The sequence below is a fragment of the Eucyclogobius newberryi genome, unplaced genomic scaffold (genome assembly GCF_026437365.1).
Source record: "Eucyclogobius newberryi isolate DKJ021-1_F unplaced genomic scaffold, fEucNew1.0.hap1 SCAF_13, whole genome shotgun sequence".
In the NCBI taxonomy this organism is placed as follows: domain Eukaryota; kingdom Metazoa; phylum Chordata; class Actinopteri; order Gobiiformes; family Gobiidae; genus Eucyclogobius; species Eucyclogobius newberryi.
Window position 1 is genome coordinate 37722605 of NW_027315757.1, and position 68643 is coordinate 37791247.

Consider the following 68643-nt stretch of genomic DNA (forward strand, 5'->3'; position numbering starts at 1 on the left):
TGTATGAATGTGTTGTATGCGTTTTAAATGAGTTAGAGGACGGTAACATTTTAATATTTAGGCTTTTATCAGATGCTTTTCTAAACTTTGCTTCTCCCAAACTGACCTTGTCCAGAGCGAATAGCAGCGCAGGGGGGCGTGTCTACGTGCGGGGAGGCGTGTCTACGTGCGCAGCCCTCGTAGTTCGGTTGCAGCGGATGTTATCAACTTTTGATAGCAGCGCGAGCCCTGTGTGAAGCTAATTAAAGCCTTATTTGTGCTGCAGCGCCTGGTTGGGACGTGGATCCACTTGCCCCCGCGGGACCGTGCGGTAAACGCTCCGGTAAACGCGTGTTTGTGTGCGGAATCCACGCATTCCTGACTTGTTTTGGAGCAGAGGAAAGAGAGACTCCATTTTCCTGCTGCGGCTGCAACACGGCAGGGGAAGCTAGCTCGGGTGTGCGGCTAAGCTAACGCCTGAACACGGCGGAGAAACGCGCTGCGAGCCGGTGCTTGCGGTGACGGTCCTTTTGACGATACTTCTGTCGACTTCAAACGACTCCCAGGTACGTGCCCGGCGGAAGCGCGCGTGCTCCGGGCGGCGCGTTCTGCCGTTTCACGTCAAAGGGTGAATGTAGCCGCGAAAGCTGTTAGCTTCGGAATGCTAACATGCTAACTAGCTCCGTGCTGGCCTTTCCTCTCAGCTGAGAACCTGCTGCTTCTCCGCAGCACAAGCACAAGCACAAGCACTCTCATGCTGGAGGTCCGGCTGTGGTCACGCTGTGGTCACGCTGTGGTCACGCTGTGGTCACGCTGTGGTCACGCTGTGGTCACGCGCGGTGGGAATCTGGAAATGGATTTGATTTCGAGGGATGTAAAAGTGTGATGTTGTCACTGCGGTGTTTACACAGCACTGCAGTCATTCATGAAGGAGATGGACCCGGAGCCGGGCTCCTGGACCCGGGTTAGTTCTGCTTTACACCCGGGTTAGCTCTGGTTTAGACCCGGGTTAGCTCTGGTTTAGACCCTGGTTCAGGGTTGTTCTGAGGTTAGTGATACTTGGACCTGGTTTATATCTTGTTTATATCTTGTTTATTCGTGTTTCTGTCCAAATTTAGATCTGATCTAGTTTTTAATGTTAGACTCTGGTTAAACCAGCTTAAGTTTAGAGTCATTTTTCTTTGGTCTTATTTCTGACTTGCTTTAGTCCTGATTGACACCTGTCATGGGCCTGAGTTAAACCTGGTTTAGTTCTTTTTAAGTTCAGGTTTGGATCGGTTTAAGCGTCTTATTTCTGCTTTTAGATCTGGCCTTGGTCCTGGTTTATCGTCTCTGTTGCTGCTGATGGTAAACGTTGGTCCGACACGGTGGTCATGTCGGACCCGGTGTCGGGGTCAGAGCTGTGATTGTCCCGATAATGACTTTAGTGACTGTATCATCAATAGTCGGTGGTTCTTCAGGTGGAGATGAGGAGGACCTAGAGTCCTCCCCCTGGTCCTCCTGGCTCACCTGGTCCCTCCCCCTGGTCCTCCTGGCTCACCTGGTCCCTCCCCCTGGTCCTCCTGGCTCACCTGGTCCCTCCCCCTGGTCCTCCTGGCTCACCTGGTCCCTCCCCCTGGTCCTCCTGGCTCACCTGGTCCCTCCCCCTGGTCCTCCTGGCTCACCTGGCCCCTCCCCCTGGTCCTCCTGGCTCACCTGGTCCCTCCTGTGTTGCAGCATGCTGATGGTGGGAGGCGATGGACTGCTGCACTAGAATGAGTGTGAGGGAGCTGTGTGAGACGGATGACCTGGCCACCAGCCTCGTGCTGGACCCGCTCCTGGGCTTCAGCACGCACAAGATGAACGTCAGGTGAGTGACGCTGGGCCCGCCGCATGTCTGTATCATGTCTGTGGTCTGTATCATGTCTGTGGTCTGTATCATGTCTGTGGTCTGTCTCATGTCTGTGGTCTGTGTCATGTCTGTGGTCTGTCTCATGTCTGTGGTCTGTGTCATGTCTGTGGTCTGTGCCATGTCTGTGGTCTGTGCCATGTCTGTGGTCTGTGCCATGTCTGTGGTCTGTGCCATGTCTGTGGTCTGTGTCATGTCTGTGGTCTGTGCCATGTCTGTGGTCTGTGCCATGTCTGTGGTCTGTGTCATGTTTGTGGTGTCTGTATCATGTCTGTGGTGTCTGTGCCATGTCTGTGGTGTCTGTGTCATGTCTGTGGTGTCTGTATCATGTCTGTGGTGTCTGTATCATGTCTGTGGTGTCTGTGTCATGTCTGTGGTCTGTCTCATGTCTGTGGTGTCTGTATCATGTCTGTGGTGTCTGTGTCATGTCTGTGGTCTGTCTCATGTCTGTGGTCTGTCTCATGTCTGTGGTGTCTGTATCATGTCTGTGGTGTCTGTGCCATGTCTGTGGTCTGTCTCATGTCTGTGGTCTGTCTCATGTCTGTGGTGTCTGTATCATGTCTGTGGTGTCTGTGCCATGTCTGTGGTCTGTCTCATGTCTGTGGTCTGTGCCATGTCTGTGGTCTGTCTCATGTCTGTGGTCTGTGTCATGTCTGTGGTCTGTGCCATGTCTGTGGTCTGTGCCATGTATGTGGTCTGTGCCATGTCTGTGGTCTGTGTCATGTCTGTGGTCTGTGCCATGTCTGTGGTCTGTGTCATGTTTGTGGTGTCTGTATCATGTCTGTGGTGTCTGTATCATGTCTGTGGTGTCTGTGTCATGTCTGTGTCATGTATGTGGTCTGTGTCATGTATGTGGTCTGTGTCATGTCTGTGGTGTCTGTGTCATGTCTGTGGTGTCTGTGTCATGTCTGTGGTCTGTCTCATGTCTGTGGTCTGTCTCATGTCTGTGGTGTCTGTATCATGTCTGTGGTGTCTGTATCATGTCTGTGTCATGTCTGTGGTCTGTGTCATGTATGTGGTCTGTGTCATGTCTGTGGTCTGTGTCATGTATGTGGTCTGTGTCATGTCTGTGGTCTGTCTCATGTCTGTGGTCTGTCTCATGTCTGTGGTGTCTGTATCATGTCTGTGGTCTGTGCCATGTCTGTGGTCTGTGTCATGTCTGTGGTCTGTGCCATGTCTGTGGTCTGTATCATGTCTGTGGTGTCTGTATCATGTCTGTGGTGTCTGTATCATGTCTGTGGTGTCTGTATCATGTCTGTGGTGTCTGTGTCATGTCTGTGTCATGTATGTGGTCTGTGTCATGTATGTGGTCTGTGTCATGTCTGTGGTGTCTGTGTCATGTCTGTGTCATGTCTGTGGTCTGTGTCATGTCTGTGGTGTCTGTGTCATGTCTGTGTCATGTATGTGGTCTGTGTCATGTCTGTGGTGTCTGTGTCATGTCTGTGTCATGTCTGTGGTCTGTGCCATGTCTGTGGTCTGTGCCATGTCTGTGGTCTGTGCCATGTCTGTGGTCTGTGTCATGTTTGTGGTGTCTGTATCATGTCTGTGGTGTCTGTATCATGTCTGTGTCATGTATGTGGTCTGTGTCATGTCTGTGGTGTCTGTGTCATGTCTGTGGTGTCTGTGTCATGTCTGTGGTCTGTCTCATGTCTGTGGTGTCTGTCTCATGTCTGTGGTGTCTGTATCATGTCTGTGGTGTCTGTATCATGTCTGTGGTGTCTGTATCATGTCTGTGGTGTCTGTATCATGTCTGTGGTGTCTGTATCATGTCTGTGTCATGTCTGTGGTCTGTGTCATGTCTGTGGTCTGTCTCATGTCTGTGGTGTCTGTATCATGTCTGTGTCATGTATGTGGTCTGTGTCATGTCTGTGGTGTCTGTATCATGTCTGTGGTGTCTGTATCATGTCTGTGTCATGTCTGTGGTCTGTGTCATGTATGTGGTCTGTGTCATGTATGTGGTCTGTGTCATGTCTGTGGTCTGTGTCATGTCTGTGGTCTGTCTCATGTCTGTGGTCTGTCTCATGTCTGTGGTCTGGTCTGTTGCAGCCCGCCCCCTGAGGTCCGGCGCTGGGGGAACTTAAAGGAGACCCTGCTGAGGTTCCAGAGGACCAGAGACTTCGACGCCACGTTTGAGGCTCTGACCGACGGAGAACTGGCCGGCAACTACTTCAACGCTCTGGGAGGGCACAGACAAGAGCTGCTCCGGCAACACGTGAGTGTCTGTGAGCACTGTCTGTGAGCACTGTCTGTGAGCACTGTCTGTGAGCACTGTCTGTGAGCACTGTCTGTGAGCACTGTCTGTGAGCTCTGTCTGTGAGCACTGTCTGTGAGCTGTGTCTGTGAGCTGTGTCTGTGAGCACTGTCTGTGAGCACTGTCTGTGAGCTCTGTCTGTGAGCTGTGTCTGTGAGCTGTGTCTGTGAGCACTGTCTCTGAGCACTGTCTGTGAGCACTGTCTGTGAGCACTGTCTGTGAGCACTGTCTGTGAGCACTGTCTGTGAGCTCTGTCTGTGAGCACTGTCTGTGAGCTGTGTCTGTGAGCTGTGTCTGTGAGCTGTGTCTGTGAGCACTGTCTGTGAGCACTGTCTGTGAGCACTGTCTGTGAGCACTGTCTGTGAGCACTGTCTGTGAGCTGTGTCTGTGAGCTGTGTCTGTGAGCACTGTCTGTGAGCACTGTCTGTGAGCACTGTCTGTGAGCTCTGTCTGTGAGCTCTGTCTGTGAGCTGTGTCTGTGAGCTGTGTCTGTGAGCACTGTCTCTGAGCACTGTCTGTGAGCACTGTCTGTGAGCACTGTCTGTGAGCTCTGTCTGTGAGCACTGTCTGTGAGCTGTGTCTGTGAGCTGTGTCTGTGAGCACTGTCTGTGAGCACTGTCTGTGAGCACTGTCTGTGAGCTGTGTCTGTGAGCTGTGTCTGTGAGCTGTGTCTGTGAGCTGTGTCTGTGAGCACTGTCTGTGAGCACTGTCTGTGAGCAGAGCGTCTGTGAGCCGAGCGTCTGTGAGCCCGTGTGTGTTTGTGTTGCAGGTTTACCGTTACCTGAGTGCGTTCCTGTTGGACAGCGGCGTGAAGCTGGAGTCATGTGACCGATATTCCTCAGAGACAAACGGGGCCAAGATCACAGCCTCGAGACACTGGTATTCACTCTATACTTCATACTGTATACTCTATACTTCATACTGTATACTCTATACTTCATACTGTATACTTCATACTGTATACTTCATACTGTATACTTCATACTGTATACTCTATACTTCATACTGTATACTTCATACTGTATACTTCATACTGTATACTTCATACTGTATACTCTATACTTCATACTGTATACTTCATACTGTATACTCTATACTTCATACTCTAAACTTCATACTGTATACTTCATACTGTATACTTCATACTGTATACTCTATACTTCATACTCTATACTTCATACTCTATACTTCATACTCTATACTTCATACTGTATACTTCATACTGTATACTCTATACTTCATACTGTATACTTCATACTGTATACTTCATACTGTATACTTCATACTGTATACTCTATACTTCATACTGTATACTTCATACTGTATACTCTATACTTCATACTCTATACTTCATACTGTATACTTCATACTGTATACTTCATACTGTATACTCTATACTTCATACTGTATACTTCATACTTCATACTGTATACTTCATACTCTATACTTCATACTCTATACTTCATACCGTATACTTCATACTGTATACTGTATACTTCATACTCTATACTTCATACTCTATACTTCATACTCTATACTTCATACTCTATACTTCATACTCTATACTTCATACTCTATACTTCATACTTCATACTTCATACTCTATACTTCATACTCTATACTTCATACTGTATACTTCATACTGTATACTTCATACTGTATACTGTATACTTCATACTCTATACTTCATACTCTATACTTCATACTGTATACTCTATACTTCATACTGTATACTGTATACTGTATACTTCATACTCTATACTTCATACTGTATACTTCATACTCTATACTTCATACTCTATACTGGTGTTTCATGTTTCTGTTCTTCTCAGGTTTGTGGGAGAACGTGTGGAGGTGTTTCATGTTTCTGTTCTCAGGTTTGTGGGAGAACGTGTGGAGGTGTTTCATGTTTCTGTTCTTCTCAGGTTTGTGGGAGAACGTGTGGAGGTGTTTCATGTTTCTGTTCTCAGGTTTGTGGGAGAACGTGTGGAGGTGTTTCATGTTTCTGTTCTTCTCAGGTTTGTGGGAGAACGTGTGGAGGTGTTTCAGGTTTCTGTTCTTCTCAGGTTTGTGGGAGAACGTGTGGAGGTGTTTCAGGTTTCTGTTCTCAGGTTTGTGGGAGAACGTGTGGAGTTGTTTCATGTTTCTGTTCTTCTCAGGTTTGTGGGAGAACGTGTGGAGGTGTTTCATGTTTCTGTTCTTCTCAGGTTTGTGGGAGAACGTGTGGAGGTGTTTCATGTTTCTGTTCTCAGGTTTGTGGGAGAACGTGTGGAGGTGTTTCAGGTTTCTGTTCTTCTCAGGTTTGTGGGAGAACGTGTGGAGGTGTTTCAGGTTTCTGTTCTCAGGTTTGTGGGAGAACGTGTGGAGTTGTTTCATGTTTCTGTTCTTCTCAGGTTTGTGGGAGAACGTGTGGAGGTGTTTCATGTTTCTGTTCTCAGGTTTGTGGGAGAACGTGTGGAGGTGTTTCAGGTTTCTGTTCTTCTCAGGTTTGTGGGAGAACGTGTGGAGGTGTTTCATGTTTCTGTTCTCAGGTTTGTGGGAGAACGTGTGGAGGTGTTTCATGTTTCTGTTCTCAGGTTTGTGGGAGAACGTGTGGAGGTGTTTCATGTTTCTGTTCTTCTCAGGTTTGTGGGAGAACGTGTGGAGGTGTTTCAGGTTTCTGTTCTTCTCAGGTTTGTGGGAGAACGTGTGGAGGTGTTTCATGTTTCTGTTCTCAGGTTTGTGGGAGAACGTGTGGAGGTGTTTCATGTTTCTGTTCTTCTCAGGTTTGTGGGAGAACGTGTGGAGGTGTTTCAGGTTTCTGTTCTTCTCAGGTTTGTGGGAGAACGTGTGGAGGTGTTTCATGTTTCTGTTCTTCTCAGGTTTGTGGGAGAACGTGTGGAGGTGTTTCAGGTTTCTGTTCTCAGGTTTGTGGGAGAACGTGTGGAGGTGTTTCATGTTTCTGTTCTTCTCAGGTTTGTGGGAGAACGTGTGGAGGTGTTTCATGTTTCTGTTCTCAGGTTTGTGGGAGAACGTGTGGAGGTGTTTCATGTTTCTGTTCTTCTCAGGTTTGTGGGAGAACGTGTGGAAGTGTTTCATGTTTCTGTTCTTCTCAGGTTTGTGGGAGAACGTGTGGAGGTGTTTCATGTTTCTGTTCTTCTCAGGTTTGTGGGAGAACGTGTGGAGGTGTTTCATGTTTCTGTTCTTCTCAGGTTTTTGGGAGAACGTGTGGAGGTGTTTCATGTTTCTGTTCTTCTCAGGTTTGTGGGAGAACGTGTGGAGGTGTTTCATGTTTCTGTTCTTAGGTTTGTGGGAGAACGTGTGGAGGTGTTTCATGTTTCTGTTCTCAGGTTTGTGGGAGAACGTGTGGAGGTGTTTCATGTTTCTGTTCTTCTCAGGTTTGTGGGAGAACGTGTGGAGGTGTTTCAGGTTTCTGTTCTTCTCAGGTTTGTGGGAGAACGTGTGGCGGTGTTTCATGTTTCTGTTCTTCTCAGGTTTGTGGGAGAACGTGTGGAGTTGTTTCATGTTTCTGTTCTTCTCAGGTTTGTGGGAGAACGTGTGGAGGTGTTTCATGTTTCTGTTCTCAGGTTTGTGGGAGAACGTTTGGCGGTGTTTCATGTTTCTGTTCTTCTCAGGTTTGTGGGAGAACGTGTGGAGGTGTTTCATGTTTCTGTTCTCAGGTTTGTGGGAGAACGTGTGGAGGTGTTTCATGTTTCTGTTCTCAGGTTTGTGGGAGAACGTGTGGAGGTGTTTCATGTTTCTGTTCTTAGGTTTGTGGGAGAACGTGTGGAGGTGTTTCATGTTTCTGTTCTTCTCAGGTTTGTGGGAGAACGTGTGGAGGTGTTTCATGTTTCTGTTCTTAGGTTTGTGGGAGAACGTGTGGAGGTGTTTCATGTTTCTGTTCTTCTCAGGTTTGTGGGAGAACGTGTGGAGGTGTTTCAGGTTTCTGTTCTTCTCAGGTTTGTGGGAGAACGTGTGGAGGTGTTTCATGTTTCTGTTCTCAGGTTTGTGGGAGAACGTGTGGAGTTGTTTCATGTTTCTGTTCTTCTCAGGTTTGTGGGAGAACGTGTGGAGGTGTTTCATGTTTCTGTTCTCAGGTTTGTGGGAGAACGTGTGGAGGTGTTTCATGTTTCTGTTCTTCTCAGGTTTGTGGGAGAACGTGTGGAGGTGTTTCATGTTTCTGTTCTCAGGTTTGTGGGAGAACGTGTGGAGGTGTTTCATGTTTCTGTTCTTCTCAGGTTTGTGGGAGAACGTGTGGAGGTGTTTCATGTTTCTGTTCTTCAGGTTTGTGGGAGAACGTGTGGAGGTGTTTCAGGTTTCTGTTCTTCAGGTTTGTGGGAGAACGTGTGGAGGTGTTGCTGGGCTGTATTGCTGAGCTGAGCCCGTCCGATAGCGCGGTGCTTCGAGCCGGAGTCAACGACTTCAGCGTCATGTACTCGACTCGGAAACGCTGCGCCCAACTGTGGCTCGGACCGGCCGCCTTCATCAACCACGGTCAGTCACGTGAAACTGCTTGGCGGTCATCAAAGACAAAAGGGCGCTTAGTAAAGGAGTGTAGCTTAGTAAAGGGTGCTTAGTAAAGGAGTGTAGTTTTGTAAAGGGCGCTTAGTAAAGGAGTAGTTTAGTAAAGGGTGCTTAGTAAAGGAGTTTAGTTTAGTAAAGGGTGCTTAGTAAAGGAGTAGTTTTGTAAAGGGCGCTTAGTAAAGGAGTGTTTTGTTAAGGGACGCTTAGTAAAGGAGTGTAGTTTAGTAAAGGGCGTTTGCTTTATTAAAGGTAATTTAGTAAAGGGCGCTTAGTAAAGGGAGTTTAGTGAAGAAGGATACTTGTGGGAGGATAGACGCTTGTGGGAGGATAGACGCTTGTGGGAGGATAGACGCTTGTGGGAGGATAGACGCTTGTGGGAGGATAGACGCTTGTGGGAGGATAGACGCTTGTGGGAGGATAGACGCTTGTGGGAGGATAGACGCTTGTGGGAGGATAGACGCTTGTGGGAGGATAGACGCTTGTGGGAGGATAGACGCTTGTGGGAGGATAGACGCTTGTGGGAGGATAGACGCTTGTGGTTTTGTGACTGAACTTGTTCTTTTGTGTGTTTTGCTGCCACCTGCTGTGTGAACTGAAGACTGCAAGCCCAACTGCAAGGTAATTATTTTACATCAACATTTAGTGTAAATGGCATTGTGCATTATGTCCAAGATTGTTTTGAAGATATACACAATTAGAATATCATATTTAACCTCTACATGAAAAAAATGTCAAGAGTTGATGGGGAAAAAATGAAACGTCTGAACAAAAATGTGTATGTCATAATAGAGACATAATATTAAGATAATAACTCTGAAGCCTCAGAATCCCCGTGAACACTTTCGTAGATGGACCTGAGCTGTACAACACTCGAGTCATTCCATTTCAGGGCTGCAGCAATCGAGTCGTCTTTCAATCAAAATGCTGATATTAACATTCTGGGTTTATTTAGTGTCCTGCGTTTGCTCCTGAACAAAGACACTCGCAGATAGATATTGCTTCTTGAAGATAAAAACTAGGAAATGTTTTAATGTTTTCAGGCACGACAAAAAAGAGTTTCTGAGGCTGCCCCAAATAAACTGTCTGTTTGCTGTAACCCGACATTTTTCAAGTGCTGTAGGTAAATTCTCTGTTTTATTTTGAAGGCAAAAAAAATATCCAAATCGTCGCCATTTTTTGACCCGCAGTGACCGCCAGGGGTCAGAGGCTTCAACAGTCCAGGGGTCAGAGGCTTCAACAGTCCAGGGGTCAGAGGCTTCAACAGTCCAGGGGTCAGAGGCTTCAACAGTCCAGGGGTCAGAGGCTTCAACAGTCCAGGGGTCAGAGGCTTCAACAGTCCAGGGGTCAGAGGCTTCAACAGTCCAGGGGTCAGAGGCTTCAACAGTCCAGGGGTCAGAGGCTTCAACAGTCCAGGGGTCAGAGGCTTCAACAGTCCAGGGGTCAGAGGCTTCAACAGTCCAGGGGTCAGAGGCTTCAACAGTCCAGGGGTCAGAGGCTTCAACAGTCCAGGGGTCAGAGGCTTCAACAGTCCAGGGGTCAGAGGCTTCAACAGTCCAGGGGTCGCCATGTTTGTAGTGATGACGCTGCTGGGCGTGTTTCCGTCCCAGAATGCAAAGAGCGAAGTTTAATATGAAATCAACACCATGATGATGAACGACGTGAGCGGTGGCAACACTATATAGGACAAAAAAAATAATTTGGCTTCATTTTGACAAAATGCTGATATTTATTTTTTCAGTCGGCTAGTTTTTTACCGACTCGGTCGGGTTACGGCAAACAGCGTGATAACAATAGTCAGGCGGTGTTATGTCAGTCCCTCAGAAATGTGTTCAATTATGTAAACGTATTATTATCAGACAAACGTGAAGTACCTTTTCCCCTTACACAAAGTTATAACAACCTTTTTCACCTTTGAATATGAAGTATATCGTTCAAACACATATTCTGTTCATGTGGATGCGCTGCCGTATTCCATTCTCCTCACCATCTGTCTCCTTCACTCTTCCCTCGGGGCCTCACCTCTTCACTCTTCCCTCGGGCCTCACCTGTTCTTTGTGTCTCCACGTTTTCTGGCACACGCCCAGTTCGTCCCCAGTGAGAAGAACGTGGCGTGTGTGGAGGTTGTCCGCCCAATCGCGCCCGGCGAAGAGATCACCTGCTACTACGGGGCCAGCTTCTTCGGCGAGGGCAACGAGATGTGCGAATGCTGCACCTGTGAAAGGTTGGTCCTGGTGAAATCCATGGGTATAATACTTGCCGTCTATTGTTTTTTGAGCTAAATTGTACACTTGGTGTGATTTGAAGGAACGGAGAAGGTCATTTCAAGCTGAAGGGAAAGAAGCCCGAGTCGGAAGAGACGAAGGATTCACAAACGTATCGACTGAGAGAGCGATATCTTCACAAACATCGAGAAAAAGGACATTTGAATCGCCAGATCACTCCTGGAGCGCACACGGGTACGTTCAAAGACCCTGTTACTCTTTGCCTAATGAATATATTACAATGAATGGTTTTATGTGATGATAGGAGTGGCGATTAAACTTAAAAGTATCAAATATGATCGGCAGCAAAGGAAATGATCCATATCTAAACTTCATGACGGTTTCGTTCAAATTTCCTAAACAATTTTATGTATTTTACTCCCTATTTTCACCCTCAAATTCTCAAGCACAATTGATCATTTTAACGGCTAAAGATTACATCTTGGGTGCCGGATTTTTATGAAACCGGAAGTTTTAAATGTGTAACTTGGACAAACCCTTTGGCACATCGCTACTATTCACACCACACTAACTTAACACACATTAAAGGCTCTATTCTCTGTAGATGTAAGTAGATCTCTCAAGAGTCATCAAATGTCCGTTACTCTTCACCATTGTTTGCTTGGATGGATTCATGGTATTTACTTTCACACTGACTGCAGAGCAGGTCATTTCAGAACTGACCTTTAGGTGTCGCCTTGAGCCTTAAACTCATTCATTGATATTCTATATCTTGACATGAAGCATATCCCTGTTTTGATTGGAATGCCTTGTTCTAGTTCCTCTGCCGTGTTGGGAAAATGTGATCACATCTGCCCACATGGTCACAGGGGCGGGTCCACACTCCACAGGGGGTTTTCATATCTTTTTTAGTTTTAATCTTTTCCTCGAGTTCATATTCAAGACCTTAGACTCAACATTCAGATCATGCGTACAGACAAAACCATTGTGATATAATCGATCTCTCTCGATCTCTGAATGTGCATTTGTCTGTTTTTAAAAATGATATTTCTGCTGCATCTGGATCCTCTTTGTTTGCAATAGGCTGCGGTTTATTATAAATGACACAAGATGCATCTGAAATCACAGTGACACATGTGTTTGCACTCCAAAAGGTTTACTTTGCTTTATTCCTCTCCAGTGTTACAAACATGGCATACGCATGTTTTTGGCCTCAGATTTACTGCACGTTCATTGTCACTGAAACTGGAGGGGCAGCGTCACCCGGGGGTGAGATTAGGCTGTTCATTATTTTACACACTCACTTTGGAGATAAAGACATACTTGCTGCACTTGAAGTCATGTCATTGCAAAGTGATGAGGTGAATTAAACTTTCCATCCATCCATTTTCTACCGCTTGTTCCCTTTCGGGGTCGCGGGTGACTGGAGCCTAACTTTCCTTCCATGAAATTTAAAAAAAGCATCATCCAATATTTGTTTCAATAAAATAATACTAGGATGGAACGATTCTCAAGATTATATCGGATCGGTCGATGTGGGTGGTTTGATCCCACTTGCCTGTTGGATCAATTCTCACGTGGTGCTACACGCTCACCTGTGGGGGCCCCAAGGGTCAGTCCTGGGTCCACTTCTGTTCAGCCTCTACATGCTGCCGTTAGGTCACATGACACGCAGTGAAAATGTGTCCAACCACAATGATGCAGACGAGTCAGATCTATGTTTCACCGTCACAGGTGAATCTGGACCATTCACTCTGTCACTGCATCAGATCAGTGTGTGGACCGGCCTCTTTCTGGTGCCAGAGGGCCTCCTGCTGGTGCCAGAGGGCCTCCTGCTGGTGCCAGAGGGCCTCCCGCTGGTGGTGCCAGAGGGCCTCCCGCTGGTGGTGCCAGAGGGCCTCCCGCCTCCCGCTGGTGCCAGTCAGTGTGTGGAGGCAAAACGACTTTCTCCAGCTGAACTCAGACAAGACTGAAATCATGGTCTTTGTCACAGAAACAAAGAGAAAGCGTTAGCGTCACCTCCAGAGTCTCGCTCTAAAACCTACAAACCAAGTTATAAATCTGGGGGTAATAATGGACTCAGACTTGGAGTCTTATCCATGTGTTTGTCTCCAGTAGATTAGACTGTAACGGCCTGCTCACTGGTCTCTCCAAACGAGCTGTAAAACAGCTGCAGTACATCCAGAACGCTGCTGCTCGGGTCCTGACCAGAACCAGGAAGTACCATCACATTAGTCCTGACTAGAACCAGGAAGTACCATCACATTAGTCCTGACCAGAACCAGGAAGTACCATCACATTAGTCCTGACTAGAACCAGGAAGTACCATCACATTAGTCCTGACCAGAACCAGGAAGTACCATCACATTAGTCCTGACCAGAACCAGGAAGTACCATCACATTAGTCCTGACCAGAACCAGGAAGTACCATCACATTAGTCCTGACTAGAACCAGGAAGTACCATCACATTAGTCCTGACCAGAACCAGGAAGTACCATCACATTAGTCCTGACCAGAACCAGGAAGTACCATCACATTAGTCCTGACTAGAACCAGGAAGTACCATCACATTAGTCCTGACTAGAACCAGGAAGTACCATCACATTAGTCCTGACCAGAACCAGGAAGTACCATCACATTAGTCCTGACCAGAACCAGGAAGTACCATCACATTAGTCCTGACCAGAACCAGGAAGTACCATCACATTAGTCCTGACTAGAACCAGGAAGTACCATCACATTAGTCCTGACTAGAACCAGGAAGTGTGCTCTTCCCCTTGTTCACATGGAGCTACTTCACCTCCAGAGGGTGCTGTTTGAGTCACTCGACAGCAGAGGGCGTCAAAGTTTAGCACTGAGGGACCAAAAGCTTCAATAATGTACCTTTTTTGACGAAACTAAATTATCAAAGTATTGTGCTTTCAAGTCGAAACATTCATAATTGTTTTTTGGGATTTGCAAATAAAAATGTTTAAACTCCGTTTGATTCCAAACGATGTGTGATAAGAAGTGATATTTATTTTTTGTATAATTCCTAACCTCAACTAAAATATTCCAAATACGGTAATCGGGGCAATAAAAAAGATGAAAAATGTTGTCAATATCCCATTATTGTTACAGACCTATTCAACTAAAATATCTAATTCTAATTGGTCAATTGCTGATTTTAGTAAATCAAATTGATACCCAGATATTAATCGCTCAAATTAATATGGAATTTGAACGAAATCGTGTGTGTGTGTGTGTGTGTGTGTGTGTGTGTGTGTGTTTTCCACTTGAGCTAACGTGCTTCTTTTCTTCTCCTTGTGACAGCCATCCCATCCAGAAACTCCTTTACGCAGCAGATGAGACGAAATGCTCTGAAAAACCGGCAGCTGTCGAAGAGGTGGAGACGCCGACAATCACCAAAGCGACTCCTAAACAAAGCGTCTGGACTCAAACACAAGGCTCTCCCGCTGCTGTCCCAAGTGACACTACGGGAAGTACAAATCCGAGTCCGACGTCACTCCGTTGATTTCTTGTTGAGCTGTAAGGACCCGAAAAGCAAAGAGCGGGCTTTGCTTTTGCAGCTGGAAGACATTAAACCAAAAGAGAAGACTCAGAAGAAACAAAAAAGCTGTTCAGAGATAAACTCTAAACCAATTGGCCTGAAATCGCCCATCGTTCAACGGAAAAGTGGGCAGCCATTTCAAAACCCAGGCATTAAGAAAAAGTGTATAACAGTGGCAGACAGGCGGGTAAATCATGTGAGGACCTCTTCAAGGACGAGGAGCAAAGAAAACCAAGCTATTCACGATAACGACAAGGCTAATAATAAGTCCACAGAGAAAGTAGACGACACCTGCAGTGCACTCAAACCCGAGGAGAGGATGAAGCAATCTGTGGAAGAGAGGATGAAGGCAAGTGGTGCAGAGGAGACTTCCACCAAAGATGCAGCGCTAAACCAGGCTCTTGCTGTCACAGCCACGCCCAAATCCACCCCCATGAAAGAAACTAAAAAGAGTGCTAAAAAGCCACAACTTTCATTCAAGCAATATCTTACCGTGAGACTCACACGAGTAGTGATACCGCGAGAAGAGGATGAGGCGAAGGAGCTGAGGAAACAAGTTTGCAGGCGAACAAAAGGTCCCAAAAGCGTGCAACTGCAAAAGGCGCAAAAAAGAGAATTGGAAATTTTACAAAAGCAGAAAGAGGCTAGTGTAGCGGCCACAGAAGCAAGCACAGGGGTCAAGGAAATGCTGTTTAAGGCCGGCGACACGGTCCGTGTGCAAGATGCTAAGACTGCCAGGGAGGACTTGACTTTGAAGGGAAGCGGGAAAATGGTAGAAAAGATAAAACCAGGAAAGAGGACTCTGAGGCAGAACGATGCCAGTGTAGAACCACCAGCAGAGGGCAGCAAAGGAGTTAAAGAAATGCTCTTCAAGGCTGGCGATAAAGTTAGTGTGCAAGATGCAAAGATGGATAATGCGGCTTTGACTTCTAGGAAAAGTGCCAAAACTTTGCAAAATGTGCAAAAACCAATGGCAGAAAAGCGAACACTAAGGCCACAGAAGCAGGTAGAAGCAGCTGAAGCAACCACCGGAGTGAAAGAAATGTTATTTAGAGCTGGTGATAAGCTCAGTGTGCAAGATGCAAGTAAAGCTGCCCATTTAACTTCCAGGGAAAGTTTGAAAAATCTTGAAAAGCCAGAAAAGAGGACCCTGAGGCCGAAGCAGGTGGGTGCCAGTGTAGAATCAACTGAAGCAAGCACCGGAGTGAAAGAAATGTCCTTTAAAGCTGGTGATAAGCTCAGTGTGCAAGATGCAAGTAACGATGCCCATTTAACTTCCAGGGAAAGTTTGAAACGCCTCCAAAAGCCAGAAAAGAGGACCCTGAGGCCGAAGCAGGTGGGTGCCAGTGTAGAAACGACTGAAGGAGGCACAGCAGTCAAAGAACATGTTACTAAGGTCGATAAGGTCAGTGTGCGAGATTCAAGTCATAATGTGGTTGCTCCAAACTGCAGGAAAGTAGTGAAAAGTGTAGAAGCTCAAAAACCAGAAAAAAGAGCATTGAGGTGTTCGCAGAAACAGGTAGATGCTAGCGTAGATGCAGCAGAAGCCAGCGCAGGTGTGAAAGAAGTGCGGGTGAAGTCTGGTGACAAGGTGCGAGATGAGAGCAATGACCTTGATGATTCAAATTGCAGGGAAATTGCCACAACATTTGTAAAACAGGAGGAGAAGTCAGAGGAAAAGTCCAAACAAAACCCACCAAAAGCACTTAGCAAGGTTGAAATGAAAGAAGTTGAAACTAAATTAACTCATAATGTTCCAAGAATTCAAAAAGCAAAGCGATCTGGCTGTAGAATGGATACTTCTAAAGAAGAGCAAGCGAATCCAGGCAAAGAGTGTGAAAGTAGTAATCACGACGATGCCATAGTTTTAAAACAGGCTAAAGTTCTCTTGTCGGACATTTTGAAAATGGGCAAGGCAACAACTGATAAAGTTTTGCCCAAAGATGTGGTGGAAGTTACACAAACTATACTAGCAAGCAACGAACTGAAAAAACCACAAGGTATTAAGCAGAGAAAGGTTCGGTCTCGAGCTGCGAGGTTAAGAGCCGAAGCCAACATCAGAGCTCGAAGACGCAATGTCAAAAATGATGTATTAAATATGCACACGGAATTGACTGAGGAAAATTCACATCTTGGGAATAAGATTTGTGATAAGCAACCAGCAAAATGCATCAATAGCCTACCTCACAAATTAACTGTGTCAACAAAGGCTAATCTACAGTCGCACATCCAGTCGAACATCCCTCTGAAGAAGCGCACGTTTCACACTGCTGTGGATGAAGTGGAGCAGGAAACGGGGGCAGTGGAAGCGGCTAAACCAACAAGCCATTTGAATGTGTCTGGAGTGAAGGTGGGGGCCAAATTCAGTTCAAAAGATGGCGTGAAATTAAGACTACGAGGAAGATTAAGGAAAGATAAGAAGAAATTTGCCATGAAGAAAAAGGCAAGATCCGGAACGATGAAAAGAGTGCTTAGGCCGAGATCTAACCAGCCGCCACTAAGTCCAGTCCTGGGGTCCAGAGAGAGGAAGTGCAAACTGGGGAAGAAGATTTACGATGTAGATGAAGACGATGTTATTGAGGACACGCAAGACGCTAAAAATGACAATGGGGATAAGAATATGTGTTTGAGAAAGATGGTGAAAGCTGAGACTGAGTTTGTGCCTCTGGATCAGGGCGACGAGTCGACCTCAGGAACTAATTTTAAGATTCGTTTCAAAAGACGGAGGGGTAAACTCTGGGAGATGGAAAATTCTGCGTTTGATAATATGGTCTTTAAAAAGGAGAAGAAAGACGAGGCTGTGGATTGCGATCCCTTCAAAGCGATCATGGATTCTGTATCAGTTTTGAATATGGAAATGGAAGCGGCGAGGGCCCACGTTCATGCCAGCCTGAAATCAAAGAACAGATTGCATCGGTTGAAAAAGCGAGGTGAGAAATTAACTGCCGATGATGCCAACTTGGACAATAAAAAAGAAGCAAAGGATAATGAGAAAGAAACGCCTGAAGCTGAAGTCAAACCGCGCCCAGAACAGACACTTGTGGTGGTCAAAGAGCCTAAAATTGAGGACCGGTTTTCCCAGCCTTGTTGCATGTTTGAGCAAAAGCAAGAAGTTAAGGATGCAAATGGCCACGCGTTACCTGTGCTTAAACTGCGCAGGCGGACGGAAGATATTTGGGTGGTTGATGATGATGATGATGATGATGATGATGATGATGATGATGATGATGATGATGATGATGATGATGATGATGATGATTATGGCATTCATAAAGAAACTAAAGTGGAACCGAAAAGTCATGTAGAAACTAAGCCTGCAGCTGTGGTTAAACAAAAAATAAGTTTGTTGGATAGTCTGAAGAAAGATGATACTCAAAATAAAATAAATACACTTTTAAAGGCAGAGCCAAGGTCTTCGCTGGCGCGCTCGCTAGCACCACTCTCCATAGCTTCTCCGCCTCCAAATGAGAATTTCAAAATCACAGAGAGGCCAGAGTTGGGCAGTGGAGGAAGAAAGCAAAGGCACAAAATGGAGAGACCTCGCAAGTGTGGACCGGCGCCTGACCCTCCTCCCACCAGCGCCGCGGCCAGCCAAGCCAACGCTTGTCTTAGTCACACTCTCCAACAAATCGACAATAGTCTATCCCGGCTTTCAGAAGGCTTGTGTTCATCACAGACTTTGGAAAAGAACAGTCAGCAGCAGCAGCAGCAGCAGCAGCAGCAGCAGCAGCAGCAGCCGCCGCCACAGCAGCCGCCGCCACAGCAGCCGCCGCCATGTACGAGCACTCCTAGTTCTGTCATTCAGCCGCCGTCACAGTTTCCACCGTTCGCGACGGCAGACGGCATGCTCGCAGGCGAACCCAACTTCAACTGCTGTGACGATATTCTTGATTTTCAATGTCTGAATTTTGAAGGATATTACCAGCCCCAAAATATTCTCCCATCCTCTCCGTCTGATCTTTGTTCGTTGGATCCGCCGACCGACCCCTTTAGTAGCCCGCTTTCCCATAGCCCCACAGAGGCGTGGACCACCGAGACTCCATATTTAGGACCGCCAAGCCCAAGTAATAACTTTGCCGGGGAAGATTTGCAGTTTTTCCCAGGACTCATCCCATCTTCCAAAAGCGAAACGGGCCCACTCGATTGTGTCCCAAAAGACAACCCTAAAGACAAACTTCCAATCAATCCTGGGTATAATTTTGCAGGCCCCAGCAGCTCCGATATGATTCCAAAAGATAGAATTATTACAAAAACTCCAATGGTGCGATCGCTCTCTAAAGAAGAGCCAAAATCGCAGCCATACTCTGTTGTAAATAAACCACGCCTGCTGCCACACTCGTCATCTTCACTTTCCTCACACAGTCCTGTAAATCTGTCCCAATCGGCTTTGAACCTCAAGCCAATCACTACCCAGTCCAAACTGCTCGCAAGTGGTAGCAGTGGCAGCAGCAGCAGCAGCAGCAGCAGCAGCAGCAGCAGCAGCACTAGCAGCACTCTTAAAAACCATGGCACCTTTCATCGCCCAAGCATTCCCAGCAAGAGTTCTCAATCTTATCCATCCAATCACATCAATACAATTAAAGAACAAACTTCAATACCCAAAATACAGAATTCGCCTATCGCCAATAAGCTACTCTCACCCCAGTTGTTTGGTTATAAAAATAACAACCCTCCTTCAGACAACATTTTTAACTTCCATGAAAAGACATCTTCCGTTATTCAAAGGGTGCTTAAGTTCCAAGGGAGCAGTACAGCGCAGGACCTGTACAGCAGTGCTCCACTACGAGAAACTGCATCTTCCAGCTCCAAAGTCCATCTGAAAGCAAACACTCTAGAGAAAAGCCAGCATCATAAAGTGTCTACAAGCGGCCACCATAAAACTAACACGGCTCAAGTGTACGCAACCTCGAAAGACACTTCTCACAGCTCTTCCTCCTCCAGTCGGTCCAATGTGCAAATGAGCAAACCCAGCACGTCGTTCCCGTTGCCAAAAACAAAACCTCCACCGGAAAAACAAGACAGCTTCGAAGCCAACTTGTACAAAAACTTCTCGGCGCTACCAAGACCTTTTTTCTTCCCTAGCAAAATGACAGAAAGCTATATGATGAGTCAACAAGAAAAGGCCATGAAGCAGGAAAAGTCTGGATTGTCAAGTGTGGATAAACACCAGCTTGGTTTTACCCAACAAGACCCATTCGATTTTAGCTTCGGTTCAACCCTTTCGTCACCGATGCCTCAACACAGCAGCCCGCAACTTATCCACAGCACTCCCCCAGGCACACCAGTGACTGCAGGCAAAACACAACCTCCTTTGTCCTTCCCGTACGGATATCAAGCTTTGCCCAATATTTTAAGCTTCACGGGAGACCATTCGTTAACATTAGGTCTCAGAGATGGACCCGAAGGCTACCCAGGACTAAGTGGGGCAAACTATACTTACCATTGTCTCATGGAACCTTCAGGGACACAAGGCAGGCTTGTTCTGGAGCCGTGCGGACCTCAGCTAACCAATCCAGCCTCCTTTTCTTTGGGAGGGTTTGCTGGACTCAAACCGCAGGACGATCATTGCAGGAAGGACATGCAACAGCAGTGTCAACCCAACGAGCAACAGCAACACGGCGCCTCGCATTACGGAGCGGTCCCCAGTTCACACTCAATGGGCACGAACAAACCTAAACGAGTGAGGCTGGTGGTCACGGATGGAACCGTAGACCTGGACTTACAGTATTCAGACTAATGACATTCAGACACCTTTATGATCACCACGCCCACTTTTCATGACCCTGTATTTGTGAATTTTCATCTTTAAGACGTCCGTGGGGAATGAATGCAAATAAGTCCATGGTACCTGTCCACCACCGTAACCGAGGTAACGGGTCCCGCCCTAAACGCTCTCAAACTGGGTCAAGGCTGAATTAGGACTAATGGTGTTTAGTTATGTTTTGCCCTAATTGAAACTTTAATTTTTAACGTTAAATGTTAAAACTAATTACAATTGACAACTTTCTTAGTATAGTGTACAAAGAATTTATGTTTTCACTAATGTTATGGAGCAATTTTTACTATTTACACAAAGTACATGTATAAAGACATTGGATACTATTTGAAATGGGTTGAAATGCCCCAAACTATTCTACTGTATAATAGCTGTAAATGGATTTGTTTTTCTATACAATGTATGAACGTAGAGACTTTGTTTAGGCTTAAAAGGCAGTTTTGTGCCTATGTCTTTGATAAATGTTCTTGTGACTTTTCAAGGCAACTATTTATCAGTAACGATTCCCTTTTGTAAATGGCCCTGGGGCGAGTAGGAGTCTCTGTAAGGGACAGTACAGTTTGTCCTGTTGTCGTGGCGTTTGGGGCACAAATGTATTTATGTTTATATTGATATTTTGTAATCATCTGTCCAGACATAAAGCCCACCTAAACGAGTCCTAAACGAGTCCTAAACTGCACTTGTTTGTCTTCACTGAGATGATTTAGTCTCAAATGTTCCACAGTTTGGCTTTAAACTTATCCCCATGTTTATTGTGTTCTTTCTGGGAGAAGATCTGACGTGTAACTTGGCTTAACCTGCTGCTTGTTTCCATGGAGATTTGAGTTTAATGCCCTACTGTGACACATCTCTAAAGTTACAGTTCAGCGTATGCTCTAAAACTAAAGTTATATTCATATTGATGCAAGTCTTCTGCTTTTATGTCCCGTCCCTCACAGACTGTACTGCCCCTTCACAGGCTCGTGGGTCAAAGGTCACTAGCTTGACCCTTACAGGCTGCATGTGTAAGTTAATGTATAAAGTATACACATAGTTCTATATATATATATATATGGTAGGTGAAATCATTACTACACGTGGGCGTGGCATTAGCTGCAGTGGATCATGAATTAAAGGCAATGTTTTCTCCACTAAAAACACCAACATGGGACATTTGACCCACGTTTCACATGATTCACGTCACATGACTCTGAGTGACTCTTGTTTATTTGTACATTTCTCACAGGTTTGTTTGAAAAGTTCCTTCTTGTGGTGTTGTTTATATTGTATCTAGAGTTCTATGTTGTGAGTTTTTGAAGGAAAAAACCCGCCTTGCTTTCCACATGAACTTGTACCGTCTTAAAATTATTTATTTGAGTAAAAATGTCATTTTCAAAATGGTGCTTTATTGTAATTTATATTTCACATTGATTGTGCATATATGGCATCCTTGTTTTTGTATTTAATCAAATAGAAACCCAACTGCAGATTTTACTTATATTTAATTTGAAGTACTGAACTGTTTTATGTTTATAATAATAAAACGTGTTATAAATTGGCAGTTATTGAGAATGTGCTGTAGAAATGTACAATTGTAGTCTATATCATTAAAGTCATTTAATTCTTTTGGTAATTTTTCACTCTTTATCGTCTTCACTTCGTTGTCATTATTCTGAAATAAACAAATTAAGTTTTTTTGAACAGATTTTTTAGTTTCTTGAAGTTTCATTTCACTACAGCGAGCCTCGTATATTTAACTTTATATGACGGAATAGAGCGTGTTCAGGGCCGAATAGAGCGTGTTCAGGGCTGAATAGAGCGTGTTCAGGGCTGAATAGAGCGTGTTCAGGGCTGCATCGCACCTTGCATCGTTAGTCGACTCGTCAGCGGTTTATTTGAGTCGTTTTGTGAAACTGAAGCTTGGGGAGAATATGAATAAAGTATTATTAAAGGTTTATCCTTTTTATCAATGCAGCTGACTTTGTCATAAAAAGATCTTTTCACACGTTTAGACTGTTTAATCCAGATAATTATCCGTAAAAGATATTGATAGTCGCATGTTGCACCTGATTCCCACAAATGAGATGAATATTGAGGAAAAACCATCATCACAGTCGATCCTTTTAGATGAGTTCATCTGCCTCGTATCAAACATGCCACGCTCAGGCTACTGTATACATCATATGTATATATGGTAAATATGTATACACATCTGTATATATATGGTATATATATATATATATATATATATATATACACATCTGTATGCTGTATGCGTGTATATATATATATATATATACATATATATATATATATATATATATATATACAGATGTGTATATATATATATATATATATATATATATATATATATATATATACACATCTGTATATATATATATATACACACACATGTTCCTGGTGTGATGAAGCTCAGTCTCATCTTCTCAGTTCTTAACGTTTCACTGTTTCTTCCCTTTTCTCCATCTGACCTACTTCTTTGTGGCTCTGAAGCGCTTCATTCTCACTACAGCAGTTTCTCATAACGACGAGAGGAAGATTAGACTGGTGCATTGTGGGACGGAAGGACAAGTGCATCTTGGAAATGCTCAGACTCCGACTTTAGACAATAAAAGAACAAGGATTCATCCACCGCACATGCTAATGTGATGATCACATACATGAAACATGCTAATGTGATGATCACATACATGAAACATGCTAATGTGATGATCACATAAATGAAACATGCTAATGTGATGATCACATACATGAAACATGCTAATGTGATGATCACATACATGAAACATGCTAATGTGATGATCACATACATGAAACATGCTAATGTGATGATCACATACATGAAACATGCTAATGTGATGATCACATACATGAAACATGCTAATGTGATGATCACATACATGAAACATGCTAATGTGATGATCACATACATGAAACATGCTAATGTGATGATCACATACATGAGACATGCTAATGTGATGATCACATACATGAAACATGCTAATGTGATGATCACATAAATGAAACATGCTAATGTGATGATCACATACATGAAACATGCTAATGTGATGCTCACATACATGAAACATGCTAATGTGATGATCACATACATGAAACATGCTAATGTGATGATCACATACATGAAACATGCTAATGTGATGATCACATACATGAAACATGCTAATGTGATGATCACATAAATGAAACATGCTAATGTGATGCTCACATACATGAAACATGCTAATGTGATGATCACATACATGAAACATGCTAATGTGATGATCACATAAATGAAACATGCTAATGTGATGATCACATACATGAAACATGCTAATGTGATGATCACATACATGAAACATGCTAATGTGATGATCACATACATGAAACATGCTAATGTGATGATCACATACATGAAACATGCTAATGTGATGCTCACATACATGAAACATGCTAATGTGATGATCACATACATGAAACATGCTAATGTGATGATCACATACATGAAACATGCTAATGTGATGCTCACATACATGAAACATGCTAATGTGATGCTCACATACATGAGACATGCTAATGTGATGATCACATAAATGAAACATGCTAATGTGATGCTCACATACATGAAACATGCTAATGTGATGCTCACATACATGAAACATGCTAATGTGATGATCACATACATGAAACATGCTAATGTGATGATCACATACATGAAACATGCTAATGTGATGATCACATACATGAAACATGCTAATGTGATGATCACATAAATGAAACATGCTAATGTGATGCTCACATACATGAAACATGCTAATGTGATGCTCACATACATGAAACATGCTAATGTGATGATCACATACATGAAACATGCTAATGTGATGATCACATACATGAAACATGCTAATGTGATGCTCACATACATGAAACATGCTAATGTGATGATCACATACATGAGACATGCTAATGTGATGATCACATAAATGAGACATGCTAATGTGATGATCACATACATGAAACATGCTAATGTGATGATCACATACATGAAACATGCTAATGTGATGATCACATACATGAAACATGCTAATGTGATGATCACATACATGAAACATGCTAATGTGATGATCACATACATGAAACATGCTAATGTGATGATCACATACATGAAACATGCTAATGTGATGATCACATACATGAAACATGCTAATGTGATGCTCACATACATGAAACATGCTAATGTGATGATCACATACATGAAACATGCTAATGTGATGATCACATACATGAAACATGCTAATGTGATGATCACATAAATGAAACATGCTAATGTGATGATCACATACATGAAACATGCTAATGTGATGATCACATACATGAAACATGCTAATGTGATGATCACATACATGAAACATGCTAATGTGATGATCACATACATGAAACATGCTAATGTGATGATCACATACATGAAACATGCTAATGTGATGATCACATACATGAAACATGCTAATGTGATGCTCACATACATGAGACATGCTAATGTGAAGCTCACATACATGAGACATGCTAATGTGATGATCACATACATGAGACATGCTAATGTGATGATCACATACATGAGACATGCTAATGTGATGATCACATACATGAAACATGCTAATGTGATGATCACATACATGAAACATGCTAATGTGATGATCACATACATGAAACATGCTAATGTGATGATCACATACATGAAACATGCTAATGTGATGATCACATACATGAAACATGCTAATGTGATGATCACATACATGAAACATGCTAATGTGATGATCACATACATGAAACATGCTAATGTGATGCTCACATACATGAGACATGCTAATGTGATGCTCACATACATGAGACATGCTAATGTGATGATCACATACATGAGACATGCTAATGTGATGATCACATACATGAAACATGCTAATGTGATGCTCACATACATGAAACATGCTAATGTGATGATCACATACATGAAACATGCTAATGTGATGATCACATACATGAAACATGCTAATGTGATGATCACATACTTGAAACATGCTAATGTGATGATCACATAAATGAGACATGCTAATGTGATGATCACATACATGAAACATGCTAATGTGATGATCACATACATGAAACATGCTAATGTGATGATCACATACATGAAACATGCTAATGTGATGCTCACATACATGAGACATGCTAATGTGATGCTCACATACATGAGACATGCTAATGTGATGCTCACATACATGAAACATGCTAATGTGATGATCACATACATGAGACATGCTAATGTGATGATCACATACATGAAACATGCTAATGTGATGATCACATAAATGAGACATGCTAATGTGATGATCACATACATGAAACATGCTAATGTGATGATCACATACATGAAACATGCTAATGTGATGATCACATACATGAAACATGCTAATGTGATGATCACATACATGAAACATGCTAATGTGATGCTCACATACATGAAACATGCTAATGTGATGCTCACATACATGAGACATGCTAATGTGATGATCACATACATGAAACATGCTAATGTGATGATCACATACATGAAACATGCTAATGTGATGATCACATACATGAAACATGCTAATGTGATGATCACATACATGAAACATGCTAATGTGATGCTCACATACATGAGACATGCTAATGTGATGCTCACATACATGAGACATGCTAATGTGATGATCACATACATGAGACATGCTAATGTGATGATCACATACATGAAACATGCTAATGTGATGCTCACATACATGAAACATGCTAATGTGATGCTCACATACATGAAACATGCTAATGTGATGATCACATACATGAAACATGCTAATGTGATGATCACATACATGAAACATGCTAATGTGATGATCACATAAATGAGACATGCTAATGTGATGATCACATACATGAAACATGCTAATGTGATGATCACATACATGAGACATGCTAATGTGATGATCACATACATGAGACATGCTAATGTGATGATCACATACATGAGACATGCTAATGTGATGATCACATACATGAAACATGCTAATGTGATGATCACATACATGAAACATGCTAATGTGATGATCACATACATGAGACATGCTAATGTGATGATCACATACATGAAACATGCTAATGTGATGCTCACATACATGAGACATGCTAATGTGATGCTCACATACATGAAACATGCTAATGTGATGCTCACATACATGAGACATGCTAATGTGATGCTCACATACATGAAACATGCTAATGTGATGATCACATACATGAGACATGCTAATGTGATGATCACATACATGAAACATGCTAATGTGATGATCACATAAATGAGACATGCTAATGTGATGATCACATACATGAAACATGCTAATGTGATGATCAAATACATGAAACATGCTAATGTGATGATCACATACATGAAACATGCTAATGTGATGATCACATACATGAAACATGCTAATGTGATGATCACATACATGAAACATGCTAATGTGATGATCACATACATGAAACATGCTAATGTGATGATCACATACATGAAACATGCTAATGTGATGATCACATACATGAAACATGCTAATGTGATGCTCACATACATGAGACATGCTAATGTGATGCTCACATACATGAGACATGCTAATGTGATGATCACATACATGAGACATGCTAATGTGATGATCACATACATGAAACATGCTAATGTGATGCTCACATACTTGAAACATGCTAATGTGATGATCACATAAATGAGACATGCTAATGTGATGATCACATACATGAAACATGCTAATGTGATGATCACATACATGAAACATGCTAATGTGATGATCACATACATGAAACATGCTAATGTGATGCTCACATACATGAGACATGCTAATGTGATGATCACATACATGAAACATGCTAATGTGATGATCACATACATGAAACATGCTAATGTGATGCTCACATACATGAGACATGCTAATGTGATGCTCACATACATGAAACATGCTAATGTGATGCTCACATACATGAGACATGCTAATGTGATGCTCACATACATGAAACATGCTAATGTGATGATCACATACATGAGACATGCTAATGTGATGATCACATACATGAAACATGCTAATGTGATGATCACATAAATGAGACATGCTAATGTGATGATCACATACATGAAACATGCTAATGTGATGATCACATACATGAAACATGCTAATGTGATGATCACATACATGAAACATGCTAATGTGATGCTCACATACATGAAACATGCTAATGTGATGATCACATACATGAAACATGCTAATGTGATGATCACATACATGAAACATGCTAATGTGATGATCACATACATGAGACATGCTAATGTGATGCTCACATACATGAAACATGCTAATGTGATGCTCACATACATGAAACATGCTAATGTGATGCTCACATACATGAAACATGCTAATGTGATGCTCACATACATGAAACATGCTAATGTGATGCTCACATACATGAAACATGCTAATGTGATGCTCACATACATGAAACATGCTAATGTGATGCTCACATACATGAAACATGCTAATGTGATGATCACATACATGAAACATGCTAATGTGATGATCACATACATGAAACATGCTAATGTGATGCTCACATACATGAAACATGCTAATGTGATGATCACATACATGAAACATGCTAATGTGATGCTCACATACATGAAACATGCTAATGTGATGATCACATACATGAGACATGCTAATGTGATGCTCACATACATGAAACATGCTAATGTGATGCTCACATACATGAAACATGCTAATGTGATGCTCACATACATGAAACATGCTAATGTGATGCTCACATACATGAAACATGCTAATGTGATGCTCACATACATGAAACATGCTAATGTGATGCTCACATACATGAAACATGCTAATGTGATGCTCACATACATGAAACATGCTAATGTGATGCTCACATACATGAAACATGTGAATGAAGCCTCGGGGTTCTCAAGCTGTGGTTCTAGGTGGATATTAAAGGTGCACTATGTAACTTTCTGCTTGTTCTCTTACGTTTATTCACTGTTCCTACTGTGAGCCGTCGCCTCTCCACAGACCTGACGTGTAATTTTATCACCTGTAAACATTAACGTGCCTGTCCTTGGCCACAGTTCATTGTTTATGTCGTGTACTTCATATTTCCAATAAATCCTAACATGATTGTGTCATTGGTGTCGGTCGCCACGGAGACAACATTGAGCCAAAAGAAGGCGACATAAGATGAGAGAAACGAAGACTTGAACCTCATAACGTCTGGTATTTGTGTCTTTGAACTCACATGTTATTTATAGATGTTTGTTACTGGTGGAAATGGTGGTGCTCTGAGTGTCACAGTGTCATGTTACAGCGCTTCACCATGAGCTCTTAGGTTCTCACCTTCAGTCACACTCGGAGCACATTTGTCTTTCTCCTGCCCTCCACACACTTCTGTTCCCGCGGCAACGGTGTGTAACTATAGCTGAATATACAGGATATTGCTCTGACTATTATGAGTTCTATCGTTTTTAATCAAATCTATTTCCTCCCGAGTGTTGCACAGTTACAGTCTCCAATCCCACTCCACTTCCTGTTACTCTGGTCCAATGAAGTCTGTTCATCCGGCTCCACAGTCGGCTCCACAGTCGGTGGTCGGCTCGTGCTGCTCAGACTCTTTGGGCTTTTTCACTCTTTCTTTCTGGACTGAACGGTTTTGAAAACATGAAACTATGATTAGATTTACACTTTAATAATCGACTGTTCAGAGTTTTAAATACTGTCGGTCAAGAGGATTAAGCAGTGATGGGCCGTCAGGGTCGTCAGGGCCGTCAGGGTTAAACATAACCAGAATATCAGTAAAAATACACACATATATTTACCCTCAAATATGTATAAATGATTCCCCAGAGTCAGAGTTATTCTCTTCATGTCATGATTTTCCAGGTTGAGATTTGGAGATATTTATGTTAGATCTTTGATCATCTGCCCTCTGACCTTCATCTGCCCCTCTGACCTTCATCTGCCCCTCTGACCTTCATCTGCCCTCTGACCTTCATCTGCCCCTCTGACCTTCATCTGCCCCTCTGACCTTCATCTGCCCTCTGACCTTCATCTGCCCCTCTGACCTTCATCTGCCCCTCTGACCTTCATCTGCCCCTCTGACCTTCATCTGACCTTCATCTGACCTTCATCTGACCTTCATCTGACCTTCATCTGCCCTCTGACCTTGATAGTGCTGGTGCTTGTAGCTTAAGGTGAATGGAAATGAACATCAGCTTTAGAGTTGCTTTTGTACGCCTTCTAGCAGGTGAAGCACGTCTTTTGATTGGATCACCAATATTGAGAGGCGGGTCCAATGGGCGGGGCTATGCAGAACCTCAGAACAAGGAAACTGACAGACAAATTGATCCGTGTTCTAAGCTGTTTTTCCAACCCACAACAGCGGAAGGAGGAAAAGACATCGATTTGGTCGAGGAAATAATTATAACGTCTTTCTCTTGTGGTCTCGTTTAAGTCTCGTTTTGGTCTCGTTTTGGACTCGTGGTCTCATTTTGGTCTCGTTTAGTTCTCGTTTTAGTCTCGTTGTGGTCTCGTTTAGGTCTAATTTTGGACTCGTTTAGGTCTCGTCTTGGTCTCGTTTCGGTCTTGTTTAGGTCTAGTTGTGGTCTCGTTTAGGTTTCGTTGTGGTCTCGTTGTGGTCTCGTTTTGGTCTCATTTTGGTCTCGTTTAGGTCTTGCGGTCTCGTTTAGGTCTCGTTGTGGTCTCGTTTAGGTCTAGTTGTGGTCTCGCTGAGGTCGCGTTTAGGTCTCGTAGTGGTCTCGTTTTGGTCTCGTTTTGGTCTCGTATTGGTCTCGTTTTGGTCTCGTTTAAGTTTTGTTTCGTCTCGTTTAGGTCTCGTTTTCGTCTCGTTTAGGTCTTGTTGTGGTATTGTTTAGGTCTCGTTTAGGTCTCTTAGTGGACTCGTTTTGGTCTCGTTTTGGTCCCGTTTAGGTCTCGTTGTGGTCTCGTTTAGGTCTCGTTGTGGTCTCATTTTGGTCTCGTTTAGGTCTCGTTTAGGTCTCGTTTAGGTCTCTTTTAGGTCTAGTTTTGGTCTAGTTTAGGTCTCGTTTTGGTCTCTCTTAGGTCTCGTTTAGGTCTCGTAGTGGTCTCGTTGTGGTCTAGTTTTGGACTCGTGGTCTCATTTTGGTCTCGTTTAGTTCTCGTTTTAGTCTTGTTGTGGTCTCGTTTAGGTCTCGTTTAGGTCTAGTTGTGGTCTCATTTTGGTCTCTTTTAGGTCTTGTTTTGGTCTCATTTAGGTCTTGTTTTGGTCTAGTTGTGGTCTCGTTTAGGTCTCGTGGTCTCATTTGGTCTCGTTTAGGTCTCGTGGTCTCGTTTAGGTCTAATTTTGGACTCGTTTAGGTCTCGTTCTGGTCTCGTTTAGGTCTAGTTGTGGTCTCGTTTAGGTCTTGTTGTGGTCTCGTTTTGGTCTCATTTTAGTCTAGTTGTGGCCTCGTTTAGGTTTAGTTGTGGTCTCGTTTTGGTCTCGTTTAGGTCTCCCTTTGGTCTCGTTTAGGTCTAGTTGTGGTCTCGCTGATGTCTCGTTTAGGTCTCGTAGTGGTCTCGTTTTGGTCTCGTTTAGGTCACGTATTGGTCTCATTTAGATCTCGTTTTGATTTTTTGGTCTAATTTAGGTCTCGCTGTGGTCTCGTTTAGGTCTCATTTTGGACTCATTTAGGTCTCGTTTTGGTCTCGTTTAGGTCTCGTGTTGGTCTCATTTAGGTCTAGTTGTGGTCTCGTTTAGGTCTCGTTTTGGTCTCGTTTAGGTCTCGTTTTGGTCCAGTTGTGGTCTCGTTTAGGTCTCGTTGTGGTTTCGTTTTGGTCTCATTTTGGTCAAGTTTAGGTCTCGTTGTGGTCTCGTTTAGGTCTCGTGGTCTCGTTTAGGTCTAATTTTGGACTTGTTTAGGTCTCGTTTTGGTCTCGTTTAGGTCTTGTTTAGGTCTCGTTTTGGTCTAGTTGTGGTCTCGCTGAGGTCTCGTAGTGGTCTCGTTTTGGTCTCGTATTGGTCTCGATTTGGTCTCGTTTTGATTCTTTTTGGTCTTGTTTAGGTCTCGTATAGGTCTCGTTTTGGTCTCGTGGTCTCGTTTAGGTCTAATTTTGGACTCGTTTAGGTCTCGTTTTAGTCTCGTTTAGGTCTAGTTGTGGTCTCGTTTTGGTCTCTTTTAGGTCTCGTTTTGGTCTAGTTTAGGTCTCCCTTTGATCTCGTTGAGGTCTCGTTTAGGTCTCGTGATCTTGTTTAGGTCTAGTTGTGATCTTGTTTAGGTCTCGTTTTGGTCTCGCTAAGGTCTCGTTTTGGTCTCATTTTGGTCTTCTTTTGGTCTCGCTAAGGTCTCGTTTTTGTCTAGTTTAGGTCTCGTTTAGGTCTCGTCTAAGTCTCATTTTGGTCTTCTTTTGGTCTCGCTAAGGTCTCGTTTTTGTCTAGTTTAGGTCTCGTTTAGGTCTCGCCGAGGTCTCGTTTTGGTCTCGTTTAGGTATCGTTTAGGTCTAGTTGTGGTCTCGCTGAGGTCTCGTTTAGGTCTCGTTTTCGTCTCGTTTAGGTCTCGTAGTGGTCTCGTTTTGGTCTCGTTTAGGTCTCATATTGGTCTCGTTTTGGTCCCGTTTAGGTCTCGTTGTGGTCTCGTTTTGGTCTCGTATTGGTCTTGTTTTGGTCTCGTTTAAGTCTCGTTTTCTTCTCGTTTAGGTCTCGTTTTCGTCTCGTTTAGGTCTAGTTGTGGTATTGTTTAGGTCTCGTTTTGGTCTTGCTGAGGTCTCGTTTAGGTCTCTTAGTGGACTCGTTTTGGTCTCGTTTAGGTCTCGTATTGTTCTCGTTTTGGTCCCGTTTAGGTCTCGTTGTGGTCTCGTTTAGGTCTCGTTGTGTTCTCATTGTGGTCTCGTTTAGATCTCGTTTAGGTCCCGTTTAGGTCTCGTTTAGGTCTCGTTTTGGTCTCGCTTAGGTCTCGTTTAGGTCTCGTAGTGGTCTCGTAGTGGTCTCGTTGTGGTCTCGTTTTGATTCTTTTTTGTCTTGTTTAGGTCTCGTTGTGGTCTCGTTTAGGTCTCGTGGTCTCGTTTAGGTCTAATTTTTGACTCGTTTTGGTCTCGTTTAGGTCTCGTTTAGGTCTAGTTGTGGTCTCGCTGAGGTCTCGTTTAGGTCTCGTAGTGGTCTCGTTTTGGTCTCGTTTAGGTCTCGTTTGGTCGTGTTTTGGTCTTGTTTTGATTCTTTTTGGTCTCGTTTAGGTCTCGTTGTGGTCTCGTTTAGGTCTCGTTTTGGACCCGTGGTCTCATTTTGGTCTCGTTTAGTTCTCGTTTCAGTCTCGTTGTGGTCTCGTTTAGGTCTCGTGGTCTCGTTTAGGTCTAGTTGTGGTTTCGTTTTGGTCTCTTTTAGGTCTTGTTTTGGTCTCATTTAGGTCTTGTTTTGGTCTAGTTGTGGTCTCGTTTAGGTCTCGTTGTCTCATTTGGTCTCGTTTAGGTCTCGTGGTCTCGTTTAGGTCTAATTTTGGACTCGTTTAGGTCTCGTTTTGGTCTCGTTTAGGTCTAGTTGTGGTCTCGTTTTCGTCTCTTTTAGGTCTCGTTTAGGTCTCGTTTTGGTCTAGTTGTGGCCTCGTTTAGGTCTCGTTGTGTTCTCGTTGTGGTCTCGTTTTGGTCTCATTTTGGTCTCGTTTTGGTCTAGTTGTGGCCTCGTTTAGGTCTAGTTGTGGTCTCGTTTTGGTCTCGTTTAGGTCTCCCTTTGGTCTCGCTGAGGTCTCGATTTGGTCTAGTTGTGGTCTCGTTTAGGTCTCGTTTTGGTCTCACTGAGGTCTCGTTTAGGTCTCGTAGTGGTCTCGTTTTGGTCTAGTTTAGGTCACGTATTGGTCTCGTTTAGATCTCGTTTAGATTTTTTGGATCTCGTTTTGGTATCGTTTAGGTCTCGTTTTGGTCTAGTTGTGGTCTCGCTGAGGTCTCGTAGTGGTCTCCTATTGGTCTCGTTTTGGTCTTGATTTGATTCTTTTTGGTCTCGTTTAGGTCTCGTATAGGTCTCGTTTTTGTCTAGTTGTGGTCTCGTTTAGGTCTCATTGTGGTCTCGTTTTGGTCTCATTTTGGTCTCGTTTAGGTCTAGTTGTGGTCTCGTTTTGGTCTCTTTTAGGTCTAGTTTTGGTCTAGTTTAGGTCTCCCTTTGAACTTGTTGAGGTCTCGTTTAGGTCCCGTGATCTTTAGGTCTAGTTGTGATCTTGTTTAGGTCTCGTTTTGGTCTCGCTAAGGTCTCGTCTAGGTCTCATTTTGGTCTTCTTTTGGTCTCGCTAAGGTCTCGTTTTTGTCTAGTTTAGGTCTCGTTTAGGTCTAGCTGAGGTCTCGTTTTGGTCTCATTTAGGTCTCGTTTAGGTCTAGTTGTGGTCTCGCTGAGGTCTCGTTTAGGTCTTGTTTTGGTCTCTTTTAAGTCTCGTTTTTGTCTCGTTTAGGTCTCGTTTTCGTCTCGTTTAGGTCTCGTAGTGGTCTCGTTTTGGTCTCGTTTAGGTCTCATATTGGTCTTGTTTTGGTCCCGTTTAGGTCTCGTTGTGGTCTTGTTTAGGTCTAGTTGTGGTTTTGTTTTGGTCTCGCTGAGGTCGCGTTTTTGTCTCATTTAGGTCTCGTTTAGGTCTAGTTGTGGTCTCGCTGAGGTCTCGTTTAGGTCTTGTTTTGGTCTCTTTTAAGTCTCGTTTTTGTCTCGTTTAGGTCTCGTTTTCGTCTCGTTTAGGTCTAGTTGTGGTATTGTTTAGGTCTCGTTTTGGTCTTGCTGAGGTCTCGTTTAGGTCTCTTAGTGGACTCGTTTTGGTCTCGTTTAGGTCTCGTATTGGTCTCGTTTTGGTCCCGTTTAGATCTCGTTGTGGTCTCGTTTAGGTCTCATTGTGGTCTCGTTTAGGTCTCGTTGTGGTCTCATTTTGGTCTCGTTTAGGTCTCATTTTGGTCTCGTTTAGGTCTAATTTTGGACTCGTTTAGATCTCGTTTAGGTCTCGTTTAGGTCTCGTTTTGGTCTTGTTTAGGTCTCGTTTAGGTCTCGTGGTCTCGTTTAGGTCTAATTTTTGACTCGTTTTGGTCTCGTTTAGGTCTAGTTGTGGTCTCGCTGAGGTCTCATTTAGGTCTCGTAGTGGTCTCGTTTTGGTCTCGTTTAGGTCTCGTTTGGTCGTGTTTTGGTCTTGTTTTGATTCTTTTTGGTCTCGTTTAGGTCTCGTTGTGGTCTCGTTTAGGTCTCGTTTTGGACTCGTGGTCTCATTTTGGTCTTGTTTAGTTCTCGTTTCAGTCTCGTTGTGGTCTCGTTTAGGTCTCGTGGTCTCGTTTAGGTCTAGTTGTGGTTTTATTTTTGGTCTCTTTTAGGTCTTGTTTTGGTCTCATTTAGGTCTTGTTTTGGTCTAGTTGTGGTCTCGTTTAGGTCTCGTTGTCTCATTTGGTCTCGTTTAGGTCTCGTGGTCTCGTTTAGGTCTAAATTTGGACTCGTTTAGGTCTCGTTTTGGTCTCGTTTAGGTCTAGTTGTGGTCTCGTTTTGGTCTCATTTTGGTCTCGTTTTGGTCTAGTTGTGGTCTCGTTGTGGTCTCGTTTTGGTCTCATTTTGGTCTCGTTTTGGTCTAGTTGTGGCCTCGTTTAGGTCTAGTTGTGGTCTCGTTTTGGTCTCGTTTAGGTCTCCCTTTGGTCTCGCTGAGGTCTCGTTTTGGTCTAGTTGTGGTCTCGTTTAGGTCTCGTTTATGTCTAGTTGTGGTCTCGCTGAGGCCTCGTTTAGGTCTCCTAGTGGTTTCATTTTGGTCTCGTTTAAGTCTCGTTTTTGTCTCTTTTAGGTCTCGTTTTCGTCTCGTTTAGGTCTAGTTGTGGTCTTGTTTAGGTCTCGTTTTGGTCTCACTGAGGTCTCGTTTAGGTCTCGTAGTGGTCTCGTTTTGGTCTCGTTTTGGTCTAGTTGTGGTCTCGTTTAGGTCTCGTGGTCTCGTTTAGGTCTAATTTTGGACTCGTTTAGGTCTAGTTGTGGTCTCGTTTTGGTCTCTTTTTGGTCTCGTTTTGGTCTAGTTTAGGTCTCCCTTTGATCTCGTTGAGGTCTCGTTTAGGTCCCGTGATCTTTAGGTCTAGTTGTGATCTTGTTTAGGTCTCGTTTTGGTCTCGCTGAGGTCTCGTTTTGGTCTCATTTAGGTCTCGTTTAGGTCTAGTTGTCGTCTCGCTGAGGTCTCGTTTAGGTCTCGTTTTGGTCTCTTTTAAGTCTCGTTTTTGTCTCGTTTAGGTCTCGTTTTCATCTCGTTTAGGTCTCGTAGTGGTCTCGTTTTGGTCTCGTTTAGGTCTCATATTGGTCTCGTTTTGGTCCCGTTTAGGTCTCGTTGTGGTTTTGTTTTGGTCTCGCTGAGGTCGCGTTTAGGTCTCTTAGTGTTCTCGTTTTGGTCTCGTATTGGTCTTGTTTTGGTCTCGTTTAAGTCTCGTTTTCGTCTCGTTTAGGTCTCGTTTTCGTCTCGTTTAGGTCTAGTTGTGGTATTTTTTAGGTCACGTTTTGGTCTTGCTGAGGTCTCGTTTAGGTCTCTTAGTGGACTCGTTTTGGTCTCGTTTAGGTCTCGTATTGGTCTCGTTTTGGTCCCGTTTAGGTCTCGTTGTGGTCTCGTTTAGGTCTCTTTGTGTTCCCATTGAGGTCTCGTTTTGATCTCGTTTAGGTCCCGTTTAGGTCTCTTTTAGGTTTAGTTTTGGTCTCGTTTAGGTCTCGTTTTGGTCTCGCTTAGGTCTCGTTTAGGTCTCGTTGTGGTCTCGTTTATGTTTTGTTTAGGTCTCGTTTTGATTCTTTTTGGTCTTATTTAGGTCTCGTTGTGGTCTCATTTAGGTCTCGTAGTGGTCTCGTTTTGGTCTCGTTTAGGTCTCGTATTGGTCGTGTTTTGGTCTTGTTTTGTTTCTTTTTGATCTCGTTTAGGTCTCGTTGTGGTCTCGTTTAGGTCTCGTTTAGGTCTCGTTTAGGTCTCGTTTTGGACTTGTGGTCTCATTTTGGTCTCGTTTAGTTCTCGTTTCAGTCTCGTTGTGGTCTCGTTTAGGTCTCGTGGTCTCGTTTAGGTCTAGTTGTGGTCTCGTTTTGGTCTCTTTTAGGTCTTTTTTTGATCTCATTTAGGTCTTGTTTTGGTCTAGTTGTGGTCTCGTTTAGGTCTCATGGTCTCATTTGGTCTCGTTTAGGTCTAATTTTGGACTCGTTTAGGTCTCGTTTTGGTCTCGTTTAGGTCTAGTTGTGGTCTCGTTTTGGTCTCTTTTTGGTCTTGTTTTGGTCTAGTTTAGGTCTCCCTTTGATCTCGTTGAGGTCTCGTTTAGTTCCTGTGATCTTTAGGTCTAGTTGTGATCTTGTTTAGGTCTCGTTTTGGTCTCGCTAAGGTCTCGTCTAGGTCTCATTTTGGTCTCCTTTTGGTCTCGCTAAGGTCTCGTTTTTGTCTAGTTTAGGTCTCGTTTAGGTCTCGCTGAGGTCTCGTTTTGGTCTCATTTAGGTCTCGTTTAGGTCTAGTTGTCGTCTCGCTGAGGTCTCGTTTAGGTCTCGTTTTGGTCTCTTTTAAGTCTCATTTTTGTCTCGTTTAGGTCTCGTTTTCATCTCGTTTAGGTCTCGTAGTGGTCTCGTTTTGGTCTCGTTTAGGTCTCATATTGGTCTCGTTTTGGTCCCGTTTAGGTCTCGTTGTGGTTTTGTTTTGGTCTCGCTGAGGTCGCGTTTAGGTCTCTTAGTGTTCTCGTTTTGGTCTCGTATTGGTCTTGTTTTGGTCTCGTTTAAGTCTCGTTTTCGTCTCGTTTAGGTCTCGTTTTCGTCTCGTTTAGGTCTAGTTGTGGTATTTTTTAGGTCACGTTTTGGTCTTGCTGAGGTCTCGTTTAGGTCTCTTAGTGGACTCGTTTTGGTCTCGTTTAGGTCTCGTATTGGTCTCGTTTTGGTCCCGTTTAGGTCTCGTTGTGGTCTCGTTTAGGTCTCGTTGTGTTCTCATTGAGGTCTCGTTTTGATCTCGTTTAGGTCCCGTTTAGGTCTCTTTTAGGTCTAGTTTTGGTCTCGTTTAGGTCTCGTTTTGGTCTCGCTTAGGTCTCGTTTAGGTCTCGTTGTGGTCTCGTTTATGTTTTGTTTAGGTCTCGTTTTGATTCTTTTTGGTCTTATTTAGGTCTCGTTGTGGTCTCATTTAGGTCTCGTAGTGGTCTCGTTTTGGTCTCGTTTAGGTCTCGTATTGGTCGTGTTTTGGTCTTGTTTTGTTTCTTTTTGATCTCGTTTAGGTCTCGTTGTGGTCTCGTTTAGGTCTCGTTTTGGACTCGTGGTCTCATTTTGGTCTCGTTTAGTTCTCGTTTCAGTCTCGTTGTGGTCTCGTTTAGGTCTCGTGGTCTCGTTTAGGTCTAGTTGTGGTCTCGTTTTGGTCTCTTTTAGGTCTTTTTTTGATCTCATTTAGGTCTTGTTTTGGTCTAGTTGTGGTCTCGTTTAGGTCTCATGGTCTCATTTGGTCTCGTTTAGGTCTCGTGGTCTCGTTTAGGTCTAATTTTGGACTCGTTTAGGTCTCGTTTTGGTCTCGTTTAGGTCTAGTTGTGGTCTCGTTTTTGTCTCTTTTAGGTCTCGTTTTGGTCTCGTTTAGGTCTCGTTTTGGTTTAGTTGTGGCCTCGTTTAGGTCTAGTTGTGGTCTCGTTTTGGTCTCGTTTAGGTCTCCCTTTGGTCTCGCTGAGGTCTCGTTTTGGTCTAGTTGTGGTCTCGTTTAGGTTTCCTAGTGGTCTCGTTTAAGTCTCGTTTTTGTCTCTTTTAGGTCTTGTTTAGGTCTAGTTGTGCTCTTGTTTAGGTCTCGTTTTGGTCTCACTGAGGTCTCGTTTAGGTCTCGTAGTGGTCTCGTTTTGGTCTCGTTCAGGTCACGTATTGGTCTCGTTTAGATCTCGTTTTGATTTTTTGGGTCTCGTTTTGGTATCGTTTAGGTCTTGTTTTGGTCTAGTTGTGGTCTCGTTTAGGTCTCGTGGTCTCATTTGGTCTCGTTTAGGTCTCGTGGTCTCGTTTAGGTCTAATTTTGGACTTGTTTAGGTCTCGTTTTGGTCTAGTTGTGGTCTCGCTGAGGTCTCGTAGTGGTCTCGTTTTGGTCTCGTTTTGGTCTTGATTTGATTATTTTTGGTCTCGTTTAGGTCTCGTATAGGTCTCGTTTTGGTCTAGTTGTGGTCTCGTTTAGGTCTCATTGTGGTCTCGTTTTGGTCTCATTTGGGTCTCGTTTAGGTCTCGTTTTGGTCTCGTGGTCTCGTTTAGGTCTAATTTTGGACTCGTTTAGGTCTCGTTTTAGTCTCGTTTAGGTCTAGTTGTGGTCTCGTTTTGATCTCGTTTAAGTCTCGTTTTTGTCTCGTTTCGGTCTCGTTTAGGTCTAGTTGTGGTATTGTTTAGGTCTCGTTTTGGTCTTGCTGAGGTCTCGTTTAGGTCTCTTAGTGGACTCGTTTTGGTCTCGTTTAGGTCTCGTGGTCTCGTTTAGGTTTAATTTTTGACTCGTTTTGGTCTTGTTTAGGTCTCGTTTTGGTCTAGTTGTGGTCTCGCTGAGGTCTCGTTTTGGTCTCGTAGTGGTCTCGTTTTGGTCTCGTATTGGTCTTGTTTTGATTATTTTTGGTCTCGTTTAGGTCTCGTTGTGGTCCCGTTTAGGTCTCTTTTAGGTCTCGTTTTGGTCTAGTTTAGGTCTCCCTTTGATCTCGTTGAGGTCTCGTTTAGGTCTCGTGATCTTGTTTAGGTCTAGTTGTGATCTTGTTTAGGTCTCGTTTTGGTCTCGCTAAGGTCTCGTCTAGGTCTCATTTTGGTCTTCTTTTGGTCTCGCTAAGGTCTCGTTTTTGTCTAGTTTAGGTCTAGTTTAGGTCTCGCTGAGGTCTCGTTTTGGTCTCGTTTAGGTCTTGTTTAGGTCCAGTTGTGGTCTCGCTGAGGTCTCGTTTAGGTCTCATATTGGTCTCGTTTTGGTCCCGTTTAGGTCTCGTTGTGGTCTCGTTTAGGTCTAGTTGTGGTCTTGTTTTGGTCTCGCTGAGGTCGCGTTTAGGTCTCGTAGTGGTCTCGTATTGGTCTTGTTTTGGTCTCGTTTAAGTCTCGTTTTCGTCTCGTTTAGGTCTCGTTTTCGTCTCGTTTAGGTCTAGTTGTGGTATTGTATAGGTCTCGTTTTGGTCTTGCTGAGGTCTCGTTTAGGTCTCTTAGTGGACTCGTTTTGGTCTCGTGGTCTCGTTTAGGTCTAATTTTTGACTCGTTTTGGTCTCGTTTAGGTCTCGTTTAGGTCTAGTTGTGGTCTCGCTGAGGTCTCGTTTAGGTCTCGTAGTGGTCTCGTTTTGGTCTCGTGGTCTCGTTTAGGTCTAATTTTTGACTCGTTTTGGTCTCGTTTAGGTCTCGTTTAGGTCTAGTTGTGGTCTCGCTGAGGTCTCGTTTAGGTCTCGTAGTGGTCTCGTGTAGGTCTCGTATTGGTCGTGTTTTGGTCTTGTTTTGATTCTTTTTGGTCTCGTTTAGGTCTCGTTGTGGTCTCGTTTAGGTCTCGTTTTGGACTCGTGGTCTCATTTTGGTCTCGTTTAGTTCTCGTTTCAGTCTCGTTGTGGTCTCGTTTAGGTCTCGTGGTCTCGTTTAGGTCTAGTTGTGGTCTCGTTTAGGTCTCGTGGTCTCATTTGGTCTCGTTTAGGTCTTGTGGTCTCGTTTAGGTCTAATTTTGGACTCGTTTAGGTCTCGTTTTTGTCTCGTTTAGGTCTAGTTGTGGTCTCGTTCTCGTCTCTTTTAGGTCTCGTTTTGGTCTCGTTTAGGTCTCGTTTTGGTCTAGTTGTGGCCTCGTTTAGGTCTCGTTGTGGTCTCGTTGTGGTCTCGTTTTGGTCTCGTTTAGGTCTCCCTTTGGTCTCGCTGAGGTCTCGTTTTGGTCTAGTTGTGGTCTCGTTTAGGTCTCGTTTTTGTCTCGTTTATGTCTAGTTGTGGTCTCGCTGAGGTCTCGTTTAGGTCTCCTAGTGGTCTCATTTTGGTCTCGTTTAAGTCTCGTTTTTGTCTCTTTTAGGTCTCGTTTTCGTCTCGTTTAGGTCTAGTTGTGGTCTTGTTTAGGTCTCGTTTTGGTCTCACTGAGGTCTCGTTTAGGTCTCGTTTTGGTCTCGTTTAGGTCACGTATTGGTCTCGTTTAGGTCTCGTTGTGGTTTCGTTTTGGTCTCATTTTGGTCACGTTTAGGTCTCGTTGTGGTCTCGTTTAGGTCTCGTGGTCTCGTTTAGGTCTAATTTTGGACTTGTTTAGGTCTCGTTTTGGTCTAGTTGTGGTCTCGCTGAGGTCTCGTAGTGGTCTCGTATTGGTCTCGTTTTGGTCTTGATTTGATTCTTTTTGGTCTCGTTTAGGTCTCGTATAGGTTTCGTTTTGGTGTAATTTTGGACTCGTTTAGGTCTCATTTTGGTCTCGTTTAGGTCTCGTTTTGGTCTCGTGGTCTCGTTTAGGTCTAATTTTGGACTCGTTTAGGTCTCGTTTTAGTCTCATTTAGGTCTAGTTTTGGTCTCGTTTTGGTCTCGTTTAGGTCTCGTTTTGGTCTAGTTTAGGTCTCCCTTTGATCTCGTTGAGGTCTCGTTTAGGTCCCGTGATCTTGTTTAGGTCTAGTTGTGATCTTGTTTAGGTCTCGTTTTGGTCTCGCTAAGGTCTCGTCTAGGTCTCATTTTGGTCTTCTTTTGGTCTCGCTAAGGTCTCGTTTTTGTCTAGTTTAGGTCTCGCCGAGGTCTCGTTTTGGTCTCGTTTAGGTCTAGTTGTGGTCTCGCTGAGGTCTCGTTTAGGTCTCATTTTGGTCTCTTTAAAGTCTCGTTTTTGTCTCGTTTAGGTCTCGTTTTCGTCTCGTTTAGGTCTCGTAGTGGTCTCGTTTTGGTCTCGTTTAGGTCTCATATTGGTCTCGTTTTGGTCCCGTTTAGGTCTTGTTGTGGTCTCGTTTAGGTCTAGTTGTGGTCTTGTTTTGGTCTCGCTGAGGTCGCGTTTAGGTCTCTTAGTGTTCTCGTTTTGGTCTCGTATTGGTCTTGTTTTGGTCTCGTTTAAGTCTCGTTTTCGTCTCGTTTAGGTCTCGTTTTCGTCTCGTTTAGGTCTAGTTGTGGTATTTTTTAGGTCACGTTTTGGTCTTGCTGAGGTCTCGTTTAGGTCTCTTAGTGGACTCGTTTTGGTCTCGTTTAGGTCTCGTATTGGTCTCGTTTTGGTCCCGTTTAGGTCTCGTTGTGGTCTCGTTTAGGTCTCGTTGTGTTCTCATTGAGGTCTCGTTTTGATCTCGTTTAGGTCCCGTTTAGGTCTCTTTTAGGTCTAGTTTTGGTCTCGTTTAGGTCTCGTTTTGGTCTCGCTTAGGTCTCGTTTAGGTCTCGTTGTGGTCTCGTTTATGTTTTGTTTAGGTCTCGTTTTGATTCTTTTTGGTCTTATTTAGGTCTCGTTGTGGTCTCATTTAGGTCTCGTAGTGGTCTCGTTTTGGTCTCGTTTAGGTCTCGTATTGGTCGTGTTTTGGTCTTGTTTTGTTTCTTTTTGATCTCGTTTAGGTCTCGTTGTGGTCTCGTTTAGGTCTCGTTTAGGTCTCGTTTAGGTCTCGTTTTGGACTCGTGGTCTCATTTTGGTCTCGTTTAGTTCTCGTTTCAGTCTCGTTGTGGTCTCGTTTAGGTCTCGTGGTCTCGTTTAGGTCTAGTTGTGGTCTCGTTTTGGTCTCTTTTAGGTCTTTTTTTGATCTCATTTAGGTCTTGTTTTGGTCTAGTTGTGGTCTCGTTTAGGTCTCATGGTCTCATTTGGTCTCGTTTAGGTCTCGTGGTCTATTTTAGGTCTAATTTTGGACTCGTTTAGGTCTCGTTTTGGTCTCGTTTAGGTCTAGTTGTGGTCTCGTTTTTGTCTCTTTTAGTTCTCGTTTTGGTCTCGTTTAGGTCTCGTTTTGGTTTAGTTGTGGCCTCGTTTAGGTCTAGTTGTGGTCTCGTTTTGGTCTCGTTTAGGTCTCCCTTTGGTCTCGCTGAGGTCTCGTTTTGGTCTAGTTGTGGTCTCGTTTAGGTCTCCTAGTGGTCTCGTTTAAGTCTCGTTTTTGTCTCTTTTAGGTCTCGTTTTCGTCTCGTTTAGGTCTAGTTGTGCTCTTGTTTAGGTCTCGTTTTGGTCTCACTGAGGTCTCGTTTAGGTCTCGTAGTGGTCTCGTTTTGGTCTCGTTTAGGTCACGTATTGGTCTCGTTTAGATCTCGTTTTGATTTTTTGGGTCTCGTTTTGGTATCGTTTAGGTCTTGTTTTGGTCTAGTTGTGGTCTCGTTTAGGTCTCATGGTCTCATTTGGTCTCGTTTAGGTCTCGTGGTCTCGTTTAGGTCTAATTTTGGACTTGTTTAGGTCTCGTTTTGGTCTAGTTGTGGTCTCGCTGAGGTCTCGTAGTGGTCTCGTATTGGTCTCGTTTTGGTCTTGATTTGATTCTTTTTGGTCTCGTTTAGGTCTCGTATAGGTCTCGTTTTGGTCTAGTTGTGGTCTCGTTTAGGTCTCGTTTTGGTCTCGTGGTCTCGTTTAGGTCTAATTTTGGACTCGTTTAGGTCTCGTTTTAGTCTCGTTTAGGTCTAGTTGTGGTCTCGTTTTGATCTCGTTTAAGTCTCGTTTTTAACTCGTTTCGGTCTCGTTTTCGTCTCGTTTAGGTCTAGTTGTGGTATTGTTTAGGTCTCGTTTTGGTCTTGCTGAGGTCTCGTTAAGGTCTCTTAGTGGACTCGTTTTGGTCTCGTTTAGGTCTCGTATTGGTCTCTTTTAGGTCTAGTTTTTGTCTCGTTTAGGTCTCGTTTTGGTCTTGTTTAGGTCTCGTTGTGGTCTCGTTTAGGTCTCGTGGTCTCGTTTAGGTCTAATTTTTGACTCGTTTTGGTCTTGTTTAGGTCTCGTTTTGGTCTAGTTGTGGTCTCGCTGAGGTCTCGTTTTGGTCTCGTAGTGGTCTCGTTTTGGTCTCGTATTGGTCTTGTTTTGATTATTTTTGGTCTCGTTTAGGTCTCGTTGTGGTCCCGTTTAGGTCTCTTTTAGGTCTCGTTTTGGTCTAGTTTAGGTCTCCCTTTGATCTCGTTGAGGTCTCGTTTAGGTCTCGTGATCTTGTTTAGGTCTAGTTGTGATCTTGTTTAGGTCTCGTTTTGGTCTCGCTAAGGTCTCGTCTAGGTCTCATTTTGGTCTTCTTTTGGTCTCGCTAAGGTCTCGTTTTTGTCTAGTTTAGGTCTAGTTTAGGTCTCGCTGAGGTCTCGTTTTGGTCTCGTTTAGGTCTCGTTTAGGTCCAGTTGTGGTCTCGCTGAGGTCTCGTTTAGGTCTCGTTTTGGTCCCTTTTAAGTCTCGTTTTTGTCTCGTTTAGGTCTCGTTTTCGTCTCGTTTAGGTCTCGTAGTGGTCTCGTTTTGGTCTCGTTTAGGTCTCATATTGGTCTCGTTTTGGTCCCGTTCAGGTCTCGTTGTGGTCTCGTTTAGGTCTAGTTGTGGTCTTGTTTTGGTCTCGCTGAGGTCGCGTTTAGGTCTCGTAGTGGTCTCGTATTGGTCTTATTTTGGTCTCGTTTAAGTCTCGTTTTCGTCTCGTTTAGGTCTCGTTTTCGTCTCGTTTAGGTCTAGTTGTGGTATTGTATAGGTCTCGTTTTGGTCTTGCTGAGGTCTCGTTTAGGTCTCTTAGTGGACTCGTTTTGGTCTCGTGGTCTCGTTTAGGTCTAATTTTTGACTCGTTTTGGTCTCGTTTAGGTCTCGTTTAGGTCTAGTTGTGGTCTCGCTGAGGTCTTGTTTAGGTCTCGTAGTGGTCTCGTTTAGGTCTCGTATTGGTCGTGTTTTGGTCTTGTTTTGATTCTTTTTGGTCTCGTTTAGGTCTCGTTGTGGTCTCGTTTAGGTCTCGTTTTGGACTCGTGGTCTCATTTTGGTCTCGTTTAGTTCTCGTTTCAGTCTCGTTGTGGTCTCGTTTAGGTCTTGTTGTCTCGTTTAGGTCTAGTTGTGGTATCGTTTAGGTCTCGTGGTCTCATTTGGTCTCGTTTAGGTCTTGTGGTCTCGTTTAGGTCTAATTTTGGACTCGTTTAGGTCTCGTTTTGGTCTCGTTTAGGTCTAGTTGTGGTCTCGTTCTCGTCTCTTTTAGGTCTCGTTTTGGTCTCGTTTAAGTCTCGTTTTGGTCTAGTTGTGGCCTCGTTTAGGTCTCGTTGTGGTCTCGTTGTGGTCTCGTTTTGGTCTCATTTTGGTCTCGTTTTGGTCTAGTTGTGGCCTCGTTTAGGTCTAGTTGTGGTCTCGTTTTGGTCTTGTTTAGGTCTCCCTTTGGTCTCGCTGAGGTCTCGTTTTGGTCTAGTTGTGGTCTCGTTTAGGTCTCGTTTTTGTCTCGTTTATGTCTAGTTGTGGTCTCGCTGAGGTCTCGTTTAGGTCTCCTAGTGGTCTCATTTTGGTCTCGTTTAAGTCTCGTTTTTGTCTCTTTTAGGTCTCGTTTTCGTCTCGTTTAGGTCTAGTTGTGGTCTTGTTTAGGTCTCGTTTTGGTCTCACTGAGGTCTCGTTTAGGTCTCGTTTTGGTCTCGTTTAGGTCACGTATTGGTCTCGTTTAGGTCTCGTTGTGGTTTCATTTTGGTCTCATTTTGGTCACGTTTAGGTCTCGTTGTGGTCTCGTTTAGGTCTCGTGGTCTCGTTTAGGTCTAATTTTGGACTTGTTTAGGTCTCGTTTTGGTCTAGTTGTGGTCTCGCTGAGGTCTCGTAGTGGTCTCGTATTGGTCTCGTTTTGGTCTTGATTTGATTCTTTTTGGTCTCGTTTAGGTCTCGTATGGGTTTCGTTTTGGTCTAATTTTGGACTCGTTTAGGTCTCATTTTGGTCTCGTTTAGGTCTCGTTTTGGTCTCGTGGTCTCGTTTAGGTCTAATTTTGGACTCGTTTAGGTCTCGTTTTAGTCTCGTTTAGGTCTAGTTGTGGTCTAGTTTTGGTCTCGCTAAGGTCTCGTTTTTGTCTAGTTTAGGTCTCGCCGAGGTCTCGTTTTGGTCTCGTTTAGGTCTAGTTGTGGTCTCGCTGAGGTCTCATTTAGGTCTAATTTTGGTCTCTTTAAAGTCTCGTTTTCGTCTCGTTTAGGTCTCGTTTTCGTCTCGTTTAGGTCTCGTAGTGGTCTCGTTTTGGTCTCGTTTAGGTCTCATATTGGTCTCGTTTTGGTCCCGTTTAGGTCTTGTTGTGGTCTCATTTAGGTCTAGTTGTGGTCTTGTTTTGGTCTCTCTGAGGTCGCGTTTAGGTCTCGTAGTGGTCTTGTTTTGGTCTCGTTTAAGTCTCGTTTTTGTCTCGTTTAGGTCTCGTTTTCGTCTCGTTTAGGTCTAGTTGTGGTATTGTTTAAGGCTCGTTTTGGTCTTGCTGAGGTCTCGTTTAGGTCTCTTAGTGGACTCGTTTTGGTCTCGTTTTGGTCTCGTATTGGTCTCGTTTTGGTCCCGTTTAAGTCTCATTGTGGTCTCGTTTTGGTCTCATTTTGGTCTCGTTTAGGTCTCGTTTTGGTCTCGTGGTCTCGTTTAGGTCTAATTTTGGACTCGTTTAGGTCTCGTTTTAGTCTCGTTTAGGTCTAGTTGTGGTCTCGTTTTGGTCTAGTTTAAGTCTCGTTTTTGTCTCGTTTCGGTCTCGTTTTTGTCTCGTTTAGGTCTAGTTGTGGTATTGTTTAGGTCTCGTTTTGGTCTTGCTGAGGTCTCGTTTAGGTCTCTTAGTGGACTCGTTTTGGTCTCGTTTAGGTCTCGTATTGGTCTCGTTTTGGTCCCGTTTAGGTCTCGTTTAGGTCTCATTGTGGTCTCGTTTAGGTCTCGTTGTGCTCTCATTTTGGTCTCGTTTAGGTCTCATTTTGGTCTCGTTTAGGTCTAATTTTGGACTCGTTTAGATCTCGTTTAGGTCTCATTTAGGTCTAGTTTTTGTCTCGTTTAGGTCTTGTTTTGGTCTTGTTTAGGTCTCGTTGTGGTCTCGTTTAGGTCCCGTGGTCGCGTTTAGGTCTAATTTTTGACTAGTTTTGGTCTCGTTTAGGTCTCGTTTTGGTCTATTTGTGGTCTCGCTGAGGTCTCGTTTAGGTCTCGTTGTGGTCTCGTTTAGGTCTCTTTTAGGTCTCGTTTTGGTCTAGTTTAGGTCTCCCTTTGATCTCGTTGAGGTCTCGTTTAGGTCTCGTGATCTTGTTTTGGTCTAGTTGTGATCTTGTTTAGGTCTCGTTTTGGTCTCGCTAAGGTCTCGTCTAGGTCTCATTTTGGTCTTCTTTTGGTCTCGCTAAGGTCTCGTTTTTGTCTAGTTTAGGTCTTGCTGAGGTCTCGTTTTGGTCTTGTTTTGGTCTCGTTTAAGTCTCGTTTTCGTCTCGTTTAGGTCTCGTTTTCGTCTCGTTTAGGTCTAGTTGTGGTATTGTATAGGTCTCGTTTTGGTCTTGCTGAGGTCTCGTTTAGGTCTCTTAGTGGACTCGTTTTGGTCTCGTGGTCTCGTTTAGGTCTAATTTTTGACTCGTTTTGGTCTCGTTTAGGTCTCGTTTAGGTCTAGTTGTGGTCTCGCTGAGGTCTCGTTTAGGTCTCGTAGTGGTCTCGTTTAGGTCTCGTATTGGTCGTGTTTTGGTCTTGTTTTGATTCTTTTTGGTCTCGTTTAGGTCTCGTTGTGGTCTCGTTTAGGTCTCGTTTTGGACTCGTGGTCTCATTTTGGTCTCGTTTAGTTCTCGTTTCAGTCTCGTTGTGGTCTCGTTTAGGTCTCGTTGTCTCGTTTAGGTCTAGTTGTGGTCTCGTTTAGGTCTCGTGGTCTCATTTGGTCTCGTTTAGGTCTTGTGGTCTCGTTTAGGTCTAATTTTGGACTCGTTTAGGTCTCGTTTTGGTCTCGTTTAGGTCTAGTTGTGGTCTCGTTCTCGTCTCTTTTAGGTCTCGTTTTGGTCTCGTTTAGGTCTCGTTTTGGTCTAGTTGTGGCCTCGTTTAGGTCTCGTTGTGGTCTCGTTGTGGTCTCGTTTTGGTCTCATTTTGGTCTCGTTTTGGTCTAGTTGTGGCCTCGTTTAGGTCTAGTTGTGGTCTCGTTTTGGTCTTGTTTAGGTCTCCCTTTGGTCTCGCTGAGGTCTCGTTTTGGTCTAGTTGTGGTCTCGTTTAGGTCTCGTTTTTGTCTCGTTTATGTCTAGTTGTGGTCTCGCTGAGGTCTCGTTTAGGTCTCCTAGTGGTCTCATTTTGGTCTCGTTTAAGTCTCGTTTTTGTCTCTTTTAGGTCTCGTTTTCGTCTCGTTTAGGTCTAGTTGTGGTCTTGTTTAGGTCTCGTTTTGGTCTCACTGAGGTCTCGTTTAGGTCTCGTTTTGGTCTCGTTTAGGTCACGTATTGGTCTCGTTTAGGTCTCGTTTTGGTCTCGTGGTCTCGTTTAGGTCTAATTTTGGACTCGTTTAGGTCTCGTTTTAGTCTCGTTTAGGTCTAGTTGTGGTCTAGTTTTGGTCTCGTTTAGGTCTCGTTTTGGTCTAGTTTAGGTCTCCCTTTGATCTCGTTGAGGTCTCGTTTAGGTCCCGTGATCTTGTTTAGGTCTAGTTGTGATCTTGTTTAGGTCTCGTTTTGGTCTCGCTAAGGTCTCGTCTAGGTCTCATTTTGGTCTTCTTTTGGTCTCGCTAAGGTCTCGTTTTTGTCTAGTTTAGGTCTCGCCGAGGTCTCGTTTTGGTCTCGTTTAGGTCTAGTTGTGGTCTCGCTGAGGTCTCGTTTAGGTCTCATTTTGGTCTCTTTAAAGTCTCGTTTTCGTCTCGTTTAGGTCTCGTTTTCGTCTCGTTTAGGTCTCGTAGTGGTCTCGTTTTGGTCTCGTTTAGGTCTCATATTGGTCTCGTTTTGGTCCCGTTTAGGTCTTGTTGTGGTCTCATTTAGGTCTAGTTGTGGTCTTGTTTTGGTCTCTCTGAGGTCGCGTTTAGGTCTCGTAGTGGTCTTGTTTTGGTCTCGTTTAAGTCTCGTTTTTGTCTCGTTTAGGTCTCGTTTTCGTCTCGTTTAGGTCTAGTTGTGGTATTGTTTAAGGCTCGTTTTGGTCTTGCTGAGGTCTCGTTTAGGTCTCTTAGTGGACTCGTTTTGGTCTCGTTTTGGTCTCGTATTGGTCTCGTTTTGGTCCCGTTTAAGTCTCATTGTGGTCTCGTTTTGGTCTCATTTTGGTCTCGTTTAGGTCTCGTTTTGGTCTCGTGGTCTCGTTTAGGTCTAATTTTGGACTCGTTTAGGTCTCGTTTTAGTCTCGTTTAGGTCTAGTTGTGGTCTCGTTTTGGTCTAGTTTAAGTCTCGTTTTTGTCTCGTTTCGGTCTCGTTTTTGTCTCGTTTAGGTCTAGTTGTGGTATTGTTTAGGTCTCGTTTTGGTCTTGCTGAGGTCTCGTTTAGGTCTCTTAGTGGACTCGTTTTGGTCTCGTTTAGGTCTCGTATTGGTCTCGTTTTGGTCCCGTTTAGGTCTCGTTTAGGTCTCATTGTGGTCTCGTTTAGGTCTCGTTGTGCTCTCATTTTGTTCTCGTTTAGGTCTCATTTTGGTCTCGTTTAGGTCTAATTTTGGACTCGTTTAGATCTCGTTTAGGTCTCATTTAGGTCTAGTTTTTGTCTCGTTTAGGTCTTGTTTTGGTCTTGTTTAGGTCTCGTTGTGGTCTCGTTTAGGTCCCGTGGTCGCGTTTAGGTCTAATTTTTGACTAGTTTTGGTCTCGTTTAGGTCTCGTTTTGGTCTATTTGTGGTCTCGCTGAGGTCTCGTTTAGGTCTCGTTGTGGTCTCGTTTAGGTCTCTTTTAGGTCTCGTTTTGGTCTAGTTTAGGTCTCCCTTTGATCTCGTTGAGGTCTCGTTTAGGTCTCGTGATCTTGTTTAGGTCTAGTTGTGATCTTGTTTAGGTCTCGTTTTGGTCTCGCTAAGGTCTCGTCTAGGTCTCATTTTGGTCTTCTTTTGGTCTCGCTAAGGTCTCGTTTTTGTCTAGTTTAGGTCTTGCTGAGGTCTCGTTTTGGTCTTGTTTAGGTCTCGTTTAGGTCCAGTTGTGGTCTCGCTGAGGTCTCTTTTAGGTCTCGTTTTGGTCTCTTTTAAGTCTCGTTTTTGTCTCGTTTAGGTCTCATTTTCGTCTCGTTTAGGTCTCGTAGTGGTCTCGTTTTGGTCTCGTTTAGGTCTCATATTGGTCTCGTTTTGGTCCCGTTTAGGTCTCGTTGTGGTCTCGTTTAGGTCTAGTTGTGGTCTTGTTTTGGTCTCGCTGAGGTCGCGTTTAGGTCTCGTAGTGGTCTCGTATTGGTCTTGTTTTGGTCTCGTTTAAGTCTCGTTTTCGTCTCGTTTAGGTCTCGTTTTCGTCTCGTTTAGGTCTAGTTGTGGTGTTGTTTAGGTCTCGTTTTGGTCTTGCTGAGGTCTCGTTTAGGTCTCTTAGTGGACTCGTTTTGGTCTCGTTTAGGTCTCGTATTGGTCTCGTTTTGGCCCCGTTTAGGTCTCGTTGTGGTCTCGTTTAGGTCTCGTGTTCTCATTGTGGTCTCGTTTAGATCTCGTTTAGGGCCCGTTTAGGTCTCTTTTAGGTCTCGTTTAGGTCTCGTTTTGGTCTCGCTTAGGTCTCGTTTAGTTCTCGTAGTGGTCTCGTTGTGGTCTCGTTTAGGTCTCGTAGTGGTCTCGTTTTGGTCTCGTTTAGGTCTTGTATTGGTCGTGTTTTGGTCTTGTTTTGATTCTTTTTGGTCTCGTTTAGGTCTCGTTGTGGTCTCGTTTAGGTCTTGTTTTGGACTCGTGGTCTCATTTTGGTCTCGTTTAGTTCTCGTTTCAGTCTCGTTGTAGTCTCGTTTAGGTCTCATGGTCTCGTTTAGGTCTAGTTGTGGTCTCGTTTTGGTCTATTTTAGGTCTTGTTTTGGTCTCATTTAGGTCTTGTTTTTTAGTCTAGTTGTGGTCTCGTTTAGGTCTCGTGGTCTCATTTGGTCTCGTTTAGGTCTCGTGGTCTCGTTTAGGTCTAATTTTGGACTCGTTTAGGTCACGTTTTGGTCTCGTTTAGGTCTAGTTGTGGTCTCGTTTTCGTCTCTTTTAGGTCTCGTTTTGGTCTCGTTTAGGTCTCGTTTTGGTCTCGTTTTGGTCTCATTTTGGTCTCGTTTTGGTCTAGTTTTGGCCTCGTTTAGGTCTAGTTGTGGTCTCGTTTTGGTCTTGTTTAGGTCTCCCTTTGGTCTCGCTGAGGTCTCGTTTTGGTCTAGTTGTGGTCTCGTTTAGGTCTCGTTTTTGTCTCGTTTATGTATAGTTGTGGTCTCGCTGAGGTCTCGTTTAGGTCTCCTAGTGGTCTCATTTTAGTCTTGTTTAAGTCTCGTTTTTGTCTCTTTTAGGTCTCGTTTTCGTCTCGTTTAGGTCTAGTTGTGGTCTTGTTTAGGTCTCATTTTGGTCTCGTTTAGGTCTAATTTTGGACTCGTTTAGATCTCGTTTAGGTCTCATTTAGGTCTCTTTTAGGTCTAGTTTTTGTCTCGTTTAGGTCTCGTTTTGGTCTTGTTTAGGTCTCGTTGTGGTCTCGTTTAGGTCTCGTGGTCTCGTTTAGGTCTAATTTTTGACTCGTTTTGGTCTCGTTTAGGTCTCGTTTTGGTCTATTTGTGGTCTCGCTGAGGTCTCGTTTAGGTCTCGTAGTGTTCTCGTTTTGGTCTCGTATTGGTCTTGTTTTGATTATTTTTGGTCTCGTTTAGGTCTCGTTGTGGTCTCGTTTAGGTCTCTTTTAGGTCTCGTTTTGGTCTAGTTTAGGTCTCCCTTTGATCTCGTTGAGGTCTCGTTTAGGTCTCGTGATCTTGTTTAGGTCTAGTTGTGATCTTGTTTAGGTATCGTTTTGGTCTCGCTAAGGTCTCGTCTAGGTCTCATTTTGGTCTTCTTTTGGTCTCGCTAAGGTCTCTTTTTTGTCTAGTTTAGGTCTAGTTTAGGTCTCGCTGAGGTCTCTTTTTGGTCTCGTTTAGGTCTCGTTTAGGTCTAGTTGTGGTCTCGCTGAGGTCTCGTTTAGGTCTCGTTTTGGTCTCTTTTAAGTCTCGTTTTTGTCTCGTTTAGGTCTCGTTTTCGTCTCGTTTAGGTCTCGTAGTGGTCTCGATTTGGTCTCATTTAGGTCTCATATTGGTCTCGTTTTGGTCCCGTTTAGGTCTCGTTGTGGTCTCGTTTAGGTCTAGTTGTGGTCTTGTTTTGGTCTCGCTGAGGTCGCGTTTAGGTCTCGTAGTGGTCTCGTATTGGTCTTGTTTTGGTCTCGTTTAAGTCTCGTTTTTGTCTCGTTTAGGTCTCGTTTTCGTCTCGTTTAGGTCTAGTTGTGGTATTGTTTAGGTGTCGTTTTGGTCTTGCTGGGGTCTCGTTTAGGTCTCTTAGTGGACTCGTTTTGGTCTCGTTTAGGTCTCGTATTGGTCTCGTTTTGGTCCCGTTTAGGTCTCGTTGTGGTCTCGTTTAGGTCTCGTTTTGTTCTCATTGTGGTCTTGTTTAGATCTCGTTTAGGGCCCGTTTAGGTCTCTTTTAGGTCTCGTTTTGGTCTCGCTTAGGTCTCGTTTAGTTCTCGTAGTGGTCTCGTTTTGGTTTTGTTTAGGTCTCGTTTTGATTCTTTTTGGTCTTGTTTAGGTCTCGTTGTGGTCTCGTTTAGGTCTCGTTTAGGTCTAATTTTTGACTCGTTTTGGTCTCGTTTAGGTCTCGTTTAGGTCTCGTTTAGGTCTCGTGGTGGTCTCGTTTTGGTCTCGTTTATGTCTCGTATTGGTCGTGTTTTGGTCTTGTTTTGATTCTTTTTGGTCTCGTTTAGGTCTCGTTGTGGTCTCGTTTAGGTCTCGTTTTGGACTCGTGGTCTCATTTTGGTCTCGTTTAGTTCTCGTTTCAGTCTCGTTGTGGTCTCGTTTAGGTCTCGTGGTCTCGTTTAGGTCTAGTTGTGGTCTCGTTTTGGTCTATTTTAGGTCTTGTTTTGGTCTCCTTTAGGTCTTGTTTTGGTCAAGTTGTGGTCTCGTTTAGGTCTCGTGGTCTCATTTGGTCTCGTTTAGGTCTCGTGGTCTCGTTTAGGTCTAATTTTGGACTCATTTAGGTCTCGTTTTGGTCTCGTTTAGGTCTAGTTGTGGTCTCGTTTTCGTCTCTTTTAGGTCTCGTTTTGGTCTCGTTTAGGTCTCGTTTTGGTCTAGTTGTGGCCTCGTTTAGGTCTCGTTGTGGTCTCGTTTTGGTCTCATTTTGGTCTTGTTTTGGTCTAGTTGTGGCCTCGTTTAGGTATCGTTGTGGTCTCGTTTTGGTCTCATTTTGGTCTTGTTTTGGTCTAGTTGTGGCCTCGTTTAGGTCTAGTTGTGGTCTCGTTTTGGTCTTGTTTAGGTCTCCCTTTGGTCTCGCTGAGGTCTCGTTTTGGTCTAGTTGTGGTCTCGTTTAGGTCTCCTAGTGGTCTCATTTTGGTCTCGTTTAAGTCTTGTTTTTGTCTCTTTTAGGTCTCGTTTTCGTCTCGTTTAGGTCTAGTTGTGGTCTTGTTTAGGTCTCGTTTTGGTCTCACTGAGGTCTCGTTTAGGTCTCGTTTTGGTCTCGTTTAGGTCACGTATTGGTCTCGTTTAGATCTCATTTCAATTTTTTGGGTCTCATTTTGGTATCGTTTAGGTCTCGTTTTGGTCTAGTTGTGGTCTCGTTTTGGTCTCATTTTGGTCACGTTTAGGTCTCGTTGTGGTCTCGTTTAGGTCTCGTGGTCTCGTTTAGGTCTAATTTTGGACTTGTTTAGGTCTCGTTTTGGTCTAGTTGTGGTCTCGCTGAGGTCTCGTAGTGGTCTCGTATTGGTCTCGTTTTGGTCTTGATTTGATTCTTTTTGGTCTCGTTTAGGTCTCTTATAGGTCTCGTTTTGGTCTAGTTGTGGTCTCCTTCAGGTCTAATTTTGGACTCGTTTAGGTCTCGTGGTCTCATTTGGTCTCGTTTAGGTCTCGTGGTCTCGTTTAGGTCTAATTTTGGACTCGTTTAGGTCTCGTTTTGGTCTCGTTTAGGTCTAGTTGTGGTCTCGTTTTCGTCTCTTTGAGGTCTCGTTTTTGTCTCGTTTAGGTTTCGTTTTGGTCTAGTTGTGGCCTCGTTTAGGTCTCGTTGTGGTCTCGTTTTGGTCTCGTTTAGGTCTCCCTTTGGTCTCGCTGAGGTCTCGTTTTGGTCTCGTTTTTGTCTCTTTTAGGTCTCGTTTTCGTCTCGTTTAGGTCTAGTTGTGGTCTTGTTTAGGTCTCGTTTTGGTCTTACTGAGGTCTCGTTTAGGTCTCGTTTTGGTCTCGTTTAGGTCACGTATTGGTCTCGTTTAGATCTCGTTTTGAATTTTTGGGTCTCGTTTTGGTATCGTTTAGGTCTCGTTTTGGTCTCATTTAGGTCTTGTTTTGGTCTCTTTTAGGTCTCGTTTTGGTCTAGTTGTGATCTCGTTTAGGTCTCCCTTTGGTCTCGTTCAGGTCTCGTTAAGGTCTCATTTAGGTCTCATTTTGGTCTCGTTTAGGTCTCATTGAGGTCTCGTTGAGGTCTCGTTTTGGTCTCGCTGAGGTCTCGTTTTGGTCTCGTTTAGGTCTCGTTTGGGTCTAGCTGAGTTCTCGTTTTGGTCTAGTTTTTGTCTCGCTGAGGTCTCGTTTAGGTCCCGTAGTGGTCTCGTTTCGGTCTCTTATTGGTCTCGTTTAGGTCTCGTTTTTGTCTCGTTTAGCTCTAGTTGTGGTCTTGTTTAGGTCTAGTTTTGGTCTCGCTGAGGTCTCGTTTAGGTCTCGTTTTTGTCTAATTTTGATCTAGTTGTGGTCTCGTTTAGGTCTCCCTTTGGTCTCGTTGAGGTCTCGTGTAGGTCTCGTTGTGGTCTCGTTTAGGTCTCATTTGGTCTCGTTGTGGTCTCGTTTTGGTCTCATTTAGGTCTCGTTTTGGTCTCTTTTAGGTCTCGTTTTGGTCTAGTTGTGGTCTCGTTTAGGTCTCATTTTGGTCTAGTTGTGGTCTCATTTTGGTCTCCCTTTGGTCTCGTTGAGGTCTAGTTGTAGTCTCGTTTAGGTCTCCCTTTGGTCTCGTTGAGGTCTCGTTAAGGTTTCGTGTAGGTCTCGTTCAGGTCTCATTTGGTCTCGTTTAGGTCTCGTTGTGGTCTCGTTTTGGTCTAATTTTTGTCTCATTTAGGTCTCGTTTTGGTCTCTTTTAGGTCTCACTTTGCTCTAGTTGTGGTCTCGTTTAGGTTTCCCTTTGGTCTCATTTTGGTCTCGTTTAGGTCTCATTTAGGTCTAGTTTTGGTCTCGTTTAGGTCTCATTGAGGTCTCGTTTAGGTCTCGTGGTCTCTTTTAGGTTTCGTTTTGGTCTACTTTAGGTCTCCCTTTGATCTCGTTGAGGTCTCGTTTAGGTCTCGTGATCTTGTTTAGGTCTAGTTGTGATCTTGTTTAGGTCTCGTTTTGGTCTCGCTAAGGTCTCGTCTAGGTCTCATTTTGGTCTTATTTTGGTCTCGCTAAGGTCTCGTTTTTGTCTAGTTGAGGTCTCGTTTAGGTCTCGCTGAGGTCTCTTTTTGGTCTCGTTTAGGTCTAGTTGTGGTCTCGCTGAGGTCTCGTTTAGGTCTCGTTTTGGTCTCGTTTAGGTCTCGTTTAGGTCTCGTAGTGGTCTCGTTTAGGTCTCATATTGGTCTCGTTTTGGTCCCATTTAGGTCTCGTTGTGGTCTCGTTTAGGTCTAATTGTGGTCTTGTTTTGGTCTCGCTGAGGTCGCGTTTAGTTCTCGTAGTGGTCTCGTTTTGGTCTCGTATTGGTCTTGTTTTGGTCTCGTTTAAGTCTCGTTTTTGTCTCGTTTAGGTCCTGTTTTCGTCTCGTTTAGGTCTAGTTGTGGTATTGTTTAGGTCTCGTTTTTGTCTCTTTTAGGTCTCGTTTTCGTCTCGTTTAGGTCTAGTTGTGGTCTTGTTTAGGTCTCGTTTTGGTCTCACTGAGGTCTCGTTTAGGTCTCGTTTTGGTCTCGTTTAGGTCACGTATTGGTCTCGTTTAGGTCTCGTTGTGGTTTCGTTTTGGTCTCATTTTGGTCACGTTTAGGTCTCGTTGTGGTCTCGTTTAGGTCTCGTGGTCTCGTTTAGGTCTAATTTTGGACTTGTTTAGGTCTCGTTTTGGTCTAGTTGTGGTCTCGCTGAGGTCTCGTAGTGGTCTCGTATTGGTCTCGTTTTGGTCTTGATTTGATTCTTTTTGGTCTCGTTTAGGTCTCGTATAGGTTTCGTTTTGGTCTAATTTTGGACTCGTTTAGGTCTCATTTTGGTCTCGTTTAGGTCTCGTTTTGGTCTCGTGGTCTCGTTTAGGTCTAATTTTGGACTCGTTTAGGTCTCGTTTTAGTCTCATTTAGGTCTAGTTTTGGTCTCGTTTTGGTCTCGTTTAGGTCTCGTTTTGGTCTAGTTTAGGTCTCCCTTTGATCTCGTTGAGGTCTCGTTTAGGTCCCGTGATCTTGTTTAGGTCTAGTTGTGATCTTGTTTAGGTCTCGTTTTGGTCTCGCTAAGGTCTCGTCTAGGTCTCATTTTGGTCTTCTTTTGGTCTCGCTAAGGTCTCGTTTTTGTCTAGTTTAGGTCTCGCCGAGGTCTCGTTTTGGTCTCGTTTAGGTCTAGTTGTGGTCTCGCTGAGGTCTCGTTTAGGTCTCATTTTGGTCTCTTTAAAGTCTCGTTTTTGTCTCGTTTAGGTCTCGTTTTCGTCTCGTTTAGGTCTCGTAGTGGTCTCGTTTTGGTCTCGTTTAGGTCTCATATTGGTCTCGTTTTGGTCCCGTTTAGGTCTTGTTGTGGTCTCGTTTAGGTCTAGTTGTGGTCTTGTTTTGGTCTCGCTGAGGTCGCGTTTAGGTCTCTTAGTGTTCTCGTTTTGGTCTCGTATTGGTCTTGTTTTGGTCTCGTTTAAGTCTCGTTTTCGTCTCGTTTAGGTCTCGTTTTCGTCTCGTTTAGGTCTAGTTGTGATATTTTTTAGGTCACGTTTTGGTCTTGCTGAGGTCTCGTTTAGGTCTCTTAGTGGACTCTTTTTGGTCTCGTTTAGGTCTCGTATTGGTCTCGTTTTGGTCCCGTTTAGGTCTCGTTGTGGTCTCGTTTAGGTCTCGTTGTGTTCTCATTGAGGTCTCGTTTTGATCTCGTTTAGGTCCCGTTTAGGTCTCTTTTAGGTCTAGTTTTGGTCTCGTTTAGGTCTCGTTTTGGTCTAGTTGTGGTCTCGTTTAGTTCTCGTTGTGGTCTCGTTTTGGTCTCATTTTGGTCACGTTTAGGTCTCGTTGTGGTCTTGTTTAGGTCTCGTGGTCTCGTTTAGGTCTAATTTTGGACTTGTTTAGGTCTCCTTTTGGTCTAGTTGTGGTCTCGCTGAGGTCTCGTAGTGGTCTCGTATTGGTCTCGTTTTGGTCTTGATTTGATTATTTTTGGTCTCGTTTAGGTCTCGTATAGGTTTCGTTTTGGTCTAATTTTGGACTCGTTTAGGTCTCATTTTGGTCTCGTTTAGGTCTCCCTTTGATCTCGTTGAGGTCTCGTTTAGGTCCCGTGATCTTGTTTAGGTCTAGTTGTGATCTTGTTTAGGTCTCGTTTTGGTCTCGCTAAGGTCTCGTCTAGGTCTCATTTTGGTCTTCTTTTGGTCTCGCTAAGGTCTCGTTTTTGTCTAGTTTAGGTCTCGCCGAGGTCTCGTTTTGGTCTCGTTTAGGTCTAGTTGTGGTCTCGCTGAGGTCTCGTTTAGGTCTCATTTTGGTCTCTTTAAAGTCTCGTTTTTGTCTCGTTTAGGTCTCGTTTTCGTCTCGTTTAGGTCTCGTAGTGGTCTCGTTTTGGTCTCGTTTAGGTCTCATATTGGTCTCGTTTTGGTCCCGTTTAGGTCTTGTTGTGGTCTCGTTTAGGTCTAGTTGTGGTCTTGTTTTGGTCTCGCTGAGGTCGCGTTTAGGTCTCTTAGTGTTCTCGTTTTGGTCTCGTATTGGTCTTGTTTTGGTCTCGTTTAAGTCTCGTTTTCGTCTCGTTTAGGTCTCGTTTTCGTCTCGTTTAGGTCTAGTTGTGGTATTTTTAGGTCACGTTTTGGTCTTGCTGAGGTCTCGTTTAGGTCTCTTAGTGGACTCGTTTTGGTCTCGTTTAGGTCTCGTATTGGTCTCGTTTTGGTCCCGTTTAGGTCTCGTTGTGGTCTCGTTTAGGTCTCGTTGTGTTCTCATTGAGGTCTCGTTTTGATCTCGTTTAGGTCCCGTTTAGGTCTCTTTTAGGTCTAGTTTTGGTCTCGTTTAGGTCTCGTTTTGGTCTCGCTTAGGTCTCGTTTAGGTCTCGTTGTGGTCTCGTTTATGTTTTGTTTAGGTCTCGTTTTGATTCTTTTTGGTCTTATTTAGGTCTCGTTGTGGTCTCATTTAGGTCTCGTAATGGTCTCGTTTTGGTCTCGTTTAGGTCTCGTATTGGTCGTGTTTTGGTCTTGTTTTGTTTCTTTTTTTTATCTCGTTTAGGTCTCGTGGTCTCGTTTAGGTCTCGTTTAGGTCTCGTTTAGGTCTCGTTTTGGACTCGTGGTCTCATTTTGGTCTCGTTTAGTTCTCGTTTCAGTCTCGTTGTGGTCTCGTTTAGGTCTCGTGGTCTCGTTTAGGTCTAGTTGTGGTCTCGTTTTGGTCTCTTTTAGGTCTTTTTTTGATCTCATTTAGGTCTTGTTTTGGTCTAGTTGTGGTCTCGTTTAGGTCTCATGGTCTCATTTGGTCTCGTTTAGGTCTCGTGGTCTCGTTTAGGTCTAATTTTGGACTCGTTTAGGTCTCGTTTTGGTCTCGTTTAGGTCTAGTTGTGGTCTCGTTTTTGTCTCTTTTAGTTCTCGTTTTGGTCTCGTTTAGGTCTCGTTGTGGTCTCGTTTTGGTCTCGTTTAGGTCTCCCTTTGGTCTCGCTGAGGTCTCGTTTTGGTCTAGTTGTGGTCTCGTTTAGGTCTCCTAGTGGTCTCGTTTAAGTCTCGTTTTTGTCTCTTTTAGGTCTCGTTTTCGTCTCGTTTAGGTCTAGTTGTGCTCTTGTTTAGGTCTCGTTTTGGTCTCACTGAGGTCTCGTTTAGGTCTCGTAGTGGTCTCGTTTTGGTCTCGTTTAGGTCTTGTTTTGGTCTAGTTGTGGTCTCGTTTAGGTCTCATGGTCTCATTTGGTCTCGTTTAGGTCTCGTGGTCTCGTTTAGGTCTAATTTTGGACTTGTTTAGGTCTCGTTTTGGTCTAGTTGTGGTCTCGCTGAGGTCTCGTAGTGGTCTCGTATTGGTCTCGTTTTGGTCTTGATTTGATTCTTTTTGGTCTCGTTTAGGTCTCGTATAGGTCTCGTTTTGGTCTAGTTGTGGTCTCGTTTAGGTCTCATTGTGGTCTCGTTTTGGTCTCACTTTGGTCTCGTTTAGGTCTCGTTTTGGTCTCGTGGTCTCGTTTAGGTCTAATTTTGGACTCGTTTAGGTCTCGTTTTAGTCTCGTTTAGGTCTAGTTGTGGTCTCGTTTTGATCTCGTTTAAGTCTCGTTTTTAACTCGTTTCGGTCTCGTTTTCGTCTCGTTTAGGTCTAGTTGTGGTATTGTTTAGGTCTCGTTTTGGTCTTGCTGAGGTCTCGTTTAGGTCTCTTAGTGGACTCGTTTTGGTCTCGTTTAGGTCTCGTATTGGTCTCTTTTAGGTCTAGTTTTTGTCTCGTTTAGGTCTCGTTTTGGTCTTGTTTAGGTCTCGTTGTGGTCTCGTTTAGGTCTCGTGGTCTCGTTTAGGTCTAATTTTTGACTCGTTTTGGTCTTGTTTAGGTCTCGTTTTGGTCTAGTTGTGGTCTCGCTGAGGTCTCGTTTTGGTCTCGTAGTGGTCTCGTTTTGGTCTCGTATTGGTCTTGTTTTGATTATTTTTGGTCTCGTTTAGGTCTCGTTGTGGTCCCGTTTAGGTCTCTTTTAGGTCTCGTTTTGGTCTAGTTTAGGTCTCCCTTTGATCTCGTTGAGGTCTCGTTTAGGTCTCGTGATCTTGTTTAGGTCTAGTTGTGATCTTGTTTAGGTCTCGTTTTGGTCTCGCTAAGGTCTCGTCTAGGTCTCATTTTGGTCTTCTTTTGGTCTCGCTAAGGTCTCGTTTTTGTCTAGTTTAGGTCTAGTTTAGGTCTCGCTGAGGTCTCGTTTTGGTTTCGTTTAGGTCTCGTTTAGGTCCAGTTGTGGTCTCGCTGAGGTCTCGTTTAGGTCTCGTTTTGGTCCCTTTTAAGTCTCGTTTTTGTCTCGTTTAGGTCTCGTTTTCGTCTCGTTTAGGTCCCGTTTAGGTCTCTTTTAGGTCTAGTTTTGGTCTCGTTTAGGTCTCGTTTTGGTCTCGCTTAGGTCTCGTTTAGGTCTCGTTGTGGTCTCGTTTATGTTTTGTTTAGGTCTCGTTTTGATTCTTTTTGGTCTTATTTAGGTCTCGTTGTGGTCTCATTTAGGTCTCGTAATGGTCTCGTTTTGGTCTCGTTTAGGTCTCGTATTGGTCGTGTTTTGGTCTTGTTTTGTTTCTTTTTTATCTCGTTTAGGTCTCGTGGTCTCGTTTAGGTCTCGTTTAGGTCTCGTTTTGGACTCGTGGTCTCATTTTGGTCTCTTTTAGTTCTCGTTTCAGTCTCGTTGTGGTCTCGTTTAGGTCTCGTGGTCTCGTTTAGGTCTAGTTGTGGTCTCGTTTTGGTCTCTTTTAGGTCTTTTTTTGATCTCATTTAGGTCTTGTTTTGGTCTAGTTGTGGTCTCGTTTAGGTCTCATGGTCTCATTTGGTCTCGTTTAGGTCTCGTGGTCTCGTTTAGGTCTAATTTTGGACTCGTTTAGGTCTCGTTTTGGTCTCGTTTAGGTCTAGTTGTGGTCTCGTTTTTGTCTCTTTTAGTTCTCGTTTTGGTCTCGTTTAGGTCTCGTTTTGGTTTAGTTGTGGCCTCGTTTAGGTCTAGTTGTGGTCTCGTTTTGGTCTCGTTTAGGTCTCCCTTTGGTCTCGCTGAGGTCTCGTTTTGGTCTAGTTGTGGTCTCGTTTAGGTCTCCTAGTGGTCTCGTTTAAGTCTCGTTTTTGTCTCTTTTAGGTCTCGTTTTCGTCTCGTTTAGGTCTAGTTGTGCTCTTGTTTAGGTCTCGTTTTGGTCTCACTGAGGTCTGGTTTAGGTCTCGTAGTGGTCTCGTTTTGGTCTCGTTTAGGTCACGTATTGGTCTCGTTTAGATCTCGTTTTGATTTTTTGGGTCTCGTTTTGGTATCGTTTAGGTCTTGTTTTGGTCTAGTTGTGGTCTCGTTTAGGTCTCATGGTCTCATTTGGTCTCGTTTAGGTCTCGTGGTCTCGTTTAGGTCTAATTTTGGACTTGTTTAGGTCTCGTTTTGGTCTAGTTGTGGTCTCGCTGAGGTCTCGTAGTGGTCTCGTATTGGTCTCGTTTTGGTCTTGATTTGATTCTTTTTGGTCTCGTTTAGGTCTCGTATAGGTCTCGTTTTGGTCTAGTTGTGGTCTCGTTTAGGTCTCATTGTGGTCTCGTTTTGGTCTCACTTTGGTCTCGTTTAGGTCTCGTTTTGGTCTCGTGGTCTCGTTTAGGTCTAATTTTGGACTCGTTTAGGTCTCGTTTTAGTCTCGTTTAGGTCTAGTTGTGGTCTCGTTTTGATCTCGTTTAAGTCTCGTTTTTAACTCGTTTCGGTCTCGTTTTCGTCTCGTTTAGGTCTAGTTGTGGTATTGTTTAGGTCTCGTTTTGGTCTTGCTGAGGTCTCGTTTTGGTCTCTTATTGGACTCGTTTTGGTCTCGTTTAGGTCTCGTATTGGTCTCTTTTAGGTCTAGTTTTTGTCTCGTTTAGGTCTCGTTTTGGTCTTGTTTAGGTCTCGTTGTGGTCTCGTTTAGGTCTCGTGGTCTCGTTTAGGTCTAATTTTTGACTCGTTTTGGTCTTGTTTAGGTCTCGTTTTGGTCTAGTTGTGGTCTCGCTGAGGTCTCGTTTTGGTCTCGTAGTGGTCTCGTTTTGGTCTCGTATTGGTCTTGTTTTGATTATTTTTGGTCTCGTTTAGGTCTCGTTGTGGTCCCGTTTAGGTCTCTTTTAGGTCTCGTTTTGGTCTAGTTTAGGTCTCCCTTTGATCTCGTTGAGGTCTCGTTTAGGTCTCGTGATCTTGTTTAGGTCTAGTTGTGATCTTGTTTAGGTCTCGTTTTGGTCTCGCTAAGGTCTCGTCTAGGTCTCATTTTGGTCTTCTTTTGGTCTCGCTAAGGTCTCGTTTTTGTCTAGTTTAGGTCTAGTTTAGGTCTCGCTGAGGTCTCGTTTTGGTCTCGTTTAGGTCTCGTTTAGGTCCAGTTGTGGTCTCGCTGAGGTCTCGTTTAGGTCTCGTTTTGGTCCCTTTTAAGTCTCGTTTTTGTCTCGTTTAGGTCTCGTTTTCGTCTCGTTTAGGTCTCGTAGTGGTCTCGTTTAGGTCTCGTTTAGGTCTCATATTGGTCTCGTTTTGGTCCCGTTTAGGTCTCGTTGTGGTCTCGTTTAGGTCTAGTTGTGGTCTTGTTTTGGTCTCGCTGAGGTCGCGTTTAGGTCTCGTAGTGGTCTCGTATTGGTCTTGTTTTGGTCTCGTTTAAGTCTCGTTTTCGTCTCGTTTAGGTCTCGTTTTCGTCTCGTTTAGGTCTAGTTGTGGTATTGTATAGGTCTCGTTTTGGTCTTGCTGAGGTCTCGTTTAGGTCTCTTAGTGGACTCGTTTTGGTCTCGTGGTCTCGTTTAGGTCTAATTTTTGACTCGTTTTGGTCTCGTTTAGGTCTAGTTGTGGTCTCGCTGAGGTCTCGTTTAGGTCTCGTAGTGGTCTCGTTTAGGTCTCGTATTGGTCGTGTTTTGGTCTTGTTTTGATTCTTTTTGGTCTCGTTTAGGTCTCGTTGTGGTCTCGTTTAGGTCTCGTTTTGGACTCGTGGTCTCATTTTGGTCTCGTTTAGTTCTCGTTTCAGTCTTGTTGTGGTCTCGTTTAGGTCTCGTGGTCTCGTTTAGGTCTAGTTGTGGTCTCGTTTAGGTCTCGTGGTCTCATTTGGTCTCGTTTAGGTCTTGTGGTCTCGTTTAGGTCTAATTTTGGACTCGTTTAGGTCTCGTTTTGGTCTCGTTTAGGTCTAGTTGTGGTCTCGTTCTCGTCTCTTTTAGGTCTCGTTTTGGTCTCGTTTAGGTCTCGTTTTGGTCTAGTTGTGGCCTCGTTTAGGTCTCGTTGTGGTCTCGTTGTGGTCTCGTTTTGGTCTCATTTTGGTCTCGTTTTGGTCTAGTTGTGGCCTCGTTTAGGTCTAGTTGTGGTCTCGTTTTGGTCTTGTTTAGGTCTCCCTTTGGTCTCGCTGAGGTCTCGTTTTGGTCTAGTTGTGGTCTCGTTTAGGTCTCGTTTTTGTCTCGTTTATGTCTAGTTGTGGTCTCGCTGAGGTCTCGTTTAGGTCTCCTAGTGGTCTCATTTTGGTCTCGTTTAAGTCTCGTTTTTGTCTCTTTTAGGTCTCGTTTTCGTCTCGTTTAGGTCTAGTTGTGGTCTTGTTTAGGTCTCGTTTTGGTCTCACTGAGGTCTCGTTTAGGTCTCGTTTTGGTCTCGTTTAGGTCACGTATTGGTCTCGTTTAGGTCTCGTTGTGGTTTCATTTTGGTCTCATTTTGGTCACGTTTAGGTCTCGTTGTGGTCTCGTTTAGGTCTCGTGGTCTCGTTTAGGTCTAATTTTGGACTTGTTTAGGTCTCGTTTTGGTCTAGTTGTGGTCTCGCTGAGGTCTCGTAGTGGTCTCGTATTGGTCTCGTTTTGGTCTTGATTTGATTCTTTTTGGTCTCGTTTAGGTCTCGTATAGGTTTCGTTTTGGTCTAATTTTGGACTCGTTTAGGTCTCATTTTGGTCTCGTTTAGGTCTCGTTTTGGTCTCGTGGTCTCGTTTAGGTCTAATTTTGGACTCGTTTAGGTCTCGTTTAGGTCTAGTTGTGGTCTAGTTTTGGTCTCGTTTAGGTCTCGTTTTGGTCTAGTTAGGTCTCCCTTTGATCTCGTTGAGGTCTCGTTTAGGTCCCGTGATCTTGTTTAGGTCTAGTTGTGATCTTGTTTAGGTCTCGTTTTGGTCTCGCTAAGGTCTCGTCTAGGTCTCATTTTGGTCTTCCTTTGGTCTCGCTAAGGTCTCGTTTTTGTCTAGTTTAGGTCTCGCCGAGGTCTCGTTTTGGTCTCGTTTAGGTCTAGTTGTGGTCTCGCTGAGGTCTCGTTTAGGTCTCATTTTGGTCTCTTTAAAGTCTCGTTTTTGTCTCGTTTAGGTCTCGTTTTCGTCTCGTTTAGGTCTCGTAGTGGTCTCGTTTTGGTCTCGTTTAGGTCTCATATTGGTCTCGTTTTGGTCCCGTTTAGGTCTTGTTGTGGTCTCATTTAGGTCTAGTTGTGGTCTTGTTTTGGTCTCGCTGAGGTCGCGTTTAGGTCTCGTAGTGGTCTCGTCTTGGTCTCGTATTGGTCTTGTTTTGGTCTCGTTTAAGTCTCGTTTTTGTCTCGTTTAGGTCTCGTTTTCGTCTCGTTTAGGTCTAGTTGTGGTATTGTTTAAGGCTCGTTTTGGTCTTGCTGAGGTCTCGTTTAAGTCTCTTAGTGGACTCGTTTTGGTCTCGTTTTGGTCTCGTATTGGTCTCGTTTTGGTCCCGTTTAAGTCTCATTGTGGTCTCGTTTTGGTCTCATTTTGGTCTCGTTTAGGTCTCGTTTTGGTCTCGTGGTCTCGTTTAGGTCTAATTTTGGACTCGTTTAGGTCTCGTTTTAGTCTCGTTTAGGTCTAGTTGTGGTCTCGTTTTGGTCTAGTTTAAGTCTCGTTTTTGTCTCGTTTCGGTCTCGTTTTTGTCTCGTTTAGGTCTAGTTGTGGTATTGTTTAGGTCTCGTTTTGGTCTTGCTGAGGTCTCGTTTAGGTCTCTTAGTGGACTCGTTTTGGTCTCGTTTAGGTCTCGTATTGGTCTCGTTTTGGTCCCGTTTAGGTCTCGTTTAGGTCTCATTGTGGTCTCGTTTAGGTCTCGTTGTGCTCTCATTTTGGTCTCGTTTAGGTCTCATTTTGGTCTCGTTTAGGTCTAATTTTGGACTCGTTTAGATCTCGTTTAGGTCTCATTTAGGTCTAGTTTTTGTCTCGTTAAGGTCTTGTTTTGGTCTTGTTTAGGTCTCGTTGTGGTCTCGTTTAGGTCCCGTGGTCGCGTTTAGGTCTAATTTTTGACTAGTTTTGGTCTCGTTTAGGTCTCGTTTTGGTCTATTTGTGGTCTCGCTGAGGTCTCGTTTAGGTCTCGTTGTGGTCTCGTTTAGGTCTCTTTTAGGTCTCGTTTTGGTCTAGTTTAGGTCTCCCTTTGATCTCGTTGAGGTCTCGTTTAGGTCTCGTGATCTTGTTTAGGTCTAGTTGTGATCTTGTTTAGGTCTCGTTTTGGTCTCGCTAAGGTCTCGTCTAGGTCTCATTTTGGTCTCGCTAAGGTCTCGTTTTTGTCTCGTTTAGGTCTAGTTGTGGTCTTGTTTAGGTCTAGTTTTGGTCTCGCTGAGGTCTCGTTTAGGTCTCGTTTTTGTCTAATTTTGATCTAGTTGTGGTCTCGTTTAGGTCTCCCTTTGGTCTCGTTGAGGTCTCGTGTAGGTCTCGTTGTGGTCTCGTTTAGGTCTCATTTGGTCTCGTTGTGGTCTCGTTTTGGTCTCATTTAGGTCTCGTTTTGGTCTCTTTTAGGTCTCGTTTTGGTCTAGTTGTGGTCTCGTTTAGGTCTCATTTTGGTCTAGTTGTGGTCTCATTTTGGTCTCCCTTTGGTCTCGATGAGGTCTCGTTAAGGTTTCGTGTAGGTCTCGTTCAGGTCTCATTTGGTCTCGTTTAGGTCTCGTTGTGGTCTCGTTTTGGTCTAATTTTTGTCTCATTTAGATCTCGTTTTGGTCTCTTTTAGGTCTCACTTTGCTCTAGTTGTGGTCTCGTTTAGGTTTCCCTTTGGTCTCATTTTGGTCTCGTTTAGGTCTCATTTAGGTCTAGTTTTGGTCTCGTTTAGGTCTCATTGAGGTCTCGTTTAGGTCTCGTGGTCTCTTTTAGGTTTCGTTTTGGTCTACTTTAGGTCTCCCTTTGATCTCGTTGAGGTCTCGTTGAGGTCTCGTGATCTTGTTTAGGTCTAGTTGTGATCTTGTTTAGGTCTCGTTTTGGTCTCGCTAAGGTCTCGTCTAGGTCTCATTTTGGTCTCATTTTGGTCTCGCTAAGGTCTCGTTTTTGTCTAGTTTAGGTCTCGTTTAGGTCTCGCTGAGGTCTCTTTTTGGTCTCGCTGAGGTCTCGTTTAGGTCTCGTTTTTGTCTAATTTTGATCTAGTTGTGGTCTCGTTTAGGTCTCCCTTTGGTCTCGTTGAGGTCTCGTTTAGGTCTCATTGAGGTCTCGTTTAGGTCTCGTGGTCTCTTTTAGGTTTCGTTTTGGTCTACTTTAGGTCTCCCTTTGATCTCGTTGAGGTCTCGTTTAGGTCTCGTGATCTTGTTTAGGTCTAGTTGTGATCTTGTTTAGGTCTCGTTTTGGTCTCGCTAAGGTCTCGTCTAGGTCTCATTTTGGTCTCATTTTGGTCTCGCTAAGGTCTCGTTTTTGTCTCGTTTAGGTCTAGTTGTGGTCTTGTTTAGGTCTAGTTTTGGTCTCGCTGAGGTCTCGTTTAGGTCTCGTTTTTGTCTAATTTTGATCTAGTTGTGGTCTCGTTTAGGTCTCCCTTTGGTCTCGTTGAGGTCTCGTGTAGGTCTCGTTGTGGTCTCGTTTAGGTCTCATTTGGTCTCGTTGTGGTCTCGTTTTGGTCTCATTTAGGTCTCGTTTTGGTCTCTTTTAGGTCTCGTTTTGGTCTAGTTGTGGTCTCGTTTAGGTCTCATTTTGGTCTAGTTGTGGTCTCATTTTGGTCTCCCTTTGGTCTCGTTGAGGTCTAGTTGTAGTCTCGTTAAGGTCTCCCTTTGGTCTCGATGAGGTCTCGTTAAGGTTTCGTGTAGGTCTCGTTCAGGTCTCATTTGGTCTCGTTTAGGTCTCGTTGTGGTCTCGTTTTGGTCTAATTTTTGTCTCATTTAGGTCTCGTTTTGGTCTCTTTTAGGTCTCACTTTGCTCTAGTTGTGGTCTCGTTTAGGTTTCCCTTTGGTCTCATTTTGGTCTCGTTTAGGTCTCATTTAGGTCTAGTTTTGGTCTCGTTTAGGTCTCATTGAGGTCTCGTTTAGGTCTCGTGGTCTCTTTTAGGTTTCGTTTTGGTCTACTTTAGGTCTCCCTTTGATCTCGTTGAGGTCTCGTTTAGGTCTCGTGATCTTGTTTAGGTCTAGTTGTGATCTTGTTTAGGTCTCGTTTTGGTCTCGCTAAGGTCTCGTCTAGGTCTCATTTTGGTCTCATTTTGGTCTCGCTAAGGTCTCGTTTTTGTCTAGTTTAGGTCTCGTTTAGGTCTCGCTGAGGTCTCTTTTTGGTCTCGTTTAGGTCTCGTTTAGGTCTAGTTGTGGTCTCGCTGAGGTCTCGTTTAGGTCTCGTTTTGGTCTCGTTTAGGTCTCGTAGTGGTCTCGTTTTGGTCCCGTTTAGGTCTCGTTGTGGTCTCGTTTAGGTCTCGTTGTGTTCTCATTTAGGTCTCGTTTTGATCTCGTTTAGGTCCCGTTTAGGTCTCTTTTAGGTCTAGTTTTGGTCTCGTTTAGGTCTCGTTTTGGTCTAGTTGTGGTCTCGTTAAGTTCTCGTTGTGGTCTCGTTTTGGTCTCATTTTGGTCACGTTTAGGTCTCGTTGTGGTCTTGTTTAGGTCTCGTGGTCTCGTTTAGGTCTAATTTTGGACTTGTTTAGGTCTCGTTTTGGTCTAGTTGTGGTCTCGCTGAGGTCTCGTAGTGGTCTCGTATTGGTCTCGTTTTGGTCTTGATTTGATTATTTTTGGTCTCGTTTAGGTCTCGTATAGGTTTCGTTTTGGTCTAATTTTGGACTCGTTTAGGTCTCATTTTGGTCTCGTTTAGGTCTCCCTTTGATCTCGTTGAGGTCTCGTTTAGGTCCCGTGATCTTGTTTAGGTCTAGTTGTGATCTTGTTTAGGTCTCGTTTTGGTCTCGCTAAGGTCTCGTCTAGGTCTCATTTTGGTCTTCTTTTGGTCTCGCTAAGGTCTCGTTTTTGTCTAGTTTAGGTCTCGCCGAGGTCTCGTTTTGGTCTCGTTTAGGTCTAGTTGTGGTCTCGCTGAGGTCTCGTTTAGGTCTCATTTTGGTCTCTTTAAAGTCTCGTTTTTGTCTCGTTTAGGTCTCGTTTTCGTCTCGTTTAGGTCTCGTAGTGGTCTCGTTTTGGTCTCGTTTAGGTCTCATATTGGTCTCGTTTTGGTCCCGTTTAGGTCTTGTTGTGGTCTCGTTTAGGTCTAGTTGTGGTCTTGTTTTGGTCTCGCTGAGGTCGCGTTTAGGTCTCTTAGTGTTCTCGTTTTGGTCTCGTATTGGTCTTGTTTTGGTCTCGTTTAAGTCTCGTTTTCGTCTCGTTTAGGTCTCGTTTTCGTCTCGTTTAGGTCTAGTTGTGGTATTTTTAGGTCACGTTTTGGTCTTGCTGAGGTCTCGTTTAGGTCTCTTAGTGGACTCGTTTTGGTCTCGTTTAGGTCTCGTATTGGTCTCGTTTTGGTCCCGTTTAGGTCTCGTTGTGGTCTCGTTTAGGTCTCGTTGTGTTCTCATTGAGGTCTCGTTTTGATCTCGTTTAGGTCCCGTTTAGGTCTCTTTTAGGTCTAGTTTTGGTCTCGTTTAGGTCTCGTTTTGGTCTCGCTTAGGTCTCGTTTAGGTCTCGTTGTGGTCTCGTTTATGTTTTGTTTAGGTCTCGTTTTGATTCTTTTTGGTCTTATTTAGGTCTCGTTGTGGTCTCATTTAGGTCTCGTAATGGTCTCGTTTTGGTCTCGTTTAGGTCTCGTATTGGTCGTGTTTTGGTCTTGTTTTGTTTCTTTTTTTTATCTCGTTTAGGTCTCGTGGTCTCGTTTAGGTCTCGTTTAGGTCTCGTTTAGGTCTCGTTTTGGACTCGTGGTCTCATTTTGGTCTCGTTTAGTTCTCGTTTCAGTCTCGTTGTGGTCTCGTTTAGGTCTCGTGGTCTCGTTTAGGTCTAGTTGTGGTCTCGTTTTGGTCTCTTTTAGGTCTTTTTTTGATCTCATTTAGGTCTTGTTTTGGTCTAGTTGTGGTCTCGTTTAGGTCTCATGGTCTCATTTGGTCTCGTTTAGGTCTCGTGGTCTCGTTTAGGTCTAATTTTGGACTCGTTTAGGTCTCGTTTTGGTCTCGTTTAGGTCTAGTTGTGGTCTCGTTTTTGTCTCTTTTAGTTCTCGTTTTGGTCTCGTTTAGGTCTCGTTGTGGTCTCGTTTTGGTCTCGTTTAGGTCTCCCTTTGGTCTCGCTGAGGTCTCGTTTTGGTCTAGTTGTGGTCTCGTTTAGGTCTCCTAGTGGTCTCGTTTAAGTCTCGTTTTTGTCTCTTTTAGGTCTCGTTTTCGTCTCGTTTAGGTCTAGTTGTGCTCTTGTTTAGGTCTCGTTTTGGTCTCACTGAGGTCTCGTTTAGGTCTCGTAGTGGTCTCGTTTTGGTCTCGTTTAGGTCACGTATTGGTCTCGTTTAGATCTCGTTTTGATTTTTTGGGTCTCGTTTTGGTATCGTTTAGGTCTTGTTTTGGTCTAGTTGTGGTCTCGTTTAGGTCTCATGGTCTCATTTGGTCTCGTTTAGGTCTCGTGGTCTCGTTTAGGTCTAATTTTGGACTTGTTTAGGTCTCGTTTTGGTCTAGTTGTGGTCTCGCTGAGGTCTCGTAGTGGTCTCGTATTGGTCTCGTTTTGGTCTTGATTTGATTCTTTTTGGTCTCGTTTAGGTCTCGTATAGGTCTCGTTTTGGTCTAGTTGTGGTCTCGTTTAGGTCTCATTGTGGTCTCGTTTTGGTCTCACTTTGGTCTCGTTTAGGTCTCGTTTTGGTCT

General features: G+C 43.9%; 1 protein-coding gene across 1 annotated transcript; it reads left to right on the forward strand.

Annotated features, from left to right (window-relative positions):
• The first annotated feature begins 212 nt into the window (after positions 1–212).
• Positions 213–21782, forward strand: kmt5c (lysine methyltransferase 5C). Its single transcript, XM_072443807.1, has 9 exons — positions 213–545; positions 1696–1828; positions 3914–4079; positions 4888–4997; positions 8428–8591; positions 9220–9239; positions 10706–10842; positions 10926–11077; positions 14157–21782. Exons 2-9 carry the CDS (start codon positions 1716–1718, stop codon positions 20129–20131), a joined length of 6837 nt encoding a protein of 2278 aa, XP_072299908.1. The 5' UTR covers positions 213–545; positions 1696–1715; the 3' UTR covers positions 20132–21782.
• The last annotated feature ends 46861 nt before the right edge of the window (positions 21783–68643 follow it).

Excerpts from the sequence above, each read along its gene's own strand:
- kmt5c (XM_072443807.1), top strand. The coding sequence starts at position 1,716 with ATGGACTGCTGCACTAGAATGAGTGTGAGGGAGCTGTGTGAGACGGAT. Across the intron at positions 1,829-3,913 it reads ACGCACAAGATGAACGTCAG|CCCGCCCCCTGAGGTCCGGC; the intron begins GTGAGTGACGCT and ends GGTCTGTTGCAG. Across the intron at positions 4,998-8,427 it reads ATCACAGCCTCGAGACACTG|GTTTGTGGGAGAACGTGTGG; the intron begins GTATTCACTCTA and ends TCTGTTCTTCAG.